At 37.4% G+C, this 72,089-nt stretch overlaps 3 protein-coding genes and 2 long non-coding RNA genes across 5 annotated transcripts; all 5 read left to right on the plus strand.

Moving 5' to 3' along the window:
- Nucleotides 1–10,163: 10,163 nt before the first annotated feature.
- On the plus strand, nt 10,164–14,396 carry LOC110929963 (CASP-like protein 1). The gene is made up of 3 exons (XM_022173160.2): nt 10,164–10,487; nt 12,174–12,303; nt 14,004–14,396. Exons 1-3 carry the CDS (start codon nt 10,237–10,239, stop codon nt 14,226–14,228), a joined length of 606 nt encoding a protein of 201 aa, XP_022028852.1. The 5' UTR covers nt 10,164–10,236; the 3' UTR covers nt 14,229–14,396.
- Nucleotides 14,397–29,115: 14,719 nt separating this feature from the next.
- Nucleotides 29,116–30,782, plus strand: LOC110932205. Its single transcript, XM_022175558.1, has 4 exons — nt 29,116–29,437; nt 29,530–29,657; nt 29,754–30,085; nt 30,695–30,782. The coding sequence occupies exons 1-4, from the start codon at nt 29,116–29,118 to the stop codon at nt 30,780–30,782; spliced, it is 870 nt and encodes a 289-aa protein (XP_022031250.1).
- Nucleotides 30,783–33,131: 2,349 nt separating this feature from the next.
- On the plus strand, nt 33,132–35,594 carry LOC110929964 (CASP-like protein 1). The gene is made up of 3 exons (XM_022173161.2): nt 33,132–33,450; nt 33,531–33,660; nt 35,221–35,594. The coding sequence occupies exons 1-3, from the start codon at nt 33,167–33,169 to the stop codon at nt 35,446–35,448; spliced, it is 642 nt and encodes a 213-aa protein (XP_022028853.1). The 5' UTR covers nt 33,132–33,166; the 3' UTR covers nt 35,449–35,594.
- A 2,031-nt stretch (nt 35,595–37,625) lies between these two features.
- On the plus strand, nt 37,626–38,484 carry LOC118490189. The gene is made up of 2 exons (XR_004888569.1): nt 37,626–37,997; nt 38,167–38,484. It is a non-coding gene; the product is annotated as an uncharacterized LOC118490189 (long non-coding RNA).
- A 7,583-nt stretch (nt 38,485–46,067) lies between these two features.
- LOC110928080 lies at nt 46,068–47,357 on the plus strand. Its single transcript, XR_002586121.2, has 3 exons — nt 46,068–46,162; nt 46,634–46,687; nt 47,167–47,357. It is a non-coding gene; the product is annotated as an uncharacterized LOC110928080 (long non-coding RNA).
- Nucleotides 47,358–72,089: the final 24,732 nt, after the last annotated feature.

Genomic DNA, 72,089 nt, shown 5'->3' on the forward strand with positions numbered 1-72,089 from the left:
GAGTGAGAGAAGTAAGCGGCCCGGCGATTTTAGAGAATCCTTCGATAGATCGGCGATAATAGCCCGCTAGTCCGAGAAAAGAACGGACTTCAGACGTGTTCTTAGGTGTAACCCAACTCTTAACAGCTTCGATCTTCGCGGGGTCGACATGAATACCTTGACTATTGACAATATGACCGAGGAATTGAAGCTCCTCTAGCCAGAATTCACATTTGGAGCACTTGGCATAGAGTGGATTCCCCTAGAGTAGCTTGAGGACCAAACGTAGATGTTGCGCGTGTTCGGTTTTCGACTTGGAATAGATCAGGAAATCATCGATGAACATGATGATGAAGCGGTCGAGTAAAGGTTTACACACGCGATTCATCAGATCCATGAAAACCGCGGGTGCGTTGGTTAAACCAAAAGGCATAACAACGAACTCATAGTGGCCGTAACGAGTGCGAAAAGCGGTTTTGGGTATATCCTCCTCTTGAATACGTAACTGGTGATAGCCTGAGCGTAGATCGATCTTCGAGAAACACGTAGCACCTTGTAACTGATCGAACAAATCATCGATTCGAGGTAGGGGAGATTCTTGATGGTCAGCTTATTCAATTCCCTGTAGTCGATGCACATCCGGAACGACCCGTCCTTCTTTTTGACGAAAAGGACTGGTGCGCCCCAAGGAGAGGTGCTAGGGCGAATGAAGCCTTTATCAAGCAATTCCTGGAGCTGACTCGAGAGTTCGCGCATTTCGGACGGAGCGAGTCGATAAGGAGCTCTAGAAACATGATTTGCTCCAGTAATGAGGTCAATACGAAAGTCGATATCACGACTCGGAGGTAATCCTGGAAGATCGTCTGGGAATACATGAGGAAATTCACAACCAATAGGAACATATTTCACTAACGTCTTCCCTTTCTTTTCCTTCTCCGCTACTACAATGTTAGCCAAGAAAGCTTGGTATTCCTTGCGGAGATACTTGCTAGCTTCGACACATGACATGAGTTGGAGTTTCTTCGACGCGACTTCACCGTAAACACACAATTGATCACCATTAGCGAGTGAGAAGTGAATCATCTTATCGAAACAAACAACTTCAGCATGGTTTTCGCGAAGAAAGTCCATGCCTACTATGATGTCAAGACTACCGAGTTGCATTGGAATAAGGTCGATAGGAAAGACGTGATTGTTGAGTTCGAGAGTACAATCACGAAAAACAGAATTAACAGCGACGGTTCTTCCGGTGGCAACTTCAACATCGAACGTCGAGGGGAGATGGGCGCGCTTACGATAAAGGAGCTTTTCGAATTCAAACGACACAAAACAGTTATCGGCTCCAGTATCAAACAAACACGAAGCATAAATACCATTCACAAGGAACATACCATTGACCACGTTGTTATCGGCTTGAGCTTGGCGGACATTGATGTTGAAAGTACGTCCGCAGGCTGCTGGTTGCTGTTGCTACTGTTGCTGCTGTTGCTGGGGCTGCTGCTGTTGTGGCTCTTGCTTCACCACTCGATTGGGGCACATGTTTACGAAGTTGTTGGGATCACCACACACGAAGCAAGCTCTAGCATGGATCGCGGGTGCAGGAGCCACTTGTTGGCCTTAAGGAGCTGGAAGTAGAGCATGTTGAGCAGGAGCTTGACCTTGAGCTGGAGCTGGAGCTTGATGTGGACCTGTACGATAGTTGGCGGTGAAATGGCCATACATGTTGCAATGTACACAGTATCTGCAGGCGATTCCCACTGGGTGGTGATATGTACAAGTAGGGCAAGCCAGATGAGGACCAGTGTACGCACACTTTGCCGTTGGTGCGTTGGTGACCGGTGCCGCTACTTGGCGGTGTTGAGGCTGCGGTTGAGCAGGAACTGATTGGAGCGGGGTAGCATTGGTAACATCACAATTTTTGCTACTATTGTTGTTGTTCTACCTCTTGTGACGAGAGGAATTTGAAGACTGCAGAGCGGCGGCGGTTTCAGCGGTTGCAGTGGTGGTAGCTTGATGCAGATTCTTGGAAGCTTTATCCCAGTAACCAAACTTGACTCGCTTATCGTTGATCTCAGCAGCGAGTAAGAAGGTTTCCTCAATTGTCATCGTCTTTGCAGCTTGAAGGAAATCAGCCACGCAATCCGGAAGAGCACGAATATACTTCTTGATGGTGATTTCGGGCATAGTAACTTGGCGCGGACAGATTATGCGTAGCTGCTTGAAGCGAGCAGTCAAACCAACATTGTCCCCATCTTTCTGCTTGATATGCCAGAATTCGTCCTCCAGCTTTTGGCGCTCGTGGGGGGGGGGGGGCTAGAACTCTTGCATCATAACGTCCTTCAACTCATCCCACGTCAGCCCGTAAGCTGCATCATTTTCGCGTTTGTTCCTCTCGGCCGTCCACCAATCTAGAGCTCGGGATTGGAAGACGCCAGTTGCGTTAAGAGTACGGAGATTATAGGACAGCCACTCTTGCGCAGGGTGACCTCGATCGAATCAAACCATTAAAACATGGTCGTAGGCCCATCTTCGCCAGTAAATTCTTTCGGGCCGCAGGCTTTGAACTGCTTGAAGCTAAACACAGCTTTTGGTGAATCAGTCCGAGACTCTTCAGAACACTTGCTAGCGTTTTCATTCAGCTCACTAACAATTTGGGGGATGACCTTCGCTATCTGGTTAGCGACCAGAGAGGCGATGCGTTTGTCATTGTGGTTGTGGCGAGCTGAACGAGAATGGAATGATCCGAATGACGACATTGTCTGCAATAGACAGCGCCACAGGATTCAAAACGCTATGTATAGTCGAATCTCACCTCACACGTATTACTACTAAAGCTCAGGAACACAATCAACCATACAACCACATAATCACATAAACATATAATCATAGAGCACATAAACACGTAAGACACACAGGGCACATAGAAGCACATGAGGCAGTCAGAATACAGAAACCTATCATTCAAAGTTCGCGCATTCGAGAATAGCGATTGCGATTAGCGAGTACACAGCGAGTAATATAGCATAAGCGAGCAACATAGCATGCGATCATCCACAAGTAGCAGCGATTTGTTAGCATATTGAGATAGATGTGCAGTGCGGATTGTGTGTGTCGATTAAAGCGAAAGCGAAAAGCGAATAAATTACCAAAATCGAAACATAAAAACAGATAAAATCACATAAAATTCTCATAAAAGCGACGAATATCAGAGTCAGCGGCGGCGAAATCCAGAATCGAAAGTACATAAAATCGAGTATAGATTGTCTGGGTGCGAGACATTGACTACCCAAAGTGGTTCAACTATTCACAAGGACCTTTGGTACACACTTTGGCTTTCGGGACTATGCTCTCGCCTCGATTTGGGCGAACGGCACGCATCCTTCCAGTTACGGTGTGACTTCCAGTCGTTGGAGTCCGTCGAGACTTTGGTGAGAGTGTTGTAAAGCAAAAATAAAGATCGGAACAAGTCGTCAAGGTTCGGGTTTCACCCCTGACTTAACCACTTTGTTCCTGTTTTGATAAAAATAGAGGGGAAATCTGCGTTAAAGTGCGGATCTCACTCCTGTTTCAACGCAAATTCTCCTGTTTGTAAATAAAAATGCGGGTCGAATAAGCGGGTTAGTCGAGAGTTTGCGGTTTTCACACCTAATCTTGACTTAATCACTCGTTCATTTCAGAAATTAGTGTGCAGTGTTAGTGTAGTGTTCAGCGAGTGCGAGCAAGAAACAACAAGTAACTCGTACAAAACCCTTACAGGGCATGCACAAGTCGGTCTGTTGGTACTTAGACTATAGACTTGGTCTTTTCTAAGACATCGACCCGAACTAGGTCGAGTCTTGCCTAATTCCCTATAGTTATGGCTCTGATACCAATCTGTCACACCCCAACCAATGGCGGAAACATCGGGGCATGGCACTGAGCGAAATAGATTGTCCAGGAGAATCCATAACAACTATTAGTTATAATATATTAAAGGTTCATGTCCCATACCACAAACATATGAAATAAAAACAGTTATTACAGACATTGTTCTCAAAGACAAATTATCCATTCCGACAACTCAGATTTCATTAAATTGTTTGTTTCTAAGACTCCATCCTAGCTCAATTCCATCAGATAGCAAGCAAGCATCCTAAACCCCTGTCACATACGTTAAAATAGAGGTCAATACACATAGTGTAAAGGTGAGCATACAAGTTTGATAATAATAATAGAGTTCGAAATAGTTTATGCATAACCAGCATGTAACATGTACAAAGTGAAGGCAAGTAGGTTATCGATAGAGAAATATGCACAGACGTGACTGCGAGTTGTAGAATGCGCAACACATATCCCCACTGGGATACGTGAAGTAAAGCCCTTAACAACCCCTGTCTACGACAGGTGCTGAGTCCAAACTATAGTACTATCGTTGCTAAGGTGTCAGGCAACAATCACTGTGTTAACATAACATACAAGCATTCATCGAATAACACGTAGCAGGCAATAACGGTTAGCGTATAAATAGTGTTTGCGTTGTGCGTCGATTGTGATTTGAATAAGTAACGTATGTAACACCCAAAAGTGCGTAGAGCAAAAAGGGATCGAGTATTCTCACAGATTATGTTTAACAAGTAAACATTCTCTTAGATTGAAGGGAGCGCTGAGAGAGATTAGCCTGAACAGTTAGCGATAGCATAAACGATAAGCGGCGCGTAAAATGGTGCAAAGGTGATAAGTGTCGGATGGTAATCCGATCGAATGGCAATCCGATCAGATGGCCAGTCAATCGGATGTCAATCTGTTCGGATGTTCATCCGATCGAATGGCCATTCGATTGGATTGACATATTGTTTGGTAAGGATGTGTTTGTGTATGATGGCCTTGAAGTTTTCGTTGTAGCATTTTGAAAACAGAGAAGTATCTCTACCTTTCAGGTCGATCGATCGAACGGCAGTTCGATCGGATAGCGATCCGATTGGCAGGCACTTAGTGAGAACAAGTTCACAGCAGGTTTGTCACTCGATCGGATAGCAATCCGATCGGGTGGCAATCCGTTAGTTATTGATGATCTTTGAAAATTGAAAATGGTTAAGTGTCGAAGTTCCAAATGTCACATGATCGTATGGTCGTTCGATCGGATGGCAATCCGATCGGACGGCATTCCGTTCAACGTTCAAAACTTTGAAACGTTAAATAAAAAGTTTAAGTGTGGAACCAAGTGTAAGCCGATCGGATGGCTGTTCGATCGGATGGCAATCCGATCGGACGGCAATCCGTCCCAACGACCTGATCGTCTTTGACACTTGATTGTTTTGAAAGTTTTGCAGTCTTGATCGAGACGATGTGATAACGGGCCAAACAACGGAAACCCCATCATGACCCAAGTGACCCGATCGAATAGGAATCACCCTAGTCTGGTTAGTTCACGGTTTGTGACGGTTGTTTATGTTTAACTCAAGATTGGTTGTCTCGTGGATAGAATTCAGATCTTGAACCAATACTTCACTAAGAAAGAGTAGAAGATCAGAACAAGCTCCGATTTTATCGGTTGTGCAGATCTATGCGGAATCTTCATTGATTCATGTGGAAATCCTTCAGATCTGAGTTGTTCTTGGTGGAATGAGGACAATACTTGAAGTTCATAAGAACTCCATGATGACATCATTCTAGAACACCTCAAATTCGTTGATTTCACGGTTAAAAGTTAAGATTCAAAGGTGAAAAAGATGAAGAAGTGCGTCTAGATTATAGAAGTACAAGATTTAGGTTGAAAACTTACAAGAATCGCGAGAAATCGAGAGAAAGGAGTGCTTGAGCAGGCTGGTCGAGTGAGAGTGCTGTGACATCACAAATGATGTGACAGGTGGGTATTTATAGGGTTTCCAAAAGAGGAAAGGTGCAAGGGTCGGATTGGTCACTGATCGGATGGCAACTCGATCGGATGGCAATCCGATCGGATGGCCACTCGATCGGTTGGCCACTCGATCCTGGTGTCCGGCGTGTTGAGTTTCGTCGTTTCGATTCGCGTGTTGAGTGTTGCGATGCATTTCGAGTGAGCGATGCGATAGATTAATAATAAACACACAAATACTATATCTAACATACAATCATCATAATTAACTGGCGTTTAGCGTTGCGATTCGATTGCGATAGAGTTGCGATTGCGTTTCGATTAATCACTACAACATAAACATAAATAAACATGCAAAGTAACACATAAATAGCACACACACGTAAAACAATATCCAGAACGCATAATTCGGGTTGCGAATGCGATTGCGATGCGATAAGCGATAAAGCAATAAAACATGCGATAAATACCGATTAAACCTTGATTATTAATAAGTACTCCACATAATACAACTAAGGCAAATAAAATAAATAAATAGATTACAAGTCAAAGAAGTCAAAACAGTAGTTGAGCAAGTAGTGACAGATCGCAATTACCAATCTTTTCATCCTTTGACTTCAATATTGACTTTGACTTTGACTTTCGTAACACGGGGTGTTACATATAAGTGGCTGGATACCTTCACCATCATGACGCGTTTTAAATACCGTGAGAGGCGGGAGCTGAGGGCGTGTGGCTGCCAAAGCGGACAATATCATGGTGCGATTACGCTGGGTTGTTACAAAAACGAACTAAACTATGTCGAAATTTGATGAGGAAAAACAACTATCTAGGCGTAGGATCCTACTAGTAAACTCGGACACTCTCAGAATTGGATATCGGTTTTAACTGTTTTTCTAATGATACGTCAAATAAGGGTTTCCTAAGACACGCTAGATCTCCCTCAGTCTCACTAATGCTACCCGAGAATCCCAAACTAGGCGTTTAAAGGTCGTGACTTATGGTTTCGGTTCACCTCCCGGTTTCACCTACTAATATGCTAAGGTACCCAAGAATAGATGTCCTTCCGGTCTCACTAATCACAATTCACACAAAGATGAAAAGAGGTAATCTATCTATGAACGGTTTATGCTAAGGTACCCAAGAATAGATGTCCTTCCGGTCTCACTAATTACAATTCACACGAAGATGAAAAGAGGTAATCTATCTATCAACGGTTTTAACTTAGATTGCTAGGATCTAAAAGTCAGTAGTATGGATCTCCTCCCGGTCTCACCAAAACCCGTATACTAAAGAACTAGACAAACCAAGACCCTATCCCCTCACAGTCTCAAGGATAACATAACACTCGTTTTAACAAGGATAATACTTGTTCCTAGAGTTTTCTAAGATAAGAAACCATAAGCAAGCTCACAATCACAAAGTAAGCGAATAGCACACGAAACTTAACTTAATTAATACCAAATTGATTAACAAAAGAATCATGCGAAACAAGTATAAACAATCCTAGCCGAAGCGTGGATATACATTATAACCAAACAATAAACAAACTTTTTACCAAATTACTAAATAAAAACTGTATAAAATCCAAAACCGAGCCGTGTAACGAATTTAACAAGTGATCACCATGAGCCTTGGTAGTTCAAGAAAGTTAGCTGCTCATGGTCATGGAAAACGAATCAACAAAGTTCAAATAATTCTGATTACACATGATCAAAACCGGAAAGAATGAGTTTAACTTTTAATATCTAACCGTATAGCAAACTAATCTTTAAGCAATTACCCTTTGATCTTCGTTCCAGCATTCAATCTGCCTTAAATCTTCGAAAACAATAACTAATAATGTTTCCGGGGGATAGTATCATGTTTATTCACGGAGATATGAGCAATACGGTGTCATAATTTGAGTAGAATACATGTTACACGATGTTGGGCCGATCTGGACTCGTCAGGCGCATCGCGACATCGAGTTGGGTCTGGTCTAGCGTGTTGCTAGGCGGCCCAAAACCAATAAAAGTGGGGCACTTGCAGTATGGGTAATATTGAGGGTTCATTAAGGGTATTTCAGACAATTCACACGTTTTTAAAACCCTAGCGAGTCGCCAGGCAGGTCCCCTCACTGTTTGCGATTCGCCAACCCCCTAGAACTTTCAGATTTGCAAGTTTGGCCCTAAGAACTCCCTGTTGCTTGTTTCTTCATCGTTTTGACCCGTTCTTGCTTCCTTTTCACACTGGGACCTGTAACAATACCACCCAATCAAATATACACTAAAACCCAATAAAACAACTCCAATTAATATGAAATTATACAAAATATACAAGATAAAAGTATGTGTTTTGCAACACGTTAGGAACCAACTTATCATAGTGGTTCTTTTCCTTTTGTTTTATGCTAAATATTAAATCGAAACCGATGTCACTTTGAAGGGCTTGTCAAGAATCTTTTTATTTCGTAGCGAGTGGTTAAAAAAGTCACGTAACTAGTAGCAGGGGCGCAACTTTGTAGGGGTCGGGGGTAGGGGGTGGGACGACCCCCCGGATTTTCGCTCAGTAGTGTCAGGTATGTAGTTTTCGTATAGAATTTTTTAGGTATATGCGTTTTCGACTCCCCGGTTTTATAATTTTTTTGGGTATATTCGTTTTCGACCCCCTGGTCGGAAATCTCAAACTTCGCCACTGACTACTAGTATTAGGTAATATTTAGTAGTACCTAACCCATTACCTTTTATTTGTTTTCATATATGAGAATTGAGAAATGAAGTAGGTCTAGACTCTAGAGTTTGTAAGATTATAATTAATTAAATTGCTGATGATGACTAATATCAGAACTCAACAAAATATAAAATTCTACTACATGAAGACCAAAAGATCAAAGACAAACAAAATGACGTTTGTTGTGTTAAAGAACTAAAAACGAAAAAAAAAAAAGATAATGATAATGAAACATTCAACATTGAACAAAGACTATGAGCAAACACTAATGAAAAAGGATATAAACAAAATCATATCAACCCCTTAGTTTAGAAAATACGGGTGGCCTGCCACTTGCTTTATTTATTTTATCGTTATCATTTACTAATCCTTAGTTTGTCTGTTTCTTGACAATTCTGTGTTTATGGGGCTGGTGGATCCAAATGTCATGAGACCTTTCAACATCTTTTTTGTTTTTGGACAAGAGCTCTTGTAATAGATTAAGTGTCTCCATGGTCCCTTGGTATTCCAGGATTATAGATTTATAAGGGGAGTTATCCCAATCATACAATTTTAATATTAGTTTCAAGTGTGGCATTCCAAAACATCAAAATCCGAGGGGTTGCTTAGCTAGAAAAACAAACACACATTAAAAAATGTAACCAATTTGGGTGTTCTAAAGATTTGAAAATCATTGACAGTTTCATCACGGTTACAAGGATATTCACATATTTGTTATGGTTTCATAGTCCAAATCTGTGACAAGAAAATAGTTTTACCCCAAGTTGCATCGAAACACAATGCGCTTACTATCATATCGATCGCTTTCATCCACAACCACGCATGCGATCTTGGTTAATTCCCAATTGGTTTCAAAGTTGTCAATTAAGTTTGGGAAAGACATTAAATATAAGCAAGATAAATAATTTAATTATGCAAAAAAGTTGTCAATTTTGTTAAGGGGTTAGGCTAAACGTACCTCGGAGATGCTTAACGCACCATGTATGAGTAAATGTGGACAATGGTGAAGCTTGAGATTTCCGACCAGGGGGTCGAAAACGTATATACCTAAAAAAATTATAAAACTGGGGGGTCGAAAACGTATATACCTAAAAAATTCTATAAGAAAACTACATACCGAACATTACTGAGCGAAAAGTTCGGGGGTCGGGCGTCTCCTCTCCTCTTCGGCCCCTTCTATCCTGCACCCCTGAACGTGGAGAGATAATATGACTAATTTAGTAAAGGGAAGAGAGGTAGATTCAGTAAAAACCATAGGCAGGTACATTTAGCACACTGTGCAGTGAAAATATTTTGTAATAATATATGAGATCGACATTAGCAAAATCGTCCACATATATATTTGTGACTAATTTTACTAAGGTAAAGGACTATTTGTTAGCTAGAAACATATTTCAGGGTTAATTTAATCATAGAAAAACTAACTTTATACGTGACAAAAACAGATGAAGTCTATAGTTTTTATTTCAGATTTTCTTCCTAACTCTTCCTATCCAGTCAAATCAATTGACGTCATATTGGACTCGACATTCTTGTCAAAATGTAGAATAAATGACATGTTTATATGGGCATCTTTGAACATGCTATCTAATCATGCCAAAAAAGTTGAAAAATTCTAGTATAAATGTATGTTGGTGTTGCAAACATAACACTGCACTTGTCCACAACACGATCAGTACGTTTTCTGTATTCTACATTCAAGCAGCCAAGCCATGGCATCCGTTACTCCACCGCATTCTACCATATCGGTGAAGTCGCCAGAACCAGATTACAAGGGTAGTACCGGTACAGGGGATGTCAAGAACCATGTGGTGGTTGATGTGGCCTTGAGGGTCATGTTGTTTGCAACTTCCTTGATTGGTATCATTGTTATGGTCACTTCTAAACAAACCAAGCTCATACCTGTTGCACCTGGCATGGCTCTACCCATGGCTGCAGAATTCAATCAATCACCAGCTTTCATGTAAGTAATACTTGTTTTGAGAGAAAAAAAAACACTATGCCAAGTAATAGTGTTGTTCAAAAAGCTCACAGCTCAGGCTCGATTGAAAAAATCTTCCTTAAAATTAGTTTGGTTTGTAAACGAGTCGAGTCTGATCGCCATGGTATGCTCGCTTTATTGGCTCGTTTAAACTACAACAAAAAATATATGTAGAAATTATATAACCACTAATGAAGTAAGACCTAGTGCTTTAATAGTATGATGCTCGTTTCCCACGAAATTAGTATGGATTCAACTACAAGGTTGTATGGTATTTATTTGTAAAAAAAGTTGTTCAAAAAAAATATATATATTATAACCCAACTTTTCATGCACATAAATACACACGTATATAATATGTATTGTATGTTTGTTAAAAGTACTATTTTTTATTTTTATAGGTATCTATCATTATGTGTAGAAAAATCAAGTTTTAAATCTTTTAAAAGTAAACTGCCTACCCGTCTCAAGCTTTTTACTAGCCAGGTTCAATCTTAACGCTTTAGTGTGTTAAGATAAATGAGTTGAGCTGAGACCATGTGTAGTGGGGCTTGAAGTTCAAGTCCCTCCTTTGGGTATTATCCGACATGTGGCGTCCTAGTTAGCAAAGAGCCATTATGGGGATTGAAGTTAAAAGGGTATAGTGGTATAGTGCCCCAACAATGATTACCCGATTATTCTCTTTTAAAAAAAATAAAACAATAATATTATGATGGATGAGTTGGAGGATTCTTATTGGACATTCAATTTTTCATCCGGCGTTTTAATGGCCACGCCCAAGCAAAAAAATAAAATCAAACGCCCATGGGGGCAGTGTGCCGGGCGTTTTTGGCCCAATCCATGCCCAAAAAACCCCACTACGGGATGTCTGAGCATCAGCTGGTCCTAGTTGAAGAGTATCGTTAGTTAAATATAGTAGGGGTGTTCAGGATTCGTTTCGAATTCGAAAAATTCGAAATTCGTTTAAATTCGATTCGATTATCAAGAATTCGCTTCGATTATAAGAATTCGAATTCGATTCAATTCGAGTCAAGTAAATCGAATACGAATCGAATACGAATTTATAATTTCAAATTCGATTCGATTCGAAATTCGAATAAAAATTATACATTTTTATTTATTATTTTTATATATAATACATATATAACTTTTATTAAGCTATACTATAAATTATTTTCAAAATTTTTTCCAAGTATTAGAATTACCCACTACCAAACCCACTACATGACCCATAAGTAAAACCTAAGTTTCTATCAATAGATTCTAACCATAAAAATATTAACTTGTAATGTGGAGTGATTATTCCCGACTTCTCGTTTTGAATTTTAGACTTGTGGTACTTTATTTGAAACTTTTTAATGTGATATCGTGCTTTATGGCTGATTTAAAATTTATGTTTCATTTTGATAGTTTTTTTACATGTTTTAAAGAATCTGAATTAAATCGAATTTATTCGAATTCGAAACTTTAATCGAATACGAATTGGATTTTTTTATTCGAATACGAATTCGATAGATTTTAATCGAATTCGAATCGAATACGAATTCAAGGAAAAATAAAAATTATTCGAACAATTCGATTCAAATAATTCGAAAATTCGTTATTCGATTCGATGAACACCCCTAAAATATAGTATAATTAAAGATTGTTATTTTGATGATGAGGCAGATATTACGTGGTAGCACTGTCTGTAGCTTGCTTGTACAGCATCATCTCTAGTGTGTTATCGGTTCTAGTACTGTTGAAGCCCAAAGGAAGCTCAACTAGGCTGCTGTTTCACTTTCTGATACTTGACGCGGTAAGTTCTTCAATGTTACTAACTTTTTTAAAACTAATTGGACCAACAAACTTTTGCTGCGAGTTAGTGTATTAGCTCACGAGGGGATCAACCCATGTAAGCCCACAAAAAAATAACTTTTTCCAATACACAACCAAAATATAAGATAGTGGGTTAATTGTGTATGTTATTGAAATTGTTTTTGTTTTCTTGTTTAATTCTAGCTATTTTACCCTACTTAAAATTTAAGTATAGTTATATTTTACTTTTTTCAGCATTTGTTAATTCTAGAAACATTATTATTATTATACATATCAATTTAAAGGCACGATGAATAGTGTTAAGAATTTTTTAAATATTAAAAATGGATATGGTACTATTTTCGTACTAAATTGAATTGGAGCCGACGATGCATAGTGATTTACATTTTTTTTATTCAAAACAACACATTCTTTTTGTATCATAAATTATACAAGTGCTGATAACAGTATTAAAAACATATCTTTTTATTGTAAACTATACGAGTATCGATATGTGACGAATTTAATCAATTTCGACCGAATAACATTTGTACCGATATCGGCAATATCAGAAACCGGTATTCGTTTTTATGGTTTTTGATTGATGTAAAAGATGCATCGATATCCTTTTGAGCATATCGCGACTTTGTTTTTTTAGTTTTCTCTTTCAGTTACAAAAGTGAGTGCCAGTATCGAACCGAACTGATACCAACTGAGTTATCGCCGCATAGCGCGGGAGAAAACCCACTAGTTCTATATAAAGACAAATAGAAGTTGGATATGGTAATTGGTCAACTTTTTATATTTTTTTGTCTTGTTTTTGTTTATTTTAGCCTTTATCATTCAAAATTTAGTATGTACGGGTCGGTATAAATTCAAGTTAATTACGTTTCTTTGAAAATGGGTAGGCCCAGATACAAAAAAAATTGTTTTTTTTTGTACGTTTTCAGTTGATCTGTGCTTTGATATAAATTTTATTTTACAACAAGTCGGGTCGAATATAATATGTTTTAGTTAGACTTTACAAATTCGACTAACTTTACGTTTCGACGCCACCGCAACATGCGATACCTTTTTTAACTTAAAAAACATATACTTTACTTAGTTTTATGTACGTGTTGGTATAAGTTCAGGTTGGTGTTCGATGTAAATTTTTTTCGCAAATAAGTCGGGCCATATGTAATACGTTTCCGTGCTTATTTTTATGTATATTCTCAGTTTATCTATGTTTTAACATAACTCTTGTTTAGAAACGATTCAGGTCTTTACTATACAAATCCGAATTACTTTACATTTGGTGCGCCGCATCGCGAGGAAATTTACTAGTTTATTACATTACAATTCTCATTTGAATATTAAGTTATAAAATAAGGGTGTTAATATTCACACATCCCTCATCTCTATCTCTCTCTATGTATACATAGGTATATAGAGAGAGATAGAGTGAAAAGGATATGCGAATAAGAATTTAGGGTTGTGAGAATAGAATGAGCCTAAAATAAACGTTTATTTTTAAATAATATTTAAAGTTTTTCTAGTTTTTTGTGTTTGCATTTCTTATGAATGTGTTTGGTAACTAATAGAATCTATTTATTAATTGTTTCATTATTTTAGCCTAACCAAAAGTTTTTGGATCCGTAATTGGTAGCTCATAACGTAGACGCATGAAGTAACTTATAAATAAATATGTGTATGTTGCAGTTTCTGTTAGGTATCATGGCTTCTGCTACAGGAGCAGCAGGAGCTGTAGCTTACTTAGGATACAAAGGAAATGCTCATACAAGATGGAATGAGGTTTGCAACATGTACGATTCCTTCTGCAGTCATATTGCAGGATCTGTTACTATATCACTTCTACCGTCAATCGCACTTCTACTGCTCATTTGGCTCTCCGTTTTAGTGCTTTCGAAAAAGATCATGAGATGATAGTTACGTTGACATGAAAAACACAGTTTCTCATATAGTCATATGTGTTGTATCCTTCCATGTTAGGATTTGAGATGGTATATGTAATAATTTGTAGGGGTGTGTGAGTGTTTGTGAGGTTTCAAATGAATACATACTACATAAGAACAAAGAATAATTATAGTGATATTTCTTTCTCACAACTCACACCAAAGTGTTCTAGGTCCGGAGGTTTGACGTAACTTCCAACCCGCAGCGCTAACTATAGTTTTGGAAAACGACAAACTAAACAAGTTAGGTTGGGTAAGTAAGTAAGTTGTTTTTACCGGTTTGGTGGTTTACGGGTTTGAGATTGGCTGTTTGAACGAATTCTTAATTATTTTTAAGAGTCACTAGTTTAATTTAAAATAGTGATAAAGATGGCTTATGATTATAATACATATACATAACAGTGGGTACGTCTGTTTTGTTGCCTTGTAGTTGTTGTTGGGGTTTGTGATGTCTGTATGACATTTGTGGCCTATTCGTTATGCCGACAACATTTTTATGGAAATAAAAAGTGAAAATACTATATTAATCTTCCATCACCATAAAGCACTAATAAATCCATTACCATCTTATAGTATAGGATTTAGTAGAAGGCTTAACTCATGTGCAGACAATCAGACATACACTTGTTGAGCTTTTCCTTAATGGTAAAAATTCATATCAATATTTTTTTTCAAAATAACTATATACCTACATTTATGCCATCTAAACACATATTTGATACAATAATGTAACACCTCGAAAAATTTCGTCCAATAATGTCTTGACACGTGTCATAAGGTTCCGTTATGTGAAAACATACTTTAGAGGGACTAAAAGTGACAAACAGTGAAAACTATGGAACGTAAGGGTCCAAAGTGTCAACAATGGATAAATAGACTCTATGATAACCCTACATAATGTTTATAACCTTAAACGGATGGTTCATGGATCATACGACGCGGAAATTGCACAAAAGTGAAGTATTTCAAACTATAGGGGCCAAAAGTGTCAACATGTTTAATTTATACCTCTGAGTGAACTTTTGGCAGACCCGAAGCTTTGTATAGCTAAAATATACTCACTAGAATATGTGGTTAAAATTTCATGAAGTTTCGTCAACGTATGAGAAAGTTATGGCCAAAACCGTACTTGAAGGACTAAAAGCGTCAACGTCGAATTTCAGGGCTTTTCGGTTGAGCGCAAAGTTATCCGAGGACATTACCATGTTGGTAAAAGTCCTAAGGTTCTTAAAAACCAAGTTTGGGGGTTTAGGGGTCGAGAAAAGTAGCCGAAACATCGCGTACAAGCTCAGGGACCATTTCTGCCAAAACTGAAACTTGTTTGGCTGAACCAGGGGTCAGGCGACCCGCCTGGTAAAGCCCAAGCGGGCCGCGTGGGTCTGCCAGCGACAGAATTCGCAAAATAGGCTGATTTGGGTCCGATTTTGGGTTGTAAACAGCTGGTCTTGCCTCCAAATGCTCCAATCAAGTGCCATGCATGGCTACTACAACAGTAACCTACTTCAAATGCTCTGGATCCTCCTTTAAATCAGATTATCATCTCATTTCTTGGACATTTTCATTGTGAACAAGAGCTCTCAAGACTTGCAAAGGTTCTCAAGACTTTCTGGAGATAATCAGATCATCAAGGCCGACTTCTAGTGTTCACTAAACACCTATAGGACCTTTGTAAGCTTTCAATTCAATCTTTAATCCGTTCTTGTAGTGATTATTGCTAAAAGTCAAACTGGTTGTTCATAAGCTTTGACTTTCTGATTAAACGGATTTCTTTCAGTCATTTCTCGAATTGAAACTTGTTATAGATTGGTATTTATGTGGGAAACAAACCCTCTAAAGGGCACTATCTGAATCCCACTATATGCATGCTAATTGTCGAGTCAAACATGTTTCTAAAAAGTCAACAGAATTGATTTTCGCAAAAATAAGCTTGAATGTTAATATATTAGACATGCAATCTGATTGATCATCATAAATAACTTGTAATACATATAAGAATGGGTTTTACCATCATCAACTCGACAATCTATAGTATAGACACGAATCGGAACCGAAAGTCTTGTAAAACGATTATTTCGTAGACTATCGATTCGGATTCGTACATGCATGTTCGAGATCTGTATTGGAAAGTATTTTTGACTATTTTTATTTTAGTTAAACTTTCTGGAATTTTCTTTGATTGAGTCTATGCTTAGCCGATTCGAATGCATGTTTCCGATTTATGCATAAAGTTGACTATTTTGCCCTTTTTGATTTAAAACGGGATTTTTGGAAAAGTGAAAGGATAGAAATCTTTATTTCTAATATATGAACTTGCACCGAAAATTTCGGATCAGTTGGTGGTCCAGATTGTGAGTTATGGCCATTAGCGTAAAACTATATTATAAATTTACATAAACGGTCCTTTTCGCATAGAACCCGTTTCTGGCCACGTTTTGGTACAAAACTTTTTACCAACTGATGTATTATAATATTCTGGGAATTTTGATGATTTTTAATTAATTTTTGGCTGAACGGATCCTAGATCGCCTAGTTGTTTCGGGTTATGTCGGTTTTGACCGTTTAAGCCATAAAATGAGTTTTACACATCCTTTTGACCCGAAACCTTTTTCTACTGATTTTATATGATGAATAAATTATTTTAAGTAATCTGGAAATATAAAAATCTCAGATTTAATTTGAAAACCCGAAAACGCCCTTAAATCGCATATTTAGCGTTTTAAGCGCATAGTAAGCGTTATACTTGTTTTAAACATATAAGACCTATACCTACTGATGTGTTTAGCTTATTTTCATATAAAAACAGTAAGTATAAGTATATGAACTCAGATTTCCAGTTTTGGCACTTTTAGCCCTTGTGAAATTACTAAATTGCCCCTACGGTGCATAGTTTAGTTTTAAATGATAAATTTGATATATGGGTCATACCCTACTGATATAATATGTTATATTAAGTATATTTACTGTATGAACCAGACCCGAAACTCAGATTTCTAATTTTACCCTTTTATTATCTTTTAAATGACCAAAATGCCCTTCTAAGGCATAAATTGGGTTTAAAATTATTCCGGGCAATATAGAACATAACTTACTGATATAATATCATATTTTTAGCATATTATCTCAGGGAACTTGCATTTGAATCATCGGTCTACCCGTATCGCCCTTTTTGCGTTCGGTTCGGTTTACGTAACTAGTTTGCGTAAATTGACCGAAACGGGTCAAACGATATCATTTTTATTTCAAAATCCAGAATGTATTTAGTATACCCATATTATACAAGTATTCCAAACTTGTCGGGTCTAAATCACATTCTATCCGGTCTTTCGCTTAATCGTGCGTAAACCGTATCATTCTTAAAACTAACCGGTCAAAGCTTAGGCTTAAATAAAAGGCCGTTAGGAATCTAATAGGTTAATTATAAACCTTTGTTCCAGATTAGGAGGCCCGGTAAAAGCTACCAACACTTATCATTTGTGACTTATACTTGCTCAAGTAAATACATTTTGACTTATTTTCCCTATACGGGCTTGGGGTACGGTATTTAAAATACCGCTTGATCGGGCGCACAAGTCCTGCGCCTTATAGGTGTACAGTCTTGAATAGCTTGTGCGACTTCGTTTAAACAGTTTTGTCTTACTTAAAGGCTTTGGGGGGTTATTGACCGTGTCCCGGATATCCTTGGCATTATCTTACGAGATGGCCACGACCAGAGCACGGGGTGTAGGCGTACACCCGACGTGTATAACTCTTTAATGTGGTGTGTCATTAAATCTCTAGCCCGGACAGCAGATCCCGGGCCACCAGAGATATAAGTGCATGTAAATCGTTCACAAGTTTATATTATATAATTATCCCAAGTTAATAAAAATATTTATGCCTTGTGCATTTAAATCAATTTTCAATCATTTTCAAAATGAGTCAGTCGATTTGTATTTACCAGTGTAAACTGACGTATTTTTCCCAAAAGGTTAAGTGCAGGTACTATACGGAAATAGGCTGGTTGTTTCCTAAGAGCGTCCACTATAGTCTCGCAAGCTTGGACGACAAATATCTGTTGAACAATATTTTATCTTATTTGTATTTGATCCGCCTGTGGATCCGTTTCAACTACTGTGATATTTATTATTGCAATTTATTTAAAAGTTGAAATGTATCTATTCTGCTTCCGCTGTGCATTATTATATTGTGTTGATTGTCTATGACGATGCCAACTACGTCACTGTACCCCACACCGGGCCCACCGGTGACACGTGGAAATCGGGGTGTGACAAATAAAGATAGATTTAATATTTAGTGGTGATTAATGATGCAATGTTGCTTTTGTCTTGGTGTTCTTTGGTGTCATGTAGTCTCCCTTTTTAAATATGGACAAATACTTAAAATATAATTTTAATATTCATCTTATAATTTGCATGCAACATTACAAAAACATATATACATTCTTCCCAACGAAAGTGCCTTATGCAAAATATGAAATAAGATTCCGTATCCTTAAATACAATTAATGGATATTAATGGTTTCTGTGTGCTTATCTGATGACTAATTGCTAGGTAACTTTTTGACACGAGACAAAGACATATTGTTTGGAAATTATCTTCATATATGAATTTTAGAGAGCAAGGGTAGAAATGGAAGAACATGATAAAAGTATGTGAGTTTCTTTAATAAGGTAGTATATACATATTTCATATACGAGAGTATATATAAATAATAAAAGTTAATAAGGGGTTCAAAGTTCATGTTTCATACCACATTAAAGTTGATTGTATGATAAACGAAGAAAATATTACATGAAGGTTCAATTTACCGGAAAATTCTAATAATCTGTCATCAAACTGATAACTAACAATAAAAAAGTTATATTGTGACAACTAGTAAAAATCATGATTGTTGAATTAACTTTTTATTTCATATTTATTTTTTAATTTTACGTTATTTATTAGAAACAATCTGACACTTTAAAATAGTGTAAGAATTCAAATGTTGTTTGAAAATGATTTTCAAAATAACATGAAACTGAGTTAACATTTTAGAGTACTAGTGGGAATGTTCATGTATTGACACATATACTTATGTTTTTTGGCATACAACCGTACGTTGTATGGCGGGTTTCATGTAAATTATTTTCAATATAAATTTGTTAAGACAAATAATATATCCACTCACAATAAACCAAAGAATTCACATAAAAACAAAAATATAAGAGATTGTAGACGATTTCTTAAAGTGCAAGACCAAGGTTGTCCTTTATTATATTCTGAAGTTGAAAACACAATTTGTGAAAAACATGATACATTTGATTCATTATAGTGACTTCCTTCATATAACCTCCTAAACTCAAAACATATAGTATAAGGCTAAAGGGTGTGGAGGTAATGGTTGAGATATGATTCGGCACGTAGGAACATGAATGGAAGGCTACACCTCCCTCTACATGATCCATCATGGTTTGCATGGATTAAACCATGACAACCATTGTCCTTCTTTCCATTTTTCAAGAAATCATTTTCTTTTTCTTTAGACAAAGATATATTAAAATAAATAAGGGGATAGTTGTTTGGGTTATGACCACACCCTTAGGGTATTGGTTTTGGATGGTGAATTAGAGGTGGGTGACATGACACTGACGTGGAGGGTCATGGTGGTCATGAGGGTCATGAGTCATGACCACACCCTAGCTATAACCTAAGTGTGAGTATGTACAATATTGTTGGATCTGAGTGTGTGTGTATTTTATAAAACTTTTGAACAAATATGGAAACTCAATCAAACAGTTATAATAAACATAGCTGGATTAATTTAGAAATGATTGCATAATGATTTCATTAAATTCAAACTGTTGTAATACAATCAAATAATACAAGGTACCCCCCCTCCCCAGGTGCACTCTCTCTCACTTAATTCTTCTACCTTTCGGCTCTAAGTGTTAACTGTTACATTGACAGAGAAGAACTATATATAGAGGAGTGAATTGTTGGTGATGTCACCATGAAGGCGACCCTAAACAACCTATTGAATAGTGTAATTGTCAGCAATTTGCAAAACTAGTGGAACATTAGTTACATCACTGTTACATTGAAACTACTGCCTAAACAAACAAAACAGTTGGATTCACAAAACTGCTAGAAGGATTCTAGCACTTTTGGAATCCAGTACTTCTGGTCTTGTATTGACTTGTTGAAAACATTTATAAATTGGTATTTAAAAAAACATCCAATTTAAAATCTTTAAAGTTTTTTATTTAAAATTTATAAAAGAAATGAAATTTTATATAGTTTATGACATTTTGAAAATATAAGTTTCAAAGATTTTTACAAGCTAAGAAAGTAAAATTTTATTTACTTGAGTAATGATATAAAAGAATAATACTTCATCAAATGTCACTCGTCCATTTTGGTTGCAATTTCCATGACAACAAGTTTCAAACAATCTTTTGTGGAAAATGAATTGGTATTGCAATTGAAAAGGACTAGGTGAGTTACATAGCCATTTTTTTCTTAAACAAGCTTGCTAACCTAGGTGAATTACATAGCCTCTTTATCTTAAATATTTGGGTGAAACATGCTATTTAGAATTTTTAATTACTTATGTCATATTGTTATTTTTACGCTTCTTGTCTTAAACGATACTTTAGGAGCTAACGTTAGATACATAGCACAATGATTAACTTCAATCAAGCAAGTGTAGTAGATTATATTGAAACTACATACATACAGACTTTTGGTTTTCAAATTGATTCAGTCACTTAGTTTGATTGTACACATCATTTGTTCCAAAGTGTTATTTTTTAAAAGATAGTTTTAGATAACTTGACATGCTACTTACTCACTTACCTAGTTTTGCAAACCTATGTATGCTCATCAACTTCTTGAAGTTGACCAATTATTTTCCACATGCTTACAAGATTTACTAATCGCATAGAAAGCTTATCGGGACTCAGATAAATTCAATACGGATTATTTTGTATTACTTGTTTTCTTGATGTATTGTATGATTCAAATGAATTAATAAATATTTAAATTTTAGTTTCATGTGCTTTTGAACAATCTATCAAGTGATGCCCCGATATTTCCGCCTTCGATCAGGGTGTTACACAAAGCCAAAAGGAGTTTATATTATAAACTAGTTGAAGATGCTAGTGAAGTAGGTGATGATAATGTTCAAGAAGAATATCATTTCTTTGAACTGAATGAAAGGTTAGTATATGTACAATAACTAAGGATTTGCTCTATTTTACTCAGATTGGTTGCATATATAGTCCCACTCTAACTTATAAGAACTTGTAAACTGTAATAAAACTGTAAATGGATTGACGGACTTTAAATATGTTGTAACAAAGTTGTCAATGGTCACAAATGATTAGTGTAGTATACTTATAAATTATATATACCGGCAAGGTGTCGGCGTGATGCGACGGGGTTGACAATTTGGATTACGCTACTTGTTTCTGATAGTTTTCTTGCTTGTCTAATATTTATTGTAACATCATTGTGGTGGATATATGTCATAAGCGACGTCATCGATAGTTCATTTCATTGTGGTGTGCATGGTTCTGTCCGTTCGGCTATTATCTTCAACCGAAGAAGAACCCGAACTTATCGGTAGTCTATTTTATTAAACAATTAGTTTTCGGTTAACCAATTCGATGTATTCGGTTATATTGACGCTTTTTTGTTTAGTTCTTTTAATTTCGGTTAATATCCAAAGCAACACTTGGCTAAAATCTTTGCTTTAAAATACATGAAATTGACGTAAAAATACATGAAATGGATGTATAAGTATATGAAGTGGGATAATAAATACCTGAAATGGAAATATAAAATATAAAATACATGAACTAGAGGTATAAATATATGATAATATGAAAGGTATAAATATAAAGGCTAGAAATATATGATAATATGAAAGGTTCAGTTCAGTGAGGTTAACTTAAGTTAAACGAGGGTAGAAAAATCTGATAACTGGTTTGTGGTTAATTAGATTTTCGGTTACTCGGGTTTTAGTTAATTCAGTTTTTGGTTGATTTTGGTTGGTTTCGTCTGTTTTCGGTTTGGGTTGGTTTGGTTTTGGTTAACAATTCAGTTGGTACTCACTCCTAGACATTGTTAATCACGTTTCATATTAATTTTTTAATTAAAAAAACACTATAGTTATACAACACTCAAATTAAAGAGAATAAAATGCTTGTTTTATGGTGTAATTTTTATTTTTAAATATTAACGTACCGAAAAGATATGGTCATTTAAAAATCGTGAGGCAACTACTTTTTAAAAGGGGGTTAAAACGTAACTATTAACTAATTATCTATGACTTGGTTAAAGATGAGAGAGTTAAAGTGTAATTGAGATGAGGGGAATATGTGTAATTGCTTGAAAGACTAATTTACTCTCATTTTAATTTAAGGTTGTACATTATGCATTGAACTAAAAAACAGTTCTTGACTTTTAGGTATCTTAAAATGTCATTCATGTGGAGGGTATAAATGAGAAATAGGGCTGTAAACGAGCCGAGTCGAGCCGAGCTAGACCCAGCTCGAGCTCGGCTCGAACTCGATTCGAGCTGGCTCGGCTCGATTTAGCTCGAACTAACAAAGAACCGCAAAATTTATTACTTAAAAAGCTCTTAAAAATGAATTTCTTCGTAGCCTAAGGGCCATAATTGCCATTTTATTTAACCATATGGCTAAATATGCAAGTATAACTTACTCCATTGTCTTTACCTTCTTTTATAAGGGAGATACTCCCTTACTTTTTGTTTTCTAAGCGATGTGGGACAAAAAATGAAGGATGTAAACCTTATCGAGCCAGCTCACGAGTTCACGAGCCGAGCCAGGCCAAGCTCGAGCTCGGCTCGTTTACAAACCGAGCCGAGCTGGCTCGTTTACAACCGAGCCAATTTCGAGCCGAGCTTTCTTCGAGCTTTTTTCGAGCGAGTTTCGAGCGAGCTGCGAGCCACGAGTTTTTTGAACACCCCTAATGAGAAGAAAATATTATCTAAGAACAAAATGAATAAGTTTAAACCAATAGAAATTCTCTATTTGGTATGTTTATTTAATATTATTGTAAGGGCATATGAGTAAATTTATAAAAATTGTTAATTAATTGTATTCCTCTAAATTAGCTAATTAAGTTAAACTAATAACTGATTTATAAAGTATATATTCTTTCTAAACAAACCTAATTTTTGGTGAAAAACAATTTTAATATGTGTAGGATAAATTTTCATAAATGTATGATATATGTAGGATAAGTTTTGAAATATGTAAGATAAAATGGTTTTGTCTAACTAATTAGAGATAGAGATTTAAATTAATGGAAGAAAGTATAAATCATTTAGTGTTTTACTATTACGCCAAATGTACTTTGTTGTTTCTCTTCTCAACTAAAGTTTCATCACTCTTTTTTTTTCATTTGGTTCATCTTTATGGTATCATACTTAAGCATTTCAAGTCATTTGGGTTCATGCAAGTCTACAAAGAAGTTACACAAAGCAAGAACAGGTTCACATGGGTGGTTAAAGAAGTCAAAAGATCGAAGCAAAGACAGGCCAATTGCTTATGATAAGCGGGTACACGTGCAATACAACTTATATACTTTTGTTATTATAATTATAAAGTTTTCGATCAGTTTTAGTTATTTTACATGAGACAAGTTGTTGTAACTTAACTAGTTTTGTTTCTTCTTCGCCCACCTTTAAAGACCAAATTAGCAAATGGCCAGCAAAGTTCACTTATGTGATGTGGACGGCAGGAACGATCTGACCATTTCCTAGCTTTTATTCTCTTAATTAATATATAACTTTTGAAAATCTTAAGTGAAATAATATGTGAAAATAAATTTTTACCCTTCAAGAAAAATATAATTGTGTGTACTCTCTTTATCATTCCAGACCAACTGCAATCGTTAAGCTAAGGACGTAGTCATGTCAAACCTACCACAGAGGTTCCTTCGCGGACAATCCCCTCTCTCTCCCCAACCCACCCTCTACACTCACATTCAAAGTCCGTAGGTCTACACGGACCTACAACCAACTCTCTCTCCTTCTCCCACCCTCCCCCCATAGCTCTCGGCCATGTCAACGTCCGTGAAGTGAAAAACCCAATGTTACGTGCTCTTATTTCAAAAACTTTCTTTAATTTTCCTTTATTTGTTTTATTATTTGTCCCTATACGTATCTATGGACATAGACGAGTCTAGCCGCACAATGCTACTCAAGATCATCTTAATAAAACTAGATTTATTAAACGAATTTGACTTTCACCTATCGAATTTGGCTAGGCTTGAATATCTAAACGAACCTATTATTTATATCAATATAATAAGTTTATTAATTATTATTATATATAAAGTTTTAATAAAATACTATATATAATACCTAAAGAATATATTATTTGTATTTAATAATGAATAAGTCGAGCCCGAGCGAAGCTCGGAAATTTATCCACAGATCAAGTTATTGAGTTTTAGACAAAGAACTCGGAACAAATCAAGCTTAAGCTAAGTGTCTGTTAATTAAACTGAACAAACCAAGTTTGAGGTTAAACGAGTTTGAACTCGACTCAACTTGTTTATCACAAGTTTGTTTTCGATGCAATCATGTAGCCCAATGAAAATATCATTAAACTCTAGCATGTGTCATCATGGTCGTTTACATATATAATTAAACTTGGTGGTCGGCATATATATAGTACCAGCCACCCAAGTTTCGTTTTATTATATATTAAAGTGCTAAAACAAGTTGAGTATTAAATAAAATGCACAACCTAGTTTTTAAGAGGATCGCTTATAAAGTTGGAGGTCCCAGTTTTTAAGTGCTGAAACAGGTTGAGTATTAAATAAAATGCACAACCCAGTTTTTAAGCAGATCGCTTATAAAGTTGGAGGTCCCAAGCTTGATCCTCGTGTGTGTCGCAACCCCCGACCCCTACCCCGGGAGCAGGCGCCGCGAGCCGTGCGGTATCAGTGGTATCGGTGTTTATTAATTTAGCAGCGGAATACATCAGGGACGTAGTCAGGAAATGTGTTTATCAGAGTAAAACACCAAAATTTTATAATAATAATTTATCGGGATAAAACCCGAGTTCATTTGACAATACATTTGTAGTGATACCCCTAATCATTGAAAACAAAAACTTCTTCTTTATTTAGGTAACTTTTATAGGCACTTTTCCAAGCCTTCGGTGCTTTCCAGCTGGCTTCTATTGGCTTTGACATTTTGTTACATGAAACGCGTTTTAAAAATATTTTATCAGCAAAAAATACTGGCGAGTGCATCCCAGTTAATAAAAAACAGTTTATATAATTTCACAGTATTGAGAGCGATTACAATGTTTATATCTACACAATTACTCATTCAGTAGTGTCAATCCAGACTGGTGGGTCATATTACTCATTGGCTAACTTTTTGTCCAAAGGTAACGTCTTTCACATTTGTATACAAAACCCCAACATATCGGTAGTAATTAAAGAATACATAGACTCAATCACTGTTAATTATATTTTAAAACAATTGAGGTTTTGTAAAAACAGTTTATGAAAAGCAGATGTACTCACATTGTTTACTTAGGTAAGATTAAAGCTTCCTGGGAATCTCCTGATTATTATCTATTAAAATTAAACAATGCACACATGTTAGTAAAATAACCCAATTCACATTAACCGTACAACTCGAGACAGAATTCCAATGACTGAGTCGGGCAGAGCCGACATGCATTACGGAATCCTAGATCAATCGGGTGTACACACGAGACAGAATTCCAATGACTGAGTCGGGCAGAGCCGACATGCATTACGGAATCCTAAATCAATCGTGTATGGTAATAGCAGGGTTATAGTACTTACAACGAGGCAGAGCTTCGCTTTATAATGGGTATTATGCCCGGGTATAATTTCTACTTATAAGAAATTTGAGAGAGAAATCAGATTTGAATGGTTGAACAAATGAGCCTGAGCCCCCTTATATAGGCTGGTCGAGCACTCCATCGCGCCCCGCGACCAAGTAGCTTCGGCCTTCGCGGGCCGCGAGAGCCCACGTGTCGCTTATAGGGTTGCCGAGTCAAGGGGTAGGTTCGGTGAGTCACGTGGCACTATGCAGTGTCGACCAAGCAAAGGCAGTCGCGCCCCGCGATAGACCAAGGTGATATTTACGGCTATTTCGGGTCCGTTTCTCACGTACATGTTATATTTAGGAACGTTTAGTCATGTTCAAAATATTTTGGGAAGGTTGTTATAGTGTGTGTGCCCTTTCCCCTCCTTTTTTTCCAACAGTTAACCCCTCCCCCCTCCTTTTTTTAAATATAAATTTATTTCTTTTTTTGAATAAACTACAATTTGAATCCCTAAGGTTGACACTGGATTGCACGTTGAGCCCCTTCTTTTCTTATGTAACAATCAAGTCGCCAATGTTGCTCAATCGCAACAATTGAGTTCCTGATGTTAACATCTGGTACATGGCCATTTACTTTAATAATAGTAGCAAGGGCAATGAGGTAATTTCACCCCAAACATCACCCTAAGTACAATTGTCATCCCCAATCTTCCCCCAAAAGCAACAAATCACTCCCCCCCCCCACCAAACCTCCAGCTGCCGTCGTCCTACTTCATCTCCAATCACCACGTTGATCATATTGCGAGTTCAAGCCATTATTGAAAATCAGCATGTTGCAAGTAAGACATAGTTATGTTAACATTATTAACATGAACATGTGCACATAAGGTTTGAAATTTGTTTGATTTTTAAAATTGAACTTGAGAATGTAGCTGAAATAAGGCTGCAAGCAACTGTACACTGACTGGTGGTCCACATTAGGGTGGTGCTCAAGTTTCTGAGCAATGCAAATGTGGACATAAGGTTTGATAGGGGCTGGGATGATCGAATAGATTAGGTTAGTTTATAATTGGTTTTGTATATATTCATGATGCATAACTAGAAGCTAACTAGAATAGTTCATGGGTTTTTATTATTGATCATATTTTGGCAGTAATTGTTAATGTGAAGTATATTCGTATATGTAAGGGTTGATGATTATGTTATGGTTTGACTTCTGTTGAATGGTTGATGCTTGATGATTATGTTATGGTGTTTGAATGGTTGATGACTATGTTATGGTAATGCCTTCTGTTTATAAGAGAAATGATAATGTTACAAGTTGATGTTTGATCATGGTTTACCTTTTGTTTGAAGATTTGTGTAGGTTGATCATGTATAATGTAATGGTTGATCATGTATAATGTAATGGTTGATGTTTAATGGGTGAATGATTGTAATGGTTGATCATGTACTTTGTGATAGGTTGAACTTAGTTTTGAACCTATGCAATTGATCTGTTTGGTGATAGGTTGAAAGTGATAGTTAGTTAGTTGATCAGGTGATCTGTTTTGACCTTGATTTAGTTAGTTTGTTTATCCGGTGATTGGCAGTTGATCAAATTGCAGTTGATTAGTTGTGTTAGCAATTAATTCCCCATTTGTTTAGAAGTCATTGTGTTAGCAGTTAATCATGTACATTAGTTAATCATGTGTTTAGAAGTCATAGTTAGGATTAGAGGTCGTTGTGTTAGCAGTGTTTAGAAGTCATAGTTAGGATTAGAGGTCGTTGTGTTAGCAGTTAATCATGTACATTAGTTTCAATACAGGTGTGTTAGTAATTAATTGTGTACATTTGTTTAGGAGTGGTTGATTATGCAACTTAATCAACTGCTTATGCAACTGATTTGTTTGACTAGAATGTTTAGCAGTATCATTAGCAACTGATCTGCTTTGCATGATCTATATCCTTAGCAGTATCATTAGTAGAATGCTTTGCGTGATCTATATTATTATCATTATCATTAATTTGCATGATCTGTTTAATTACATTGAATTGTATCTTTACCAGTTGATTAGAAGTATCATTAGCAGCATCATTAGGTTGCAAGATCTGTATTATTAGCAGTTGATCATTAGTGGTATCATTAGTATCGTTATTAGAAATTAATGATAAGGGTGGTTAGTTAAAACGTAAATGATTTGAATTTGGAGGGAATTTTTAAAGTTTACAAGCTAGGACTTGTTGGGTTATGGAGGCTAGATTGGTTTTAGGCAGGTTCTGCCTGTTTACTTTTATTTAGCCCGTTTATTATTTCTAGGGAAATAATCTAGAAACCCTAATCTTTATTATAAATATAGGTCTTGTACTTGTAATTCCCTATTACGTGTGGTGAGAGGCAGAAAACAATAAAAATCATGGTTGCAGCATGTAGACATGGGCCATGTTAGACCAAACCACGTAAATCCTTGTGATTGTTTAATTGATTAATCGTTTATGTGTGTGTGTTGCTTCCTCGTGCATATACCATAACAAGTGGTATCAGAGCTTTAGCTCATTTGACACACAAATCACACTGAATAAATGATTATGGAGGTGTTTATTAGATCTAGGGTTGTAGCCAACATCTCTAGCCGCCAAGTCCAGCGATCGATCGAAAGTGAAGTTCAGTCGTTCCCATTTTGTTTGTTCGATAAAGTAAAAAAAGGATCGGTACCCTTTTTTGTTGAACAAAAGGAACCTATAATATTCTTGTTTCTTGCGTCGATTTTTGAACAAATGGAAAAAGGACAGAAAACAATTTTGTGTTGTCGTCTGTGGTTATTATATCTTCTGTTAACCCCTTACACAAAAGAAAACATATAGCAATCGGTATTAAGTTGCTATGACACACTATGAAATTATGGGAGAGAATAATTGAGACGAGAATCAGAATAGAAACTCAAGTCACGGTAAACCAATTTGGTTTCATGCCAGGGCGATTGACTACGGAAGTAATACATATTCTAAGGAGAATGATGGAGAATATAGGGAGAAGAAACGAGACCTACACATGGTGTTCATTGATCTTGAAAAACCCTATGACAGTGTGCCACGTAGACTGATTTGGGATAGTTTGGAGAGTAGAGGGGTTTCTGGGAAGTATATAGACTTAATTAGGGATATGTATGTTAGGACTGAGACTAGTGTCCGAGCGCCTATAGGGGATACTGATTCTTTCCCGGTGGAGGTAAGACTTCACCAAGGGTCTGCTTTGAGCCCTTTTCTATTTGCAGTTATTCTAGATGAGTTGACAAAGTTAATTCAGGAGGATCTTCCGTGGTGCCTGCTTTTCGCAGATGATATTATGTTAGTTGCTGATAGTAAAATGCGAGGTTAGTAGAGTGGCGAGCAGCTTTAGAGGCCAGAGGTTTAAGGATTAGTCGATCTGAGACTGAGTACTTGTATTGTGACTTTAGTGGAGTAGACAACGATGAGGACATTCAGATCACCATTGACGGTCAAGTGGTTCCGCAGGTGACTAAGTTCAAGTATCTAGGATCGTTTGTTCAATGGGATGGGGAGATAGATAGTGACGTTGCCCACCGCATCCAGGTTGGATGGTGTAGGTGAAGAGCTGCCACTGGGGTATTGTGCAATAGGAGGTTCCCAACAAAAATTGAAAGGGAAATTTTATATGGTTACAATTAGACCTGCTGTGTTATACGAAACCGACTGTTGGGCCATTGCCGGATAAGAAATGATGTTTTTAGAGAGAGGTTAGAAGTAGCTAGTATATCAGATAAGATAAAGGAGGGAAGATTGAGATGGTTTGGGCATGTGAAGAGGTGGCAGATGATAAAGCCAGTTAGAGTGGTTGAAACTCTCGAGGAGGTGGAGGGGAGGAAGAGTAGAGGCAGACCCAAAATTACTTGGAATGAGCGGATTAGGCAGGATTTGCAAAGATTGCACCTCTCTGAGAACATGGTCCATGATAGGAACTCGTGGAGACATAGATTAAGGTTAAGGATTTATAGGAGAGGGTACAATTGTGTTTTTAGGTGTAGTGTATGGTCGTAGATATGTATCTATGTGTATAGGTTGTTTGTGTTGTTAGATTTGTCTTGTTTACCATGCACTCTTTCACCACTCATGTTATATTTGTAGCTTCATACACACACACACACACACACCCCTCATGTTCTATTTATTTCTTTCCTGAGTGTTTTGGAGCTGAGGGTCTTACTAGAAGCAGCCTCTTTATCCCTAGGGGTAGAGGTAAGGTGTGTCTACATCCCAACCTCCCCAAACCCTACCAATAGCTTTGCTATTTATGGGATTTTACTGTGTATGATTGATTGATATTTTAATTGCTTTGTTTTCTAGAATTAATAAGTTATGAAAAAAGTCATTATAATATTCTTTTGCGGAATTTTTGTTTGGGTTGACGAGAGATAAGGTTTGACCAAGGAGTTTTTAGCAAGGGTTTTAGTATTAGTTAGGTTGATATCAGTTTTTTAACCGATTAACCAGCAATGACATCAGAGAGTCGTTATTTTGAAGATCAGAGAAACATAATCGTACGCCAGTGATCAAGTGGTATTTGTTTCAGTTGTTTCAATGCTGATTTTCTGTTTGTTTTTCGATTTCAGTTTCGTTTTGTCGTATTGTGTTATAATGACTGAAAAAGAAAATGTTCAAATTGAAAAGTTTAATGGTATTGATATTAGCTGTTATTAGAAGTATCACTAGGAGTTTGATTACCATGAACTATATCATTACCAGTTAATTAGAAGTATCACTAGTATCGTTATTGGCAGTTAATGATTACGGTGGTTAGTTAAAAACGTAAAAGATTTGAATTTGGAAGGAATATTTAAATTTTACAGGCAGTGACTTGTTGGGTTATGGATAGGGTGTTCAAAAAACTCGTGGCTCGCAGCTCGCTCGAAACTCGCTCGAAAAAAGCTCGAAGAAAGCTCGGCTCAAAATTGGCTCGGTTGTAAACGAGCCAGCTCGGCTCGGCTCGTAAACGAGCCGAGCTCGAGCTTGGCCTGGCTCGGCTCGTGAGCTCGTGAGCTGGCTCGATAAGGTTTACATCCTTCATTTTTTGTCCCACATCGCTTAGAAAACAAAAAGTAAGGGAGTATCTCCCCTATAAAAGAAGGTAAAGACAATGGAGAAAGTGAATTAACAATTTATACTTGCATATTTAGCCATATGGTTAAATAAAATGACAATTATGGCCCTTAGGATATGAAGAAATTCATTTTTAAGAGCTTTTTAAGTAATAAATTTTGCGGTTCTTTTTTAGTTCGAGCTAGCTCGAATTCTAATCGAGTCGAACTCGAGCCTCAAATCTCAGCTCGATTTGAAATTCGAGCTCGAGCCGAGCCAGCTCGAATCGAGTTCGAGCCGAGCTCGAGCTGGGTCTAGCTCGGCTCGACTCGGCTCGTTTACAGCCCTAGTTATGGAGGCTAGATGGGTTTTGGCAGGTTCGGCTGGAATAATCTAGAAACCCTAATCGTTATTAAAAATATATGTCTTGTACTTGTAATTCCTTATCACGAGTGGTGAGAGGCAAATATCAATAAAAATCTTGGTTGCATCCTGTGGATGTAAGTCAGATTAGACCGAACTACGTAAATCCGTGTGTTCTTGTGATCATTTATTTTCTGCAGATTAATTGTTTTTGTGTGTGTTGTTCGCTTCCGCACATGTATACCCTAACAAGTGTTAAAATTTACAAGCAGGGACTCATGTTGCATATAAAAAATAAGGGGTATTTTAGTCTTTTCACTCTAATTTAAATGGCTATCTAATAGCAGGAACTCAATTGTTGCAATTGAGCAACGTTAGGGACTTGATTGTTCAAATTAAAAAAATGAAGAGACTTAACGTGCAATTAGGTGTCAACCCCGAAGACTCAAATTGTAGTTTACTCCTTTTTTTTCCTGTTTTATCAAATTGTTGTTTACTCCTTTTTTTTTTTTTCCTATTTTAAGTTTTCAGTTTTGGCATATCTTCTTTTTTGTTTTTTCTTTTACTTTTTAACTTCAATTAACTAAACATTTTAAGACTATCTGCATCATTAATATCCTTACCCTTACAAGTCCTTTTACAAACCCTTAACAATGAAGCCTTTAACAATGAAACCCTTAATTATGGATGCATGTTTGTATTAGTTTTGTTGATAAGATGGGCCCAAACTATAAGAAAAAAACTTTTATTTAAATATTGTCTGTAGTGGGTAGGTGATAAGGTGGAAATATAGAAGAGTTTAGAGATAAAGTAAAGTAAAGGTTTTAAGGATTTGTAAGGATATGATGTGGCAGATGATGTGGCAGCTAAGGATGCTTAAGGGCGCCTGTAGGAGTGGATATAGTCTAACTTTTTGGAAATGATTCTTCCCTTTAACCGATCTGAGTTCACGGTGAGTTTTACAACAAGAATTGTGTAGTACTTTTACAATATTTACTTTACATCTGTTGTAAACTAATTTCACCAATAAACTAGTTGTTGCAATTGCCAGTGATTATTATTAAATAGTAATTAGTGGCATCAAAAACATAAATACAAAGACAACCATATTATCTGTAAATATTATACGTAGCTTTTAACGGCTAGCAAAACTGCATCACTAATAAAAAACTTCAAAAATCTAGCAAGAAACTAGAAATACAAAGACGACCATGCATAAATACAAGTGATTACAAATTTTCTAGATTAAAATGTCACCGATCTATGGATTTAAATCTCGATCGGCTCTTCACCATAAAAACAAGCCATCGTTATAAATTATGTCGTTTCGAGCTCATCATATGCATCAACACGAACTAAGTGAGAATGATAGCTTGAATCAATTTCTTTTTCCTGTTGATTCTGGGATGTTTTTAAAGTTACATCAGGTATCCAAAACCAAATAATTGTGAGGAAGAATTTGGGTCCCAATTACATCTAACAATTAATATCATGGCAAAAGAGGTTAAACCAGTGGTTGTTAAGGTCAAAGATCTTCCTTTTTAAAGAAAAAGATGAAGAGGACCTCTTATCTATTCTTGTATATATATAGTAGTGGTGTACCATAACCATAAACACAAGCTTCTCATTGCTGGTATCAACCAATGGCACGGGTAATAAACGACACCACCGCAGCTCCTCCCCATGCCTCGGTTGACATGGAGGTACCGGTCAAGTGGTCAGCACAAGGTCTAGAGCAGGCTAGTAAAGGTGCAGATGGTGTCAAGAACCATTTGGTGGTTGATGCAGCCTTGAGAGCGGTGGTGTTTGCAGCTAGCGCGGCTGCTGTCGTTGTTATGGTCACTTCTAAACAAAGCAAGATGATACCTGTTTCTCCTACCATGGCAGTATCCTTGGATGCAAATTGGAATCAGTCCCCAGCTTATATGTAAGTAGCACTAGTTTGAAAAGGTGACCTTTGGCCATAATATTGGTATCCATTATGAAATGTTTTTGGTTATGATGCAGATACTATGTATCAGCCTTCTCAGTAGCTGGCTTGTACAGCATCGTTACTGGTTTCTTTTCGGTTTTTACTCTGAAGAAGACGGGCGTAATTTCGACAAAGATGCAGTTTCATTTGGCGATACTAGATTCTGTACGCGCGCTCGTCTTTCACCCAACTAATTTATTCAAAACCCAGTTTCATAAGAGTGTTTAACATGTTTGTTTTCTAGGTGATTCACTTCCAGGGTTCAGGGGCCGGCGGATCCAAGCTTATGGCTTGGGTTTGACTGACACCCAAATAAATTTATTTAAACCTTTTTAACTAAACAAATTTGTACTTATTACAACATAAATAAATAAATATAAATTGATAAGTAAAAAACTGGCCCGGCCCATAGGGTGTGCAGGACGTGCCACCGAACAGGGTCCAAAAGCTTTTAGGGCCCGTAATTTTTTTTCATTTTGTTTATATATAAAATATGTAGTCCCAATGAAAGAAATAAACTTGCCGTAGTCCGATTGGTACCGCGCTTAGCGTTTGGTATACGCGTCTCCGGTTCGAGACCTGCTAGCTATCTGTTTTTTTCTTATTTTTTTTTTATTTATCCAAGGTTGGGCCTTGAAGCCCACTTTTACGTATGGCATTTCATGCGTGCATGTGAATGGATTTACATCATGAACTATTATTATTATTATTATTATTATTATTATTATTATTATTATTATTATTATTATTATTATTATTATTATTATTATTATTATTATTATTATTATGGTTTTAATAAATTAGACTGTGTTATTATTATAAAAAAACTAACTTTTGTTACTGGATTTATGAACAAAAAACGTTAAAGCCCAAATGTTTTTGCCAATCAAGTTTAGAAGCCCAACTATTTTAATGTGTAACGGATTAATGACACTTGGCTCAAATCAATAAAAAAACATATTGAGTTAATATATAGGGCCCAAACTTTTAATCTCGCACAGGGCCAAAAAAATTTGTGATTTTCGGAGACGGCCCTGGTAAAAAATAAAAAGTTTACTCAATAAGTCAACCCAAAATTTATCTTTTAAGCACATTAGTCTGTACTACTAACATATAATCCTATAAGCTTTAATCTAAGCCCACCCATTCAATTCCCCTGTAGGCACTCGAGTTCCAGTTTCTTTTTCAAAAAAAAAAATTCACCAATTTTTTTTTTAAATATTACCTTTCCAATAAAAAAAATTTAAGCCACTTTTTACGGTGGGGCAGATTCACTAAAACTTAGCTCCTATAGTGATTTACCCCATCGTAAATGAAACATACATGTCGAAAAAAAATGGCTCGTAATTTCTTTTCGGATTTTTTTTCATAAATGTCTATGTTAGGTGTTATTTTACCGTTGTGTAAAATTTGGTGGCAAAACTCACACAGAAAGTGGGGTTCTCTCAACTCAAGGGTGGTTTTCATTTGAAAGTCTCCCTATATTATCAAAACACGAACATAAAAGACTAAACAAAACCGTGATTTAGATTATTTAGATCTTTGAAGCATTTAATATTACAAAGTAAATGTTGGTGCTAAATAAAAAATAAAAATAAAGTGAATTGCTCGAACAAGCTATTCAACTTATATAGAAGTTACTACGAGCCAGTTGTTTTTACAATCCAAAAAAAAACCTCATGTTTTTACAAACTAACAGTTAGCACGTCTGCTGCTTGCATGCAGTTGCTGTTGAGTATTTTATCTTCAGCTATAGGAGCAGAACTAGGGGTAGCATATGTTGGACTCAAAGGGAACTCTCATTCATTCTGGAAAGAGATCTGCAATGCGTATGGTTCATTCTGTCATCACTTATCGGCCACTTCCACTATGGCAATCATATCCGACATCGCACTTCTACTTTTGGTTTGGCTCTCGTATTACACTCTTTTGAAGAAGATTGCAAGGCCATAATTTGGTCAATAAGTGAAGATATTAAGTTATGTACCAGTTTGATGTTATTTCACTTTCTGTTATTGAGCTTCTTTCAGTCCATGTTTTTTTTTTTTGTTGGCTTTGTGCTACTTTGAGTATGTATTTTATGATCCGTAAATTACGTCTCTCTATTCCTAAGGGGTAGAGGTGTGATACCCCAGGAAAACGCACAACACAACTAGCTTCTCCACACTACTAGAAAAATGGTTATTTTGCTACGGAAATTTCCTACGCAAAAAAATGCGTCGCAAATTCTGACACATTTACTACGCATTTCCTACGGAAAAAAGACCTTGATTTTTTTGGGCAATTTGTGACACAATAGTGACAAATATACTAATTCTAAGTATTGTGTCGGAAATGCGTAGCAACTTGCTACGCATTTCCGATGGAACCATTATTTATTTGTTGGAATTAGATTTATATGTTAAATTCATTTAAATATTAATTGTTGCGTCAGAAATGCGTAGCAACTTGCTACGCATTTATGACGAATTATTTATTATTATACTTAGATTATATTTTAATGTTTAATCAGCATTGTTATTAATTATTGCGTAGGAAATGTGTAGCAACTTGCTACGCATTTGTGATAAAAAATTTATTGTGTAGGAAATGTGTAGCAACTTGCTACGCATTTGTGATGGAAAATTTATTACCATATTGCGTACGAAATGTGTAGCAACTTGCTACGCATTTGTGATGGAAAATTTATTGCGTAGGAAATGTGTAGCAACTTGCTACGTATTTGTGATGAAAAATTTATTGCGTAGGAAATGTGTAGCAACTTGCTACGCATTTGTGATAGAAAATTTATTACCATATTTAAATATTTAACTAGTTTTATTTTTACCATATTTTATTATTACCATACATTTCTTAATGCCCTTTCAATCATTACTATCCACCATATTAATAATTTCGATACAAGTCTATACTCACGGGATGTCCTAAATGGAGTTATATTTTTAGGCTTGCCAAATCATTGGTAATTACCAAAGTTCAGTGTTCCAGTGACGTTATCAAGAAATATTGATCAAAAGAATGGTTTATGTAGTGGAACTCGACTACAGGTCCTATCACTGGGTGACCAGGTTATTGAGACCCTTATATTATCCAGAACTGATACCGACACTTGAACGTTTATCCCTAAATTTCGTTTAATACCGTGAAATAGAAGGATTCCATTTAAATTGAAAAGAAGATATTTTCTCTCGCTTAATGTTTTGCCATGACAATAAATAAAAGTATAGAACAATTTCTAAGTAAAGTTGGTGTGTTTCTAAAATAATCGGTTTTTACACATGAGCAATTATTGCGTCATCTATGGTAACAAATTCACTTATGTAAATTTTTGAAGAGAATATAAATTTAAATAATTTATAAATTTATATCCTTAAATCCGTGTCGTACATGGGTCTAATAATCTAGTAAACATATAAAAAATATACGATTTAACTTGTAAATAAAAGATGAATACTTTTCTAGTAGAAGCTGAATAAATAAATAAAAAAAATATACGATTTAAATGGTGATTAAAAAATAAACACTTTTCTAGTAGAAGTTTTTCTTTATTTTTTTAATAAGAATTTAACTACCATGAAAGAGTTTGGTTCAAATTTAATCCTTGCATCATTGGTTAATAAAATAATATTTTTTGTATTTAATACAACTTTAAGAAGGTATAAATATAATTATAGAATCACCTATTAATTGAATTTTTTTATAACGATACAGAAATTTTAGAATAACTAGTATTTTTTATGTGTACACATATTTATGGTAAATACTTTTTCCATTCACACTATAATGGGAAAAAACTCTCAGTTCCTTAGGATAGCAATTTCTACCAAAAAAAAAACACTTTCCTAAAAAAACAACTTTTAGAAAAAAAAACTTTTTATAGTAAAGCTATACAAAACATTTTAAAAAAACTAACAATAAAAGATTACAAAATGAAAAAAAAAAGAAAACAAAAAGGTTTACTTACACATAATTGAGCCAATCAAAAGCATTACTTCAACTTCACATGGATCACCATCCTATGGTCCATGGTTCACCTAATAATCAATCTAACGGTTAAAAATACTCTAGAATCAAAAGCTTTAGTTTAACCCTAAATTCCTTTTACTTTGAACACAGCACACCACAAACCCCCCCTGCCCCCTTCTCTCTCGATCATCCTTTTACTTCGACATGCCAGCCGGTGCCGGAGAAGTTGGTAATCGTCGTTGTTAGCCGGCCGCTCTCCGACAACCACGCCGATGATGTGACGATGATGATTGGATGATGACGAGGCTCCGACAGCGGTGGTGGTCGACGATGGCGTATAAGCAAGGTGGCGGCGGCGGGTATATCACTAAATCCTGGCAATAATCCATCTCGATTTCAACTAGTCTTGGCCAAACAGATGGTGGTGGTTCAGTCGACGATGGCGTATAAGATGGTTGCCAACAGTAGTGACGCCGACGGTGGTGGTGGTTCAGTTCGTCGGAAAGCATAAACTAGAGCACGTCATCTCGTTTTCGGTATACATTTTATTGTTCCAGTTAATTTTGGCTATTGATGCATTTTGTCCATAACCGTTGATCCCCTCACATCACTGGATGTGTTGTTGATTCGTACGAATCAAGGCTGGGGTGTGTAATTATGGATCTGCATCATTTTCATACAAATCAACAAACAGTTAATCAACAGATCTGGAAGTTATATACGAATCTGGAACAACAAGTTCATACGGATCCATGTTTTATCTGCGTTGGAATTCTTTTCTCACCACTTGAGTTGCTGATGTTGTGTCGGTTGCTGATGTTGAGTTGCTGAGTTGCTCGGAAGGTGTTCGATGTTGGTTTCGATTCTTCAGAGCTGAAAAATGAGATGGGTGTGGGTTAATGTTATTGAATTTGTTAAAGGAATATGTAATTTTATTTTCTTTATGTTAGTAGATTTTATACATTTTTTGTTTGTAAATTTGTATAAATTATGATTAATGTTATTGAAATTTTATAGTTTTTAGTTTTATTTGCTTTTGTATCTGATCTCTCGGATGTTTTATAAATAGAATAAAACTAGAAAAAACATTAAATTTCGTGACAATTGTGTAGCAAAAATAAAAAATTAACTTCCGTTAAATGGGTAGCAAAATGCGTAGAAAATGCGTAAAGAAATCAGTTTCCTACGAGTGGTTTAACTACATATGCATTTCGTCACAAATTCGTAGAAAATTAAATTTCGTGACAATTGTGTAGCAAAAATTAAAAATTAACTTCCGTTAAATGGGTAGGAAAATGCGTAGAAAATGTGTAGCAATTTGTGACAGCCCTTTTCTGTCAGAAATGGGTAGGAAAATGCGTAGAAAATGCGTAAGAAACCAGTTTCCTACGAGTGGTTTTCCTACATACGCATTTCGTCACAAATTCGTAGAAAATCGCAAGTTGTGATGCATTTCCTACGGAAAATGGTGTCAGAAATTTTAATTTTTCTAGTAGTGCCAGTGACGATGTGCTAATTTCGGGACAAAATTTCTTTCAACTTGGGGATGATGTGACAACTCGTGCAAATTCTTGAACGTTTCGTTTTACTGTGTAATTTCATGTACGTTAAATGAATTGAATTTGGTGATTTATTTTATTTGAACGATTGTGTGCTTGGTAATATGTAATGTGAATTATGTGAAACCGAAACCCGAAACTGAAATATGGGAATACGTTATTTTGCGATACAAAACATTTTATTTAGTTATTGCGTGTAACTCACGGAACCGACACTTTATAACCCAACCCGCCACCCATACCCCTCCTTGCGCCACAATTAGGCCCAAACCCCCCTCGTGAATCCCATGCGAATTAGTAAGCCCAACCTACACCTTCTTGTTCCTTGCAGCCTATTAGCCCAAACACCCTTGTGTTTTAATAATACATGCATGGCTTTGGGAAGAAGAAAATCAAAAACAGAAACCCTAACACTCTCTAGGGTGCGACGGCCAGGAGGAACCCCCCCCCCCCCCCCCCCCGTGCAAACTAGATCCTTGTTCAACTTCTTGATTCGCCTTTCACTTCCTCGTAATCCCTTCTCTTGCTCCAAGGTTAGTATTCTTGATTTGGATTGTGATTCTTGGTGTGATTTTGTAGAAACATGGCTGTGATTTTTAGTTAACATGCTAGGGTTTTGTTGTTGCATGATTTATTTCGATTGGTGTAACACCCCAAAAACGTCAACTAGGCATAAGTTGTAACATCCCAAAAATGATAAATAATAAGTAAGGATAAATAATAAACTTAACATAGTTCAGGATTTATGGCAAGATGGTAGCTAAATGTGGGTTAAAGATTAGAGTTGTAATTAGCAACTAAGTGTAGGGGGTAAGGTGCAACATGATTAAACTTAAATTACTAAAAACAAATTAAACCCTAAAAACACAGTGAATGTGTCTGGGGAACGATCGACCAAGAACAGGCAAGAAGGGGAAAACCCTAGAACTCAAGAAATCAAGCAATTGAAGCCTAAATCACAAGCTAATTCAGTGCATGAGCCCTCTTTTTCGAAAATCTAACCCTAGTTAGTGAAGAGGTGAGTTTAATTTCTGAAATTATGATTTGTAGAAAGAGGGGTTCAACCCAATCTCGATTTCTTGTATCAAATATGGAAAATCTGAGTTAGAATTGCTTTCTAGAACAAGAATCATGTTGATTTTAGGTTGTATGAAAGGTTGTAGTGAAAACCCACTTGGTGAAAGTGTGTTATGATTAGGAAGATCATAGTGTTTATGATTGCATGTTATCTTGATATATGATCTTGTTTGTAGTACTTGAATGCTAGCTAAATTGATGTAGAATAAAGATTGTGCAAGAACTAGGTTGATTATTAATGACATACAAGATGAACTAGTAAAGTATGCCTTGAATGTTTGTACATTATACTTTATTAATGTAACGCACACTAAGTGTTTGACGAAATGCTTGAAAGAACAATTATGTGTAATTTGGAAAATAATGGAATGAAGTTGGGATACTAAATGAATGAATGGATGTGTTGATATAGGCGTGAAGGAAGAAGGTTCGGGTACTAAGAAACCGGAAGGCTCACAAGATCGAGGTATGTTCCGTTGCATACAAAACCTTATTTAAATTTTGTTTATATTATGAAAAACAACCCTTGTTACAATGATTATGGTGATTAGTAAGTAGATAACAAATCCCTTGCGGATTTGGTTATGCTAACGAAGGTTACATTAAGCTATGCAAGTCGACTGGTTCGAGTCGAATCATGTCGAGTAAGAATATGGTACCATCCGTTTATAACGGGTGGTTATGAATGCAATAAAGAATGTATGAAGTTCAATCCGTTATACGGATAGAACGAAAGATTTATGTTGTAAGCTATTAACCCGATGTTATCGGGTGGTAAGAGATATGCTTGCATCTCATTATGAGAGTATATGCCATACCCCTTTAACGGGGTAACCGAATGCGTAAGGGTAATGAAAGTAGATAAAGGAATGCAATTAAAAGGATTGGTGTTGTAAGTGAAATAAGTATTATGACTAACTTTCTAAAGCTTGTTGTTAAATGTAGGTAAATCCTCGACTTAGGCGATTCGGCGAATTGGAGCGAGCACGTGATCAAAATATGTCTTACCAAGCGCTTCCGCTAGTTTATGTTAATGTTTTGGGTCAAAATACTTTTTGTACAATTTGTTAGTAGACACCTTTTAGTATTTAATGTTTTGGTTTTAGTAGTATCTTGTAGAATGGTATTGTCTTGATTATGGTTAAAACAAGGGTATACTCGTTTTACGAACGGGTCATGCCCAAATTTTGTTAAAATCATGTGTTAATGATACTAGCGTTTTTACCCTTTTTAGTTGAGAAAGATTTGTACATTTTAAAAGTTTATGTTTCTAGCGTCTTTTGGATGTCATTTCTTCTAGACGCAAATGCGGGCCTAACAAGTTGGTATCAGAGCCTAGGTTTGAGGGATTCGAGCAAGAGTAATAGTGCTTGAACTCAAACCGACGGCTCGTGCAAAAGTGTGCTCGCTCCGAGATCGCCAATGAGGTAAAACTTTAAGTTTTTGTTTAATACAAGTATGTATAGTGTGTTTATGATAAATATTTAAGTTAATTGTGTGAGATAGTAATAACGGGAGTTGAATATTAGGTTATGTCATATCTGGCGTCGCACACAGTTGTGTCGTTAAGTGACACAGCTGTGTGGACCATTGATGCTTGTTGCTGAGATCAGGGTGTGTAGCAAGGCTGACACAGCTGTGTCTGGGCAAAATTTTTTTCAGCGATTCAGCAAAGGAAGGGCCGTCGCCGACAGGCTATGATGTCATCGCCGACGCCCTCATGTTTGCCGACGGCTTAGCTAGCTGTCTACGGACGTTTACGGGCGACGCACGTTTACAGAGCACGTCGCCGACGGGGTGTGAAGCCGTCGCCGACGGCTAGCGGAATTCAGATCCGCTGAAAAGTTTTTGTTTCATCTTGTTTTCGTATTATGAGTTTCTAAGTCGTTCAAAAGCCTAATGAATGTTCACGTAGGGTCTATATAAGGCCTAGTAAGATATATGCAACCACGATTAGTGGTTACGTTAGAAAGAAATTTATAAAACTCGAAGGTAATGTGTCGAATGACACGAAAGAATGATGAAAGCTGAAAAAGTGAGTAAAGTTTAAAATATAAGAATGCAACGAAGTAATTATGGATTAATGAATTATGATGTATTGAAGCTTGTGAATTATGATTTAAGTTCCCATACTTTTCAAAAATGTCCGTTTTATGTTCCTGTCAAGTTATAAGAAGATATAATAAGTTATGTAAAGTTATGTAGATCGTCGGCGATAAAGTAAAATTTATAAAAGTCGAATGTAACGTATGGAATGGCATGAAATGAATGACGAATGTATAAAGTGGATTTGGAATTCGTATGAAAATTCGGATGAATGTATGCTTTGATAGAATTATGCATTAGAGGCTTGTACCTTGTACATGAATGGTGTGATGCTTATGTGTATTTAATGATTTGCTTTAGTATGATTAAGCGACGAATATGTGCTAAATGTGAATCATACGAGCTAATTAGTAAAGGATATGTTGAAATTATGTTATATAGTTGTTTCGAATGAAATTTGCTAATTGTAGAATCATGGAGCATTAGCATGTGAAAATACGTGTATGTGAATGTATATGTGTATTGTTTAGAGGATCACGTAAATTGTACATGTCGTACAATACGAGTATGAGATACGCAAGATATTATTATTATGACCTACCATATTTAGATGAATACATGCTCAAAGGTTTGAAGTGTGTAAACGAGACAGTTGACTTTCTGAAGGTCAACAGTATAGGGATATCATGAGATGGCCATTAGACACAATTGTTTAAGTAAAGAGTTAATGTGTTACGTACTAGATGAATTACGTGTTATGAGGGATGATAGTTTAGCTGTATGGATTTGAAATGAGATAACTATTAATGAACGTCTCACTTATACGAAATTCTACTAACGAAAGTCGATTAACGTATGAATAGAAAGAAAGTGAACAGTCGTATATATGCTCACATAAACTAATGATATTACGAAAGTAGTGATATGTAAGGATGGGAATCCTGTTAATTTACTTGAGCATGGATGGCAAAAAGGGTTAAGAGGGAGTAATAAAGTAAGCATGAACATGGACGCTAAAGGGAGGTGAATTTGCAATCACTTCGAATGTATTTACATAAAGATGTATGCGTGTCAGAATAATTGAAATTAAGTGGAACGTATAAATAAATGAGAACTTGGTAATGTTAATGAAAGGTATGGAAAGGATAATAGTTCAGATGTTAGCTAAAGGCGTTTTGTAAGTGTGTTCGAATTGAAAGTAAGAACAACCCGTACTACAATACTTATATACAAAAGTATTGGGTGGTGGTTGACCTTAAAAGGTTATATTGTAGAAGTCAGTGAATAATAATTACTTACAAATGCTAGAAATATTACGTAAGAAATACAATGTGTAATGTAGGATGCTCATTAGTAGAGACACGTTAGAGAACGTAGGTGAATTAACACCAAATACGGTGAACGAACAAATAGAAATGGTATATTAAGGGATGGTCATGTATTGACCGAAGCTCGAGAAAAACACGAGAATCATCTCACTTATGTCCAGACAAGCAAGTAAAAAGGGATCTAACGATTCTTAAGGGATCGGGTCAATATAAGATAGAAAGATAAGAATGAAAAGTTTAAGCTTTCGATTGGATGTAAAACAAACTCAAGAAAGAAGGGTGGGAACACCACTAGAAATAGGATGTAGAGTGTTGCGTTGAGACGCGCTACATGAATTAGGACATGGAATTAGTGCTAGGACCCAACACTTGAAGTTGAATGTAGAAGATTAATGCGAAAATATATCATAAGAAATGACATGGTAAATGATACGACAGAAGAACGTAAGGTACGGATGAAAATGTTGAAATATGAGAAATGGATTCAAACCAGTAAAAATGAAAAGTAATAAATTAAAAGTTCGAATCCGTAAGTGAAGACGGATTAAACAAGTGAGAATAAAAACTAAGTACCAAACTCAAATAAGTTATACGGGTCAAATGGTGATCGCCATTTGAACCCGGTATTTAATGTTCGGTTTGTCAAGTTTATTACTTATAGGTGAGCATAATGTATGGGCATGCTTTGTCACAGTTTGGAAAGCATTAACCGTCGCAAAGTATAAATAACGAGTCAAGGGTTTTGACCCACGCCAGGTACGTATAAAAAGATTATATTTTTAATAGGAGCTTAGGGCTCGACTAGAGAATGATGTGTCAGAATAGGATAACTGATACCCATATGTAAGAATGCATTTACAATTAGACTTCCGAAAAGTCAAACGAAATAAATGAAGTCCTTGCAATTATGCAAGTATAAGGTACGAACGTATACCTCGATGCAACCACAATAGGTGAGGGGGTGTTAGTCTGACCTTGAAAGGTCAAACTGCGAAAGTTGGAGAAATAACCAATAAAAAGAAAGGATTGTATGTAAGAAATGGAATGTATGATATGTTTAGCATTTACGTAAGAAAATTTTGAAAGATACAATAGGCAAACAAACACCCTGTAGGACACAATTATGAAAGGTTATGTGCTAATTATTTATTTATAGATAAATATGATGGAATTCTTAGTGAAATGATAGTATTGAAGCTAGTGGAAGGATGCCCAAGAGTGAGAGTATATTTCATGAATAAATGAGACCAATTCTGGTACGGAAGGTACATATAAAGAAGCTGATCGATCCGGCACACGGATAACCGACTTATACATTGAAAGCGAGGTTAGTAAAATGTTTAATTCTTAGTTAATGATTAAGAATCCGTAGATTTATTTGTAAGTGTGAACAAAATGAATGGTAGAATAATTATGGTATGCTATACAGTGATCGACCTGTAATGGTCAGCGTGAGAAGGTATGAATGACATTAAGAGGGAGAATTAAAGGCCTTAAATGAAAGTTTGAGCTGAATTGGTTAAACGCTAGTATGGTGCTCGTACACAACATACCTAGTTGTTATCATAAGTAGTTCATGCAAGGAGCTAATAATAAAGTGTGCGAAGGATTAAATTCAAGGCTAAACTCAAACTTGTAATTAGTTCAAGTGACGGTGGTAATCGTAGAATGATGCCTTATACTCGTATTAAGTATGAAAAAGTAATTAGGAAGTGGGAAACTTTGTATTAGTACCACTAAGTCATTAAATGTCTATAGTATACGTATAATGTTGTGCTAAGCCCTCATATGAGCAAGAAAGTAATTGGAAGAACGTTAGTAATGGAATGATGGGGTTGCTTATAATTACAATAATGAATTATGTCGTGCATGATTCGTGTGCGGTATAAAATAAATCGATTTATTTATATAGTAAATGTATGAATATGTTACGCTTATTTAGAAAGATAGAAACAAGCCGTAAGCATAAGCTTGTACGACCAATAGTATACATTGGAATAAATTCCAATGAACGAATCGCTAGTGATGATGTATGCTAGGAACTGGCATTATAAAGTGGAAACGACACTAATAAGAGCCCTGGATCAGATTCTGACTTATAGGTGATTACGAAAGTAATTTACTTGATTTAAGAACGGAGGGACAATGCGTACAAAGACGTTTATGCATGAATGAAACTCTTGCCAAGATCTCGAATGCATCTATGTTGTAGTAAGCATCGTGAATGAAAAGACGAAAAAATAGGAGTAGAATTGGCCTAGTTGGAATGAGAAAGGTTTCGGGGACGAAACCTCTTTTAAGGGGGGGGGGGTAGACTTGTAACACCCCAAAAACGTTAACTAGGCATAAGTTGTAACATCTCAAAAATGATAAATAATAAGTAAGGATAAATAATAAACTTAACATAGTTAAGGATTTATGGCAAGATGGTAGCTAAATGTGGGTTAAAGATTAGAGTTGTAATTAGCAACTAAGTGTAGGGGGTAAAGTGCAACATGATTAAACTTAAATTACTAAAAACAAATTAAACCCTAAAAACACAGTGAATGTGTCTGGGTAACGATCGACCAAGAACAGGTAAGAAGGGGAAAACCCTAGAACTCAAGAAATCAAGCAATTGAAGCCTAAATCACAAGCTAATTCAGTGCATGAGCCCTCTTTTTCGAAAATCTAACCCTAGTTAGTGAAGAGGTGAGTTTAATTTATGAAATTATGATTTGTAGAAAGAGGGGTTCAACCCACTCTCGATTTCTTGTATCAAATATGGGAAATCTGAGTTAGAATTGCTTTCTAGAACAAGAATCATGTTGATTTTAGGTTGTATGAAAGGTTGTAGTGAAAACCCACTTGGTGAAATTGTGTTATGATTAGGAAGATCATAGTGTTTATGATTGCATGTTATCTTGATATATGATCTTGTTTGTAGTACTTGAATGCTAGCTAAATTGATGTAGAATAAAGATTGTGCAAGAACTAGGTTGATTATTAATGACATACAAGATGAACTAGTAAAGTATGCCTTGAATGTTTGTACATTATACTTTATTAATGTAACGCACACTAAGTGTTTGACGAAATGCTTGAAAGAACAATTATGTGTAATTTGGAAAATAATGGAATGAATTTGGGATACTAAACGAATGAATGGATGTGTTGATATAGGCGTGAAGGAAGAAGGTTCGGGTACTAAGAAACCGGAAGGCTCACAAGATCGAGGTATGTTCCGTTGCATACAAAACCTTATTTAAATTTTGTTTATATTATGAAAAACAACCCTTGTTACAATGATTATGGTGATTAGTAAGTAGATAACAAATCCCTTGCGGATTTGGTTATGCTAACGAAGGTTACACTAAGCTATGCAAGTCGACCGGTTCGAGTCGAATCATGTCGAGTAAGAATATGGTACCATCCGTTTATAACGGGTGGTCATGAATGCAATAAAGAATGTATGAAGTTCAATCCATTATACGGATAGAACGAAAGGTTTATGTTGTAAGCTATTAACCCGATGTTATCGGGTCGTAAGAGATATTCTTGAATCTCATTATGAGAGTATATGCCATACCCCTTTAATGGGGTAACCGAATGCGTAAGAGTAATGAAAGTAGATAAAGGAATGCAATTAAAAAGGTTGGTGTTGTAAGTGAAATAAGTATTATGACTAATTTTCTAAAGCTTGTTGTTAAATGTAGGTAAATCCTCGACTTAGGCGACTCGGCGAATTGGAGCGAGCACGTGATCAAAATATGTCTTACCAAGCGCTTCCGCTAGTTTATGTTAATGTTTTGGGTCAAAATACTTTTTGTACAATTTGTTGGTAGACACACCTTTTAGTATTTGATGTTTTGGTTTTAGTAGTATCTTGTAGAATGGTATTGTCTTGATTATGGTTAAGACAGGGGTATACTCGTTTTACGAATGGGTCATGCCCAAATTTTGTTAAAATCATGTGTTAATGATACTAGCGTTTTTACCCTTTTCAGTTGAGATAGATTTGTACATTTTAAAAGTTTATATTTCTAGCATCTTTTGGATGTCATTTCTTCTAGACGCAAATGCGGGCCTAACAATTGGGTATGCGATTTATTGAATTAATCGATGATATGTATGCATAAATGATCTTTGGCTGCGTTTTTGTGCATAATCATGATGTGTTACATCCAGGGTTTGTGATTATTGACATGGTTAGATGGTAATTGATGATTAGCCTGCTGCTGTTTGTTGTTATTAGGAAGGGTTGGGATCGTTCACATGCGTTTTGGTGTCGTTTGATTGTAAAAACAGAATGCTGATTGATGAATACAGCCAACTTCAGTTGGCTGTAAACGGACCATTATGAATCGAAAAATTGATTTTCTGAAGTCTAAATTATAGGTTTTCGAAAAGGGCTTCAAATGGCGCTGGAATCATATTTTTCTGAGGTCGTTTACTATTTTTAAAGGTCCGTTTTTACAGCAGCAAAAGCTGCGTTTTTTCTACAGAAAATCTGTGTTATGTTTTTCGTCATAACTTGAAATCTGGATAGAGTTAGGTCATGAAATTGGTACAGTAGATGGCCACGGGTGTCATCGTAAATCTCCAACTGGAATTTCGTCAATCGGACTTACGATAAATTTTTCCGTGGACTGCAGTCAGAAAGTGACGAATCTGACTGTAGCCCGGTAAATGATTTTCATAAAATAATTGGTAATGAATTGAGTCCCGAGATTTTTACAAAATGTGATGTGGACCGTTTAGAACATTCTGTAAAATTTTGGGAATTTTTGGAATGAGTTAACTATTTTATTAAAATACCCGAAAACATCCCAGTTTTGGATGTTAAAGCTGAAACAATATAAGTAGTGATTTGCGTGTCTAAATGTCGGTTATGTTATCTGATAATGATCCAAGTTGTTATATGTCAACGAAAGTGTTATGTGAAGTATCGTGTGCTTGCTCTTGAGTAGTTAAAGGTGGAATGTATATATGGGTGTGAATTATCAAAGTGAGTACATATTATGTGGTAGATGCGTGTAGGAACTTTGTGCCCTATTTGAAACCACTAATGGACTAATTGGTAATCATACTAGGACGTGATTGACCGACCTTGACTGTTAGCTATTTTTAAGAGTCAAACCGAGCAACCAAAGGTGAGTTCACACTTTCGTCAAAGCATGGGATTCCCGGTGGTTTGGGAATGGGTTAAATAACTACTATCCCCCTTAGGTGGGATATAATCTGCGTATTCTCCTTAGGTAGAATACGTGCCTCCGTCCTCCTTGGGTAGGACAACAACCTTAAACTTACTAGACAAAACTCTATCAGGAAGTCCCTAATTTTTATATCGACTTAATCGTCGGGACATTGGCGAACGAGTCATTAGTTAAATAGCGCTATTAGGTCTGACAAGCCTCTCACCGTGCCGCAGAGGACGGGAGTGGACTAATGTACTTGGGCACTTTGTCAATGATGATAGGCATTGACGCAGGACACTTAAACATGACTTAAGTCAGTAGTCGATATGGTAACAGGTCTAGTGGTTTACAACATGGGGTAGCCCCCACGGTATATGGTTATGGGAACATGGAACTGGATAACTTTTGGTTTTTCGAAACAACTTAACAACGTATGGTTTTTGGAATAACATTAAAACGAACAACCAACTATGAACTCGCCAACCTTTTGTTGACACGCTACCACATGCTTTGCAGGTCGTTAGGTACTGGGATGGAGCTTGCACGCGGAGTGGGCGTTGTGGCTAGGAATCCAAAGTTGAATTCCTACTGATGGACTTTATGATTTATAAATTGTGTTATGGGTTTTATTACTTTATGCTTCCGCTAACTTTTAAATTTGGTTTTGGATTTTTGGTTTGGTGAATTTTTAAACATTTGGTTTGCCATGGTTTTACTTTATTTTAATTAAATGTTCAGTATGATCGGTGGTATGATCCTGGTTAGTCACACGCCTCGCGGTAATACTCCGCTTGTGGATTTTGAGGGTGTGACAGATTGGTGTCAAAGCCATTGGTTATAGTGAACATGGTTTTAAAAGGAAAAATCTTTTTGACAAAAACCGGACTATAACCTGTTCAGTGCTCAACGATCCACAACGACACTTCGCTCCACGTGCAAGGCTCAACATTTTAGATGGTATAATTTATGTCTATATTGCCTACTTGTTAGTTTACATTTGCATGGTGCGATGCTCATGATATGCTTAGTTAACATAGTAGCATGTTATTTATTAGCCCGAATGTGCCCTTTATGACACCCAACTATTTACTTGAAATTTGACGTGTGGTGATCAAATTCTTTTCCTGATTTCTCCTCACCCCACTACGACAACTTTTTTATGCGTTCTATCTATTCATACGATTTCTTGACATGACGTTACCGTTACAGTTAGAATTCAGATCTGACCCTCCATACGTTCGGTTTGCATGTCGACATTCACATAGACCAGAACCTGCCCAAACGAACTCGGATTTAAGAGAACAATACACCCACACGTCCATGTTGACAAACCCCGTCATCTCCACTAGTCTTCGTCACCAGAATCGAAGCAGTCACAGTTACACGTGTTTGTCGTTGTACAACTCGCAACCCTATTATCCAAACTCTGTTTTGGACCAATGATATAATCACGTGACCATGATGCAACAAACTTTTCTTTCGTGTCGTTGCTGCCATCTACCACTACTGGAACTGTCTTTAAAGAACGGAATAGTCGGCGAAATTCTTCGGTTATTTGTTGGATTTTGTTTTCGCTTAATTCTTCGTATGAACATCACCAACCTCATATTCCTTCGATCCGTAACCGATATAACGAAACACTAACAACCATACCCCGATTTCCACCGATCACAAGATTACCCCCCCCCCCCATTTGAAGGTGAAACTCTGTAGTACACCCATTCTTGAAGGTGAAACTCTAACTCGAAAGACTGCCCAGGAATCCGTGTTTCAACACTTGAAGGTGAAACTCTGTAGTACACCCATTCTTTCGTTTCCAGAAGGCACAGACGATTTCATTGTTTATTGTGATGCGTCTATCCAAGGACTTAGTTGTGTGTTGATGCAACGTGAGAAAGTCTTTGCTTACGCATCACGCCAACTTAAGGCTCACGAAAAGAACTACACTACCCACGATTTGGAGTTGGGAGCAGTAGTGTTTGCACTCAAGATATGGAGACATTACTTGTACGGTACCAAGTGCACCATCTACACCGATCACAAGCGTCTCCAGCATATCTTGGATCAGAAGGAGTTGAACATGCGACAGCGTCGATGGGTTGAACTCCTTAACGACTACGAATGCGCAATCAAGTATCATCCAGGCAAAGCCAACGTTGTGGTTGATGCCCTCGGTCGTAAGGAAACCAAACCTAAGCGTGTACGTGCATTACAACTTACTATCCACTCCAGTCTTCCTACCCAGATTCATAACGCTCAGATTGAAGCATTGAAGGAGGAGAACCTTAAAGCAGAATCCCTACGGGGCATGAAGAAGAAACTAGAATGCAAGGAAGACGGCACTTATTATTTCATGGAACGTGTAAGAGTTCCATGGAAACTTACGAGAGCTTGTGATGGACGAAGCAACAAGTCTCGTTACTCGGTGCATCCTGGTTCTGTCAAGATGTACCAGGATCTCAAGACTCCCTACTGGTGGCCCCACATGAAAGCTAACATAGCGACTTATGTTAGTGAATGCTTGACCTGTGCTAGGGTTAAGGTTGAATACCAGAAGCCGTCAGGACTACTTCAACAACCAAAGTGTCACACCCCAACCGATGGCGGAATCATCGGGGCATGGCACTGAGCGAAACAGATTGTTCAAAGAAATTCCCTAACAACTACTATTACCAAATAGTTTAAATATCACGTCCCATACCGTGACCCATAAGATAAATTTAGTTATTACAGACACAGATATCCTTCAAACAAAACATGTTCCGACAACTCAGATTTAAGTACGTAAATATAAATTGTCTTGGTTTCTAGACTCTTTCCTAGCCTCTATTTCACAGCAGGAAGAGCAAGTAAGCATCCTAAACATCTGTCACATACGTTAAAATAAAGTCAATACATATAATGTAAAGGTGAGCATACAAGTTTGATAATAGCATATAGAGTTCGAATAGTTTACGCATAACCAGCACGTACACAGAGAGAAAGGATGCATGTTAATTATCGACATGGATCTATCGATACCAACGACTGCGGGTTGACTGTCCGAGACAGTTCGCAATACATGATTACCACCGTAATCCATGCATGTAATTGTCCTTAACAACCCCCGTGAGAACGGGTGCTGAGTCCAAACTATAGTACTATGTTGCTAAGGCAGGTAGACAGCATTCCACGTGTAAACATAACAACAAGCATTCATTTAGTCACGTAATACATGCAATCGGTTAGCGTTTAAATAGTTTGAATAGTGCGTTCGATTGTGATTTGATAAGTAACGTATGTAACACCCAAAAGTGCTGAAAGCAAAAAGGGATCGAGTATACTCACAGTGGTTGATTATGGATTGAAGGGAGCGCTGAGAGTAGGGTTAGCCTGGATAGTTCGATAGCATAACGATGAGTAACACGGAAATGCAAACAAGTGTAAATGGATCGAATAGTCTGGTCGATCGAACAGCAGGTTCGATCGAACGGGCTGTTCGTTCGGTTTGAAGTCCGTTTGAACAGTCCTGCTCGATCGGCCGGTAGGCTCAATCGGCTGGACCATTTGAGTGGATTGTTTCTTCCTTTGAGAAGGATGTGTTTGTGTATGATGGTTTGAACTTTTGAAGTTTTCGTTGTAGCATTTGAGAACACTGAAGTGTTCTTACCTTTCAGGTCGATCGATCGAACGGCCTGTTCGATCGGCCGGCTTAACCGATCGGTTATACACTTCGATAGTGGTTCCTCAGTTGGATGTCGCTCGATCGAGTAGCAGGCTTGATCGGGTGGCACCCCATACTACGAACGAGTTGTAGAATCGATTAAGTGCTGAAGCATAGTATCTCATGATCCGAAGAGTAATGTTTACCAATCGAGTAGCATATTCGATCGAACATCACTTCGTCAATAGCATACTTCATGAAGTTTGAAAAGTGTGGGACCATGTGCTAGCCGATCGGCTGGCCCGGTCGATCGGCTGGTATGTCCGATCGGCTGGGCTGTTCGTTCGAACAGCCTAGCCGTTCGGCCAGCAATTCTGACCTGGTCGGCCTTTCGTCTACCACTTGGCTATTTTGATTGTTTTGATATGATTTTGAGGTATTTTGACAACGAGTTGAACCCTAGAACGTGGGTCCTTAATTGCTTCACCGGTTTAGACTGGAATCACCCAAGTCCGGCCGGTGAACTTGTTCGGATCGGTAGTTTAGCGTTTAACCCGAAGTCGGTGAACCTCGTAGATAGAATCTGAATCTTGAACCTCTTGACTATTAGAATGATTAGTGAGGTGGTTCAAGCTCTGTTTCTACCGGTTTTAAGGTGTTGAGTGTAAAAGAGTTGAAAGAAAGTTGGACATCCTTCTTTCAATCCTTTTTACCATGAAAATGTTAAGATTCTTACAAATCTTAGTTTATTTATGTGGAAATCGGTCAGATATAAGCTATTCATGGTTGAATGAGGCCAAAGTATGATGTTCTTCAAGAACACCATGATGACATCATCCAAGAACACTTAGATCTTGGTGATTTCACGGTTATAAATCAAGTTTTGAAAGATAGAAAGGTGTTGAATCGTGTAATGATAAAAAAACGTACAAGAATTAGAGTGAAAACTTACCGGAGTTGAGAGAAATCTGAGAAAAGGTGAAGAACAAGGGCTGGTACGGTCAGAGCTTTCCAAAAGTGGAAAAGAAGACAATGACAACCCTATTTATAGGCTCCAAAAGAGGAAAGTGGTAACCGATCGGCCAGGGTCTCCGATCGGTTGGGTTGCTCGATCGAACAACATGTTCGATCGGCTAGCCTGTTCAATCAGTGATTCCTGTTTGATCAGGAACCCCTTTTTGAGAGTTTTGCGACGATTTTTGATATTTCGATTTCGATGGACGATGATACGAATACGATAGAGTTCCTAGTCAAATTACTTTCAGTCCCAACTACTATATCTAACATACAATCATCTGTAATTCACGTTTCAATGTCGGTTTCGATTGAGTTTGATTGTTTTTCGAGTTTCGATTGATCACCACACAAAACATAAAGTAAACACGCACAGGTAACACATAAGGCACACACACACGTATAACCACACCAAAATTCGCGTAATTCGAGTTTCGAGTTCGATGATAGTTAGATCGGTTTGATTACTGATTAGTTAACTTTATCGCATTGTTACTTCCTACTATTCACAGTCGTAAATCGGTCGCATTGGTTAAACATTCGACCATTTTATTTAGACAACACTTACTCCACATAATACAAAAGCAAAAAGAAACATTAACAGTCAAAGAAGTCAAAGTTGACTTGGACTTTGACATTCGAAAACACGGGGTGTTACACAAAGATCCCAGCATGGAAATGGGAGCAAATTTCCATGGAATTCGTCACTGGCTTACCCAGATCCCAGCGAGGAAACGACACCATCTGGGTGACTGTTGATCAACTGACTAAGTCTGCACACTTTCTGGAAATCAAGGAAACGGATAAGTTTTCTACACTCGCAGACATCTACTTAAAGGAAGTGGTCGCTAGGCATGGAGTGCCAACTTCCATCATATCTGATTGAGACCCGCGCTTTGCGTGTGATTTGTGGCAGGCGATGCACAAATCCTTTGGCTCACGTTTAGACATGAGCACAACTTATCACCCACAAACGAATGGGCAGACTGAACGCACCATCCAGACTCTAGAAGACATGCTTCGAGCATGTGTTATCGACTTTGGCAACGGCTGGGAAAGGCATCTACCCTTAGTGGACTTTTCATACAACAATAGTTACCACACCAGCATCAAGGCTGCTCCATTCAAGACTTTGTACGGGCGAAAATGCTGATCACCTCTATGCTGGGCAGAAGTGGGCAACAGCCAAATCACCGGCCCAGAACTCGTTATCGACACAACGAAAAAGATTGCCCAAATCCGAAAACGAATGACGGCAACTCATTAACGTCAAAAAAGCTACGCTAGTAAGCGTAGGAAACCGCTCGAGTTCCAGGTTGGGGATCGAGTGCTACTTAAAGTCTCACCTTTGAAAGGTGTGGTCCGTTTTAGTAAACGGGGCAAACTTAATCCGCGATATGTTGGACCTTTCGAAATCACAGAGAAAATCGGTGAGGTGACGTACAGATTGAATCTGCCCGAAGAGCTCAGTGGTGTTCACAACGTCTTTCACGTGTCGAATCTGAAGAAATGTTTATCAGTTGAGACCCTCATTGTTCCTTTCAAGGAACTCACTATCGACGACTAGTTGCGCTTCGTCGAGGAACCAGTGGAGGTTATGGATCGGGAAATCAAGACTCTCAAATGAACCAAGATACCTATCGTTGGAACTCCCGTCGTGGCCCAGAGTTCACTTGGGAACGGGAGGACCAGATGAAACGCAAGTACCCCTAGTTGTTTAAGAAAGGTGAGTCCAATGCTGAAGCTACCTTGGAATTTCAGGACGAAATTCCAAACCAACGGGGGATGATGTGATACCCCAGGAAAACGCACAACACAACTAGCTTCGCCAGTGACGATGTGCTAAATTTCAGGATGAAATTTCTTTCAACTTGGGGACGATGTGACAACTCGTGCAAATTCCTGAACGTTTCGTTTTACTGTGTAATTTCATATACGTTAAATGAATTGAATTTGCTGATTTATTTTATTTGAACGATTGTGTTCTTGGTAATGTGTAATGTGAATTATGTGAAACCGAAACCCGAAACTGAAATATGGGAATACGTTATTTTGTGAAACGAAGCATTGTAGTATATTACCTTGCGATACAAAATGTTTTATTTAGTTATTACGTGTAACTCACGGAACCGACACTTTATAAACCCAACCCGCCACCCATACCCCTCCTTACGCCACAATTAGGCCCAACCCCACCCCATGTCCCCCATGCGAATTAGTAAGCCCAACCTACACCTTCTTGTTCCTTGCAACCCATTAACCCAAACACCCTTGTGTTTTAATTATACATACATGGCTTTGGGAAGAAGAAAATCAAAAACAGAAACCCTAACACCCTCTAGGGTGCGACGGCCAGGAGGAACCCCCGTCCCCCCTTACGCAAACTAGATCCCTGTTCAGCTTCTTGATTCGCCTTTCACTTCCTCGTAATCCCTTCTCTTGCTCCAAGGTTAGTATTCTTGATTTGGATTGTGATTCTTGGTGTGATTTTGTAGAAACATGGCTGTGAGTTTTAGTTAACATGCTAGGGTTTTTTTGTTGCATGATTTATTTCGATTGGGTATGCGATTTATTGAATTAATCGATGATATGTATGCATAAATGATCATCGGCTGCGTTTTTCTGAAAATCATGATGTGTTACATCTAGGGTTTGTGATTATTGACATGGTTAGATGGTAATTGATGATTAGCTTGTTGTTGGTTGTTATTAGGAAGGGTTGGGATGGTTCACACGCGTTTTGGTGTCGTTTGATTGTAAAACAGAATGTTGATTGATGAATACAACCAACTTTAGTTGGTTTTAAACGGACCATTGTAAATCGAAAATTGATTTTCTGAAGTCTAAATTATATGTTTTCGAAAAACGCTTCAAATGGTGTTGGAATCATATTTTTCTGAGGTTGTTTAATATTTTTAAAGGTCCATTTTGTACAGCAGCAAAAGCTGCGTTTTTTCTGCAGAAAATGTGTGTTATTTTTTCGTCATAACTTGTAATCTGGATAGAGTTAGGTCATAAAATTCGTACAGTAGATGGCCACGGGTGACATCGTAAATCTCCAACTGGAATTTCGTCAATCGTATTTACAATGAATTTTAAATGAATTTTTCCGTGGACTGCAATCAGAAAGTGACGAATCTGACTGCAGCCCGGTAAATGATTTTTATAAAATAATTGGTAATGAATTGAGATTTTTACACAATATGATGTGGACCGTTTAGAACATTCTGTAAAAATTTTGGGAATTTTTGGAAGAAGTTAACTATTTTATTAAAATACCCGATAACAGCCCAGTTTTGGATGTTAAAGCTGAAACAATATAAGTAGTGATTTGCGTGTCTAAATGTCGGTTATGTTATCTGATAATGATCCAAATTGTTATATGTCAACGAAGGTGTTATGTGAAGTATCGTGTGCTTGCTCTTGAGTAGTTATAGGTGGAATGTATATATGGGCGTGAACTGTCAAAGTGAGTGCATGTTATGTGGTAGATGTGTGTCGGAACTTTGTGCCCTATTTGAAACCACTAATGGACTAACTAGTAATCATACAAGGATGTGATTGACTGACCTTGACTGTTACCTATTTTTAAGAGTCAAACCGAGCAACCAAAGGTGAGTTCACACTTTTGTCAAAGCATGGGATTCCCGGTGGTTTGGGAATGGGTTAAATAACACCATGCCGCAGAGGACGTGAGTGGACTAATGTACTTGGGCACTTTGTCAATGATGATAGACATTGACGCAGGGCACTTAAACATGACTTAAGTCAGTAGTCGATATGGTAACGGGTCTAGTGGTTTACAACATGGGGTAGCCCCCACGGTATATGGTTATGGGAACATGGAACTGGATAACTTTTGGTTTTTCGAAACAACTTAACAACTTATGGTTTTTGGAATAACATTAAAACGGACAACCAACTGTGAACTCGCCAACCTTTTGTTGACACGTTACCACAAGCTTTGCAGATCGTTAGGTACTGGGATGGACCTTGCACGTGGAGTGAGCGTTGTAGCTAGGAATCCACAGTTGGATTCCTACTGATGGACTTTATGATTTATAAACTGTGTTATGGGTTTTATTACTTTATGTTTCCGCTAACTTTTAAATTTGGTTTTGGATTTTTGGTTTGGTGAATTTTTAAACATTTGGTTTGCCATGGTTTTACTTTATTTTAATTTAATGTTCAGTATGATCGGTGGTATGATCCTGGTCAGTCACACGCATCGCGGTAATACTCCGCTTGTGGATTTTGAGGGTGTGATAAGAGGTAAAGATGTCTACATCTTACCCTCCTCACACCCTACCTTAGCTTTGCTATTAGGGGATTTACTGAGTATGATGATGATGATTTTTTCATTAGTAAAGGTTTCGCATGATCCATGATTGATTAGCTGGGGTATGAATATGGTCCAAATATAGTGAATGTTTATTAAATGGATTGGATTAGACTTAACAACGAAACAAACGAAGATGTTTGAGTTCGTTCTTTTATATCACTACATGAAAATATAGTTTTAGCGGCGACAAATATCGTTGCTAAAGCTAGAAAAAGTCATCGCTAAAGCTGTCACCACTACTGTTTAGTCGCTATTGCTTGATTTTCGTCGCTAAAGCATGCCTCCGCTATTGCTGATTTCGTTGCTAAAGCCTGTTAGCGACGATGAGGGTCGCCATTAAAACCTTTTTTTTGGATTTTTCTGGTTTTTTTTTTTTGTTTTTTCCAGTTTTTTTTCATATTAAAACCTGTCCATTCTGGTTCACAAGCCACAAAACTAACCAAACATAAACAACATAAGCGTAATCTACATAAGCGTAAACTACATAAACATCACAATCCGAAATCGTTTTTAGTCGGCTAATACGTCATAAAACTACTTAACATCTAAAATGTCATAATTTTAAATCATATCGTGTCATCATCGTTGCCATCATCCGCTTCTTCATTATCAACATCTTCGCTTCCAAACTTAGTCGGGTAACTCGAACTCAAAAAGTTTTGAAGTTCATCTCTAAAATCCGGGTTTTGGAACGAACTCTGGAATAGTGCCTAACAACAATATATATACCAAATTTATTAAACTACCAAGTAAAGCAACTTGAATAGTGCCTACAATAATATATATATATACCAAATTTATTAAACTACCAAGTAAAACAACCAACATATACGAGATAGGCTAGTTTCTAAACTAAAATAGGCTAGTTTACCTTTGAAATTTGTGGAGTTTGCGACTCCTCACCAATGACAACCTGCGATGTACTTGAACAAGGTTTAGGCCCAATACCTCGAGTATGACCACGCCTCGAACCTAACACATTTTCAAAGATTGCAACATCATCCGTTGTGAAGAACTACCACCTTCTTCTTCACTTGAGCATTGACACAAAGCCTCATACTGTAACACTAACTTGCGTTGTATTTACAAGGATGATTTTATATATATATATATATATATATATATATATATATATATATATATATATATATATATATATATATATAGAGAGAGAGAGAGAGAGAGAGAAACAGGATCAGGAGAAAACGCCCTAAAGTGTGAGAACGGTGAGAACGCATCCTGATGGGACACGTGGCTCGCAATATTATCAGGGCGGAGGGGCTTTTTTGTCTTTTTATCTTCACTTTTTCATTTTTCGTTCTTCACAATACAGCTTTATTTTTTGGCGTATAAGATTTTTTTTGCGTTTATTTATATTCAATAACTATCTGGCGTTTTACTGGTCTTTCTTAGATCTGTCTTGTTCAATTTATTGTTCTGGTGTCACATAGATAACAGTTTGGCGTTTATGGCGTCCCGAATTCAATAAAATTAATTAAAAATTCTAACATCTTTGGCGTCCATGTTGTTACCAAAATCATTATATGCATTTAATAATTCAAACTATACATTTTTTTGACGTTTTTGTAGATTTTATCTGTTGAAATAATCCCATATATCTATATATCTGATAAATGTATTTTTTTTGGCGTTCATGGCGTTCTTAATGATTCATTAATAATTCAAAAGATTACAATAAGACGAGATCAAAACAAACTAATAGCCTTCTGTGTATGGGATTACATCAGAGATGTACCCATCGCTTTCTTTAGATTCATCATCAACATGTTGCGCATTGGCGGATAACGCCATCATGTCATCTCGTCTTTGCGTCACCCTACACTTAAGTATCATAACAACCCTGGATCTTGCATCGTTCAAATGTGCTAAATCATAGAGTTGTTTAAGAAGATGTAGTCACTTTGTCTTCAGCATTTCTTCCATCGGCAATGAATATTCGAACTCGTGTTGATAAGACACTTTAACCGTTCTTTGTTTCATCCAAACTCCAACTGCTAACTGTTGGTAGAGGAGTATCATCAATATCATCATCATCATCTTCTTCTTCTTCTTCTGCTGGAAATTTTCTCTCTAATATTCTTATTACTTTACGAGTTCTTTCACAATCGTTGGCCATTGGAACCCCAATGGCCAGAATATCCCTCTGAACCCCTTCATCCATGTTAAGTATGGGCTTGATTGTCTTGATTTTCACCCTTCTCCTGTCAGAGAACTTTAGGACGAAACGTTTTTCTGACCCATCAAACCTCCATGTAATATGTAATAACTTGAGCCTTTTTTTAGTTTTTTTGGCGTTTTAGTCAAGGTGTGGCGTGTTAGAGAATATGTGGAGTGTTAAATTTTATTTACCTGTTCTACTTATATAATGACTTTTATTTGCCGCCATGTAGGAAGCAGTCCTATAACGTCAAGTAATTATGGCGTTTTTTAAAAGAAAAATAAATTCAAGTACCGATGTAGTGGGTTTTAATTATAATGTTAGTATAAATTTTCCGTCGCTTCAGTTTACTGTTTGTTTCAGCTTCATTTGTTTTTATGGCTGTAACACGTCTCATCTAAAAAATGCTTGTAAACCCCCAAGATGCCACAAATTTTATTATAATTGTAGAGTTTGGCGTTTGTGGCATCTTTGCGCATTACAGGTTATTTTTTTAGAGAAACAATGTATTTTTTATTGTAAAATTAGAAAACAAACCATAGAAAGAAAAAAATAGAGGCGAAAAAAATAAATTAAAAATCCTAATCGAATTTCTATTCCAATTCTTCACTGTCACCAGTCTCTTTCTTCTTTGAAACTACAAGAACCGTCACAAATATATGGCGTTTTTTACTTTTGGTATGATTCATTTGTTTTTTTTTTGTTAAAGTAGCTTTTTGTGGATGTTTGGAACACAAAATGACATGGGTTTTTTGTTTGGACATCATCTTTATCTTCATCCCACTCTTCAGTGTCATCCGTCTCTTCAAGCCATTCAAATATTCATGAAGAACAAAGCACATAAAATGACATATGTCTGTCATTAGTCTCTTTTTCTTGAAGATTTATCCATCTCATGCAGCAAAATGCTATTGAGTTACACCCCTCAGCTAACAACCCATTCGGTGAAACTTCACGTAGAACAATATTGAATATCCAAGAAACGATGTTTGCCATTTTTGATTTTTTAACTTTCACTGTTTACTTGAGTATATGTTTAAACTGTTTGGAGTATACGATAGTAATAAATGCATATTCGTTATGAACTGCTACGTGAACATTACCTGACGAGTACGTGTTAGATACGTGTAGCTTATACGTGATTACTTGTATAACGTCCTAACAAGTGGTAACCATAATAGGATGTGGTTGACCAACTTAGGACAAACGCTTTATCTGCCGAGCAAACCGAGGTGACTTCACACTACAACTAAAAGCATGCATTCCTAGTGGGTTGGGAACTTCATTTATTCCCGGTGGGATGGGAACATCATATATTCCCGGTGGTTGGGAACTTCATACACTAAATGAAAATCTACCATTGAAAGTCCCTTATTCATATATACCGATTAATCATCGTCCGAGACGAACGAGATATTAGTTGATAGTGTTATTAGGTTTGACAACCTCGCACCATGCCTTTGGAGGAGGACGGGAGCGAACTATTATCTAGGAATTCTAGTCAATGACGGTAGTCATTATTCAAAAGGTCAAATAACAATTACGTCGAAGTTTCGGTATTGCATAGTTTAGTGGATTATATATGGGTAGCTCCCCATGGGTTGTTTACAACATGGTAACTTCATAAAAACGATGTTTTTGGATAAAATGAGAAAACCTTTTTCGAAAACTGTGAGCTCGCCAATTTTATGTTGACACCCTACTTCATGCTTGCAGGTTTTTATAAACAATAGAAGTTTGTATTGAATCAAGGATACATTCTAGTTATTCACAACATAATATATAGAGGTACAATGATTACAAAATAATTACAAGGGCTTGATCCTTGGGCAAGAATTATGGATGTTCAAGGGCTTGATCTTTGGGCAAGAATTATGGACGGTCAATCATCTTGATTGATTGGTTAAATGGAGAGAATAATATTCCATTTAATGGTGACTTAATTAGTGGGTTTGATACGCCCCCGCAAGATGGAGGATCCATTGGAGACTCCAATCTTGGACTGAAAAAGCAGGAAAGGTGCCCGTGGAAGCGGTTTGGTGAGGACATCCGCAAGTTGATCCTTTGAGATGACGTGAAGGACTTTAAGTTGCCCGGAGTTGACTTGTTCCCGTACAAAGTGATAGTCCAAGGCTATGTGTTTCATGCGTGAGTGGTAAACTGGATTTGCACATACATAGGTGGCCCCGGTGTTGTCACAGTATAATGAGGGAGTGCTCACAGGTGGTAAGCCCAGTTCATGAAGTAAGTTTTTAACCCATAACAGTTCTGCAGCGGCATTAGCAAGGGCTTTGTACTCAGCTTCGGTTGAGGATCTAGAGACCGTTTTTTTGTTTTGTAGATTTCCAAGAGATGATATTGGACCCAAGGTATAAAAGATATGTTGTGGTTGACCGACCTCCCTTAGTAATGCCTCCTCAGTCTGAGTCTGAGTCCGAGAAGGCTCGCAGGGTAAGATTGGTGTTACGTTTCAAGAACAACTCGTGATATATCGTTCCTTTCAAGTATCGGAGTACCCGTTTGAGAGCTTTCCAGTGTGGTTGTTTGGGTGAGTGCATGAATTGAGATAATTTATTGATGGCAAATGAGATGTCAGGACGGGTGAAAGCAAGGTATTGTAGAGTACCAACTAGTTTTCGGTAAGGGGTGGGGTCAACGGGAGGAGAGGAGTCATTAGGAGAGTGTGGATCAGACGTGCTCAAAGGAGTGAGAACATCTTGAATTTGGCGATGTTGAGAAAGAAATAAACCTTGAGGCGTAGGAATGACTTCGATTCCTAGGAAGTAATGGAGAGGGCCTAGGTCTTTGATGGAGAATTGTTTGCTTAGAGCTTGAACGAATGAGTCCATGAAGGAGTTGTGATTTCCTGTAAGGACAGTGTCATCTACATACACAAGTAGGTAGCAAGTGATATCTTTGGAATTGTAGACAAGAAGGGAGGAATCAGAGAGACATTTTTTAAAGCCAAAGCTAACAAAGCGCGCGGTGCTTGTTTAAGATCGTAAAGGGATTTTTTTTAGTTTGCAAATGTGACGCGGGAATTCCGTGTTTGTGAACCCGGGAGGTGTATCATAAAAACATCCTCATGGAGGGTTCCATGAATAAACGCATTGTTAACATCAAGCTGGCGTAAATGCCACCCTTTTGAAAGAGCAATGGAGAGGACATTGCGAATGGTAACGGGTTTAGTAACTGGGCTAAAGGTTTCATGGTAGTCTTTGCCAAATTGTTGGTGAAACCCTTTTGCCACTAGACGCGCTTTGTATTTGTCGATAGTGCCATCAGGTTTACATTTGATGCGGAACACCCATTTGCAACCAATGGGAGTTTGGGTGGTGTGAGGTACAAGTTCCCATGTGTTGTTTTGGATGAGGGCATTATATTCAAGATCCATGGCGGAACGCCAATCCGGATCATTCAAGGCTTGAGTATAGGTGGACGGTTCAAGGGACATGGGTAATGGATGAATGGTGGTGGAGTTGACAAAGTTAGAGTTGTAGTATTTGGGGTTGGGTTTGGGTTGTCGACGAGGCGGTGGAGTTTGGGTGTTTGGAGGGTCGGGTTAATGATATTGTAAGTTGGGTGAGTTGATTAGTGTAGAGATGGTGGAACCGGTGGCTGGAGTGGGCTGGTCATTGGGCTCGGGCATTAGGCCGAGAGGGGAGACGGTGGAAGTGAAGGGTGATGTATGGGCCGGGGAGGTTGGAGATGGGTTGTGGAGTTGTAAGGGAGATGATACTGGGCCGTGGGAGGTTTGGTGAGATGGGGTAGTTGGTTGGGCTTTGGTTGGTGCGTATTGTTGGGCTTCGGGTGATGGAGTGGGTTGGGTAGAGTGGGAAGTGTGAACAGTGGGTGGAGAGTTTTTGGCAGGAGATGTAGGCGGTGGGGCGGGAATGAGAACTGATGGTGTCGGGTTTAAAAAGGTGTCGAAGGACATATGTAGAGGGTTGGAGTTGGTGGTTTGGGATGGAAAGATGTGGGGAATGAATTGCACATGTCGAGAGTGATAAAGTTTTTGATTAAGAGGGTCATAGCATTTGAATTCCGCCTTAGAGGAGGAGTATCCAAGAAAGATGCATGCCGTGGACCGTGATTGTAGTTTTGAAGTGGCATATGGTTTTAGCCACGGGTAACAAAGGCAACCAAAAGGTTTAAGTTTGGAATAGGTAGGGTCGGTTTTGAACAACACATCATAGGGTGATTTGTTGTGGAGAATGGGTGTAGGTAAACAGTTTATGAGGTGAGTAGTGGTTTGAAAAGCATGAGACCGAAAATGTTGTGGTAAGTGGGAGTAGTGGAGTAATGCGAGGCCGGTTTCAACAACGTGTCGGTGACGTCGTTCGACAATACCGTTTTGTTCCGATGTGTGAGGTGGTGTCGTGTAATGGGAGATACCATGATAGGCAAGATATGGTGAGAGACCCACATATTCACCCCCATTATCTGTGAATAACGCAACAATGTTGGTTTTTAAAAAATTTTCAACAAGAGATTTAAATTGTGGAAAAAGAATTTTGACATCAGATTTTCGTTTGATTGGGTATAACCAAATGTATTTGGAAAAATAGTTAACAAAAATGACCTAGTATTTAAAGCCACTGATTGACGTTTTTACGGGACCCCATACGTCGGAGTAGAGAAGTTGTAGTGGTTGATTAGCAACAAAAGAATTTTTGCCAAAAGGTAGTTTGTGGCTTTTATTTAGTGAACATGAAGCACAATGAAACGAATCACGAGTCACCTTATTACTATGAAGTCCTATTCTAGAAATTAAAGACTTAAATACTTGAAGCGATGGAGGTCCAAGTATGTGGTGCCACATGAGAAGAGAGTTTGTTTGGGTGTTGTTGACTTGAGGAGACAAGGAGATTGGTCCATAGTAGACATCATTGATGTTCACTCCCCGCATGAGACGCGCCCCCGTGCGTAGATCTTTGACAAAAAAATGATAGGGAAAAAATTCAACAGAAACACGATTAGTACGACAAACTTTGGCAACGGAAATAAGATTATTTCGAAGATTAGGAGCAATTAAAATGTTATTTAAAAGAAGTGGGCGAGATTTTGTTGGAATAGTTGTTTGAGCAATATGAGTTATAGGGAGAGTTTTACCATCACTTAGCACGATCTTATCGGGTCCTCCGTATTCGGAAAGAACGGGAAATTGTTGGTTGTTGTTCGCGGTGTTGTTGGACGCACCGGTGTCCCACATCCAAGATGGGGTTGTAGCCGTTGGGTGAGGGGTGGTGTAGTTAACCACCGGGGTGTTGTTATTTTGAGGCAACACATTGTGTTCTCGTAGGAAGCGACTAAGTTTGCGACAATCTTTGGTGTCATGTCCGGGAATGTTACAATAGTAGCAATAGGTGTTGTTGCTGCGAGTCGGGCGAGTGTTGGTATTGGTAGTTCTAGATGGCCATTGGTTTCGGGTTGTGGGTGGATTTGGGTTGCGTGTTGGGCGATTGTCATAATTAGTGGGTTGACGGTTGTGGATGATTGGTTTGGCCATGGTGAATCGAAAGAAAAGAAAAGGGAAGCGGACAGAAGGTGTCTGTCGAGTTTTGGGTCGGGGATGGCTCAAGGGAGCTTTTAGGCTCTTGATACCATATAAACAATAGAAGTTTGTATTGAATCAAGGATACATTCTAGTTATTCACAACACAATATATAGAGGTACAATGATTACAAAATAATTACAAGGGCTTGATCATTGGGCAAGAATTATGGATGGTCAAGGGCTTGATCTTTGGGCAAGAATTATGGACGGTCAATCATTTTGATTGATTGGTTAAATGGAGAGAATAATATTTCATCTAATGGTGACTTAATTAGTGGGTTTGATAGTTTTTAGGTACAACTGTGAACGGACAATGCAAATGGATGGAGTGTGTAAGTTTTGTACGTTTTGAACATTTGTCTAAATCGTGGTTTCTAACTGTGATAAACTTATCTTACATTTCCGCTGCAAACTTAAGTTATATAAAACCTTTAATGTAAATCACTAATTGCATTATTTATAATGATTTCTTTTTTAAAATTTCGCAAAACGGTTCAAAATAATTTGTGGCTGATCCCGGACAGTCGCACGCCTCACGGTAATACTCCGCATGTGGGATTTGAGGGTGTGACAAGTTTCTTCGTTTATTTGTGTTTCAGTTTGTATTGTTAGATTTAAAAATAAAATAAAAATTTCAAAATAGTGTTCTATTTTTATAAAATCAAAAATCCAAGAAAAGAGTGTTTATTTGCTTTATTAAATATTTAACTGTTCTTGAAGATTTGATTGATCATCATAAGTTGAAAGAGATTTGAATTGTGAAATCCGGGTACAAATACTTGGATGTACCAAGTGTTCATGTGGTACTTTCGTCTGGTGCACAGAAATGTTTGCTTATGAATTTCTGAGAATGTGCATAATTTGATTCAAATAAAGAAACAGGGGTTGTTGAAGATTGAGATGTTGTTGGTTGCTGACAAAGCATGAAACATCACAACAATAAGATGTGCCTGATTCAGAAGAACCAGATAGGAGTCATCATCTGACAGTGATAGTACATTTGAAGAAGTACCTATGAACCTGCTTGAAAGAGAAGACGTTGACAAAGAAAAAGTTGTTGAGAGTCCTCTTCTCACATTATTTTCAACAAGATTTTCAAGCAAAGCTGATCGTAACTAAGAAGAACAAAGATCCCAAGTTTGAAGATGAAATATCTACCCACAGAGACATGAGAAAGACAGTAGTTTGAGAAAGACAGCATAAACCTAGGGGAAATTATAAGGCCATATAATTGAGTAGGTTTACACTTATCTTTATCAAATACAAGTATAAGCTATTGGGCTTAATTTTCTAGTGGGTTGGATAGCATTGGGCTGATTTATCTAGAGTGTACAGTATGGGCTTGGCCCAGTTTGTATTTAGGTCACCCTATGTGTTATAAATAGGGTGAGCCTAGGTCATTTTAGGCTTGTTGTTCATTTTCTATTCTTCTTGGCTGTTTTCGAATTTTTGATAGTTGTACCAGACGAGTTTCAAACTCGTGTACAATCTATTCAATCAGTTTGTTCTTGTTCTTGTCACTCTCATTAGTTTTCTGCACTTTTGATCATGTTTATGATATCCGATTGAAGTTTTTAGGACTTACATAACCTAAGAATACGAGGTGTCACAAACCAGGCATTGATTATCTGGAAACTTTTAGTCTGGTGGTAAAGTCCATTACTATTCGTGTGGTCCTCTCTCTTGCTGTTATACAAAAACAGTCGTTGTGACAACTAGATGTGTAGAATGCTTTTTTACATGGTTACATAAAAGAGACAGTTTATTTACGGCAACCTCTGGGTTTTGTTGATCCCACCAAATTAGATCATGTGTGCCTTCTTCCTAAGTCACTATATGGTTTAAAACAAGCACCACAAGCCTGGTTCCAACATCTCTCTACAGCTCTGCATGCTCTTGGTTTTCGGGGGTCTTAAACTGATCCATCTCTGTTTATCTACTCCTCACAAGGCACTTTGTTTTACATGCTCATGTACATTGATTATATTATGTTGATAGGTAACAATTCTAAGGAGATAGATCGAGTTGTCACCAGCCTTAGTCGGTCCTTTGTTGTTCAAGATATGGGTTCCTTGTCCTACTTTCTCGGTATTGAAATCACCAATTAAAGGTATGACATGATACTTTCACAGAAAAAATATATCCTTGAATTAGCTGAACGAGTCGTTCTCTCCAATGCTAAACCAGTACCTTCATCAATGACCACCACTGCTAAAGTAACACTTAGGGATAGTCAATTATTTTCTGATCCAGTTAAATACAGTCAGGTTGTTGGTGCTCTTCAATATGTCACCTTGTCACGCCCTGATCTTAACTTTACTGTTAACAAGGTCTGTCAGTTTATGCACTCTCCCATTGAGAAGCACGGGTCAGCCATCAAACGAATTTTGAGGTATTTGCAAGGTATAGTTGTAAGGACCTGCACGAAAATGACCTAAAATACTCCGTAAGTGAAAACCCGGACCCCTAAAACCCTAATTTCCATGAAAAATCAAGAAAATCAAAATTTTCAAGTTGGTCGCGGGCCGCGAAAGACCAAGGGAAGTCTACGCGGGGCGCGACAGCCTTGCAATTCTCCGGATAAGCTTTAGGGCCACGTGTCAGACACGGGGCAGACCTAGGCCGTGACACGGCATCCCTAGTCGTAGCTAGGGTGGCCCTCGCGGGCCGCGAAGGACTCCCTTCAGGCTTACGTGGGCCGCGTAGAACTCAAAAATCAGCTATAAATTGGACATTAGATGGCCTTTCTTCTGTGTTCGAAATTTCTTTTCAAAAACGTCAAAATTCTGCTTAAAACGTGTGTTTAAGTGTGGAAACGCTGCTACGATTACAGGGTTGTTGGTCCCGGTTTTCAACTCTGAATCAATTGCGTAACGACACGTTCGACGTGCGGAATCCGTGAACGTGCGTGACCGAACACACGAGACGTAAAATAATCGGTGATTCTTCTTGATCAGTTTGACAGATACAAGCTCCGGGAATCACGATTGAGAACTCTCTCTCTCTAGTTTCTCTCTCTAAGCACCAAGCTCCAAGTTCTCAAATGGCCAAAAGTCTCTAAATGAAACCCTAAGGCTCCTATTTATAGGCAAAGGATATAAGGAGACTCTCCTTATTTACAATTATGCCACCTTGCCCTTTTTTTCCTAAATATTACATCATAAAGTCTAGTTTACTTCTATTTCGGCTACGGTTTTGATTGACGGGGGCGATAGACATTACTGCACTAACAGACTCCCCCTTGGATATTGTCGCAGTCAATCCGTAGTCAAACTCGTAGCGACTTGTCTTTCTCTCTCTCTTTGAGTCTTCTTGAAGATTTGACGTCATCAGCAACTACAGACTCCCTCTTTCTCGAACAGAATCCCCGTGGATCTGTTTTCGACTTCAGTTGCTCCCCCTCTCGCTTAGACCCTTTTTCTTCAGGCTCCCCCTTTTGTCAAGCTTCTGTGCTTTTGGGATCGACACCTGGCTTTCCGGATACAAGCTCCTCCAAGATAGATATCTGGCTCTTTGAATCCACGCTTCCTCTTGCGTTAAGCTCGTCTTCAGACTCCCCCTTAGACTCAGCTGTCGGGATCGTAGTCTGGCTTTCACAGGTTCACAAGTTCAGGATCAATTCCTGGCTTTGTTCTGCATCTGCTCAGGATTTGAAACCTGGTTAACCTACACATCCTCTACCTCAACATAAGTTTTCACAAATTTGTAACACTTAGACTTAAGAAACTTACTGGTAGAAATCATTCATTCATCAATCTGTAAAGTTACATCAAATTCAAATGAATGACCTTGATTAACTAAGCACACAATCTTTCAAAACATTTGTATATAACATTCAAAGTTTTCAACATATTCTCCCAAACCAATGTAGTTCATCATGTTTAGCACTCAGAATTTTGAATATCAGCTCTTCAGCATCAGTTGTCGAAAATCTTTTTGAATTTTGAAAATTTTATGCTAAAACACTCCGAAAATCTTTTTGGATTTTTGTTTTTTTTAGAGAAATGCAGTAAAGAAATATATACAGACAATATTTTTGTGAGTTTGTGTAAGAGGATCATATCAGTTTTTGAGACAAATCACTAGCACCGTTAAGCTTTAATCATTTTAAGTTCTAAACGATTCACGTAGATTGACGATATAGTTGTCCTCTTAAGCTCAATCTAAAAGCTTTCGAAATGCTTACCGATACGTTAAGGTATATTAATTTTGCACTAAATTCTTATGGACCCCACGATCTCAGCATATCCCCTCATCATGCAATACACTAATTCAAGTAATGCCTTTAAACTTTCATCAACTGTGATATGTGCGAAAACAAAGCAGAATGTTTAAACATTAACAATCAGGTCGATACTTCCGTATACGCAGAGAAAGTCCAATGTTTAAACAAAATAAGAAAATAAAACAAGTTGAAATTGTTTAGGCTTTAACCACCAGGTCGATACTCCCGTATAAGCAGAACGTTTAGGCAATAACATCCAGGTCGATACTCACGTATACGCAGAGGATGTCCAATGCTTAAACAAAATAAAGAAATAAAACAAGTTTAAGTCTTTGCAAAATAAAATGCATAATCACAGCGACTTTTCAGCAAGTTGTGAAAGTTCACAAACTGACCGGTTTTTATGCTCTTTTAGCATTCAGATGCTCTTTTAGCATTCAGCGATTACTGAGTAGGTACACAATCACGAAGGACAAAACTAAGTACTATGCTTTCAACCATGTTTCCCACTAGAACTAGGCTTTTTCATTTAGTTTGTATCGTTATCGCAAATCTACTAGTCTAGCTGAGCCTATCGTCACATCTTTAGTGAGACCGTTTATCACATTTGACATTTCATTTCTTTAGCATGCTTTGATAGTCCACTGATTTACTATCATTTCCTCTTTTTCACAACAAAACTCATTTTTGCTTTTTCAATGTTTTTGGCATTTTCAAATTTTCTAATTTTTTTTAAATTTTTACTCCCCCTAAATCAAAATATGTTTCAATTTTGATTTTCTGGGAAAATTTGAAAACAATAGACTGTACAAAGAAAATGAAAAACTGATAAGAATTGCCTCACTTCGTCATCCACTTGGCATAAACAATCAGAACTCCCCCTGACAACAAACTATTTTCCCATTATGATTTCAAAACACTTAAGTTTATTTTAATCAAAATGGTTTTTCCGGAAAATTAGTTTTGAGTGGCGTTTTACAAACATGGGGATTCATCACCTTGTTTTCTTCCATCACATGTAGGAATTTAACATTTCCCGATTTTCTCAACACAATCACATGTAGGAAATCAAGTACAACTTAATGTTCCTGATTAACCACAAGTAAGTCGAAATATCACAGTTACCAACCTGTGAATTTCTCAAGAAAGATGCCGATTCCTACTCCCCACTTACCAACCTGGGAGTTCCGGCAAGTCAGGTTTTTCATTTAAACAGATTCACCCAAGCCTGACCAGCCTTGGGTGATTTTGACAATTCAGATTCACCACTTTTTACCTCAATTTGTGGCTCTTCTGACTTTTTCGAGTCAGATTCATTGCCTGACCGTGGCTTGTCTGACTTTGATGAGTCAGATTCATCGCCAGAACTTGGCTCTTTTGCTTCCGAAGAAACAAATTCTTTGCCAGAAGATGGCTCTTTTGTTTTCACAGAAACAAATTCATTGCCATTTTCTATTGGAACCTATTTACTACAATGTTTAAGCTTTCAGAATTCGTCAACTCGTGACGTGCATGATTTTTCACAATCTTTGTTATACTTAAACACTTTAATAAAGGCCTTGTCTAAAAAATTAACTTTCTTTGATTTTTCGTTGGTTTGATTAGTTAATTTTTCTTTCTTTATCACCCCTTTTGTCCTCAGATTTGCATCTGAAGATTTCGTTTTGCTTGCCTTTGCAGTCGAGGAAAGCAATTCATCAGTGTAACACCTCGAATTTTTGCGTCCAATAATGTGTTAACACGTGTCATTTGATTACACGTGGCATTTATATTAAATAAAGGACAAATTTTGACAAACCTTGAAAGTATATAAATTCGAGGGTTATAAACGTCAACAAGGGTAAATATACTGCATAGTAACCGTAAATAACGCTTGTACCTTCAAACGAATAAATCTTAGATCGTACGGAGGCGAAACGCGGAAGAAAGTGAGAGATTTCGAGCTACAGGGGTTAACTGTGTCAACATGTTTAGTTATACCTCTGAGTGACCCTTTAACGTTCCCGAGGCTTCGTAACAGTATTATACGCTCACTAGAATATACTGTACAAATTCCGCGAAGTTCCGTCTTAAAACAAGAGAGTTATACTCAAATTCGTATGAGAAGGGTTAAAAGCGTCAATAATGAAAGTTAAGGCTTTCTGAATAATTAATAAACTAATCGGGGACTTAACAATGCGGGTAAATAACACGAGGCCCCTATCGGTAAATAACCGAGGGCCAAACCGCAAAGTTACCCCTTCAAACCCGAAAGGTCAGGTAAATAATTACGAAAGATTTCGTTATTAATTACCGGATTCTGATAATCATTACAAAAGATTTTTAAAATCTGAAAAACAGGCCCCTCGCGACCCGCGTAGTGTTTTGGCCTAAGTTGAGGCGGGCCGCGAGCTTCCTAAGATACGCGCCTGATATTCAAATCTTAGGCGACCCGCATTATAAACACATGGAACTTCCATGCGGGCCGCATTAGGCGCCCAG

The sequence above is a fragment of the Helianthus annuus genome, chromosome 3 (genome assembly GCF_002127325.2).
Source record: "Helianthus annuus cultivar XRQ/B chromosome 3, HanXRQr2.0-SUNRISE, whole genome shotgun sequence".
Taxonomy (NCBI): Eukaryota; Viridiplantae; Streptophyta; class Magnoliopsida; order Asterales; family Asteraceae; genus Helianthus; species Helianthus annuus.

Bases quoted from the DNA above. Each gene is read 5' to 3' on its own strand.
- LOC110929963 (XM_022173160.2), top strand. From the start codon at position 10,237: ATGGCATCCGTTACTCCACCGCATTCTACCATATCGGTGAAGTCGCCA. The intron at 10,488-12,173 runs GTAAGTAATACT...ATGATGAGGCAG, and splicing joins AATCAATCACCAGCTTTCAT to ATATTACGTGGTAGCACTGT. The intron at 12,304-14,003 runs GTAAGTTCTTCA...TGTATGTTGCAG, and splicing joins ACTTTCTGATACTTGACGCG to TTTCTGTTAGGTATCATGGC.
- LOC110932205 (XM_022175558.1), top strand. From the start codon at position 29,116: ATGGTGTTCATTGATCTTGAAAAACCCTATGACAGTGTGCCACGTAGA. The intron at 29,658-29,753 runs GTTGGATGGTGT...GGTTACAATTAG, and splicing joins ACGTTGCCCACCGCATCCAG to ACCTGCTGTGTTATACGAAA. The intron at 30,086-30,694 runs GTACAATTGTGT...TTTCGATTTCAG, and splicing joins TTAAGGATTTATAGGAGAGG to TTTCGTTTTGTCGTATTGTG.
- LOC110929964 (XM_022173161.2), top strand. From the start codon at position 33,167: ATGGCACGGGTAATAAACGACACCACCGCAGCTCCTCCCCATGCCTCG. The intron at 33,451-33,530 runs GTAAGTAGCACT...GTTATGATGCAG, and splicing joins AATCAGTCCCCAGCTTATAT to ATACTATGTATCAGCCTTCT. The intron at 33,661-35,220 runs GTACGCGCGCTC...GCTTGCATGCAG, and splicing joins ATTTGGCGATACTAGATTCT to TTGCTGTTGAGTATTTTATC.